The sequence below is a fragment of the Haliotis cracherodii genome, unplaced genomic scaffold (genome assembly GCF_022045235.1).
Source record: "Haliotis cracherodii isolate W230 unplaced genomic scaffold, xgHalCrac1.p SCAF_7, whole genome shotgun sequence".
NCBI lineage: Eukaryota > Metazoa > Mollusca > Gastropoda > Lepetellida > Haliotidae > Haliotis > Haliotis cracherodii.
This window is the reverse complement of record NW_027266330.1, coordinates 55,739,514-55,811,602: the sequence shown is the minus strand read 5'-3', so window position 1 is coordinate 55,811,602 and position 72,089 is coordinate 55,739,514. Positions and strand designations below refer to the sequence as shown.

General features: G+C 40.6%; 4 protein-coding genes across 4 annotated transcripts in view; 1 reads left to right on the top strand and 3 right to left on the bottom strand.

Moving 5' to 3' along the window:
* Positions 1-12,659: 12,659 nt before the first annotated feature.
* LOC139449025 (fibrinogen-like protein 1) lies at positions 12,660-13,166 on the bottom strand. Its single transcript, XM_071230505.1, has one exon. It carries the CDS (start codon positions 13,164-13,166, stop codon positions 12,660-12,662), a length of 507 nt encoding a protein of 168 aa, XP_071086606.1.
* Positions 13,167-25,123: 11,957 nt separating this feature from the next.
* LOC139447064 (putative serine protease F56F10.1) lies at positions 25,124-35,885 on the top strand. The gene is made up of 10 exons (XM_071228219.1): positions 25,124-25,297; positions 25,861-26,045; positions 27,871-28,007; positions 29,925-30,020; positions 31,894-32,026; positions 32,735-32,843; positions 33,164-33,371; positions 34,861-34,954; positions 35,216-35,424; positions 35,752-35,885. Exons 1-10 carry the CDS (start codon positions 25,124-25,126, stop codon positions 35,883-35,885), a joined length of 1,479 nt encoding a protein of 492 aa, XP_071084320.1.
* A 2,548-nt stretch (positions 35,886-38,433) lies between these two features.
* Positions 38,434-45,016, bottom strand: LOC139449024 (uncharacterized). Its single transcript, XM_071230504.1, has 7 exons — positions 44,893-45,016; positions 43,186-43,305; positions 41,239-41,322; positions 40,201-40,314; positions 39,566-39,787; positions 38,585-38,812; positions 38,434-38,438 (listed from the first exon to the last, which is right to left on the bottom strand). The coding sequence occupies exons 1-7, from the start codon at positions 45,014-45,016 to the stop codon at positions 38,434-38,436; spliced, it is 897 nt and encodes a 298-aa protein (XP_071086605.1).
* Positions 45,017-71,947: 26,931 nt separating this feature from the next.
* The window catches only part of LOC139447948 (uncharacterized), a 2,195-nt gene continuing 2,053 nt past the window's right edge, over positions 71,948-72,089 (bottom strand). The window contains exon 1 of the mRNA XM_071229451.1: positions 71,948-72,089. This exon is cut by the window's right edge and continues 2,053 nt beyond it. The gene's annotated coding sequence lies outside the window, so the exon portion shown is untranslated.

Genomic DNA, 72,089 nt, shown 5'->3' with positions numbered 1-72,089 from the left:
AACAAACAAAAGAACACAATAACAACAGCTTTGCGATCTACCGATCACTTCAGAAACGATTTCGTCGAAATTAATGTAAACTAAAGTGAATTAAATTTTGAATACAATTAATGAAAAAGGTTACAAACATATGTCGACATATACAATGAACAATTTTATAACCAGATAGTGTAATTACATAAATAATTTGCGTACTTCAGTACGGATTCTTGACATGGTATTTTCAGTGTTACGTGCTCACGGTAATGTCTTTGCATTGGGAAATATACCGCCACAAATTATGATGGCGTGTATTTTCTATTGCGTACCCCTCTCTAGACAGCTGTGCGTTTTTTAAAGTGTGCAGGTTAGAAACAAAGCACAGTATGCAAGATAATTTCTAACCTAAAATATGTTTTATCTCTCGCACGTTCTTAGAAATAATAAGGATGCACACGTCACTCATATCATTGGTAGACGGCAAACTTGGCAACTGTCTGTTAAAGAAATAAACATAATTTTTTAAAGGAATATAATTATATTCATTATTTCTGTAGTAAGCAAATTGGTAAAGATGACTGGATGGCGGGGACTATGAATTATTTTGTAATGTCTGTCTTAAATACTTCAACTATCAGATCCAAATTCTTGACTGGTGATTGGGTTGAACAATAAGTTCAGAAATTAAAAATGAAACTTTCAAGGGAAAAGTAGGAAAAATGCTGAATGCTGTGAATATAAACAAGTTATGAATTAACTTCAGTCAGCACAATATTATGCAAAACCCCTGAATATATGTTGTGAAATTTTACTTTATAAAGGTTAATTGCAGAAAATGGTAATAATAACAGAGAACATGAAACTTTAAAAAAAATATATATAAGGTCAAGTGAAAACATCGCAAGACGAGTACAAAGTAATATCTACTTGCCTGCAGGACAAGTTATGTTTAAGAATTTTTCGAGCCCTGAGTTGGTCTTTTAATGTGTCGGCACCCCTTGAAGCGCCCCATTTCTTGTTATAATCATATGAGTCTATGCTAAGACGCATTATTTTCAATTATAATGAGTTGGTCTCTAAGTTTTCATCCACAGTTGTGACGCGCCACTTAACATGCTGAGTTGGTCTCTATTGCTTCAGCTCCAGTTGTGATACGCCACTTCATATAATGAGTTGGTCTCTACAGTTGTGGGTACAGTTGAGACACTCCACTTCATATAATGACTTGGTCTCAAACGTTCCAGCTCCTGTTGTGATGTGCTACTTCATATAATTAGTTGGTCGAATGTTTCAGCTCCATCTGTGACATCTGTTATTATGTGATGTTCTCTCATGTTTTAGTTCTAGTTTAGATATCTCCATTCGCAATGCGTTGTTCTCTAATATTTTAGCCTCCAGCTGAGATGCGCCACCTCTTAGTTTAATGTGATGCTCTCTAATGTTTCAGATTCAGTTGAGATGCGCCAAATCCTTTTATTATTATTCGTTGGTCGTTTAATGCTTGAGTTCCATTTGAGACGCGCAACTTCCTGTTATAATGAGTTTCTTTATGATTCATATCCAGTTTGAGACGCGTCACTTAGACGAAGCAGATTATTTTTCCTGACAGAATCATCTTTTTCAATATCATGGTTTAAACTCGGCACTACTTTAACTCCATATAGTTTCTGTTGTCACGGTGACTTTGACTGGATTTAAACATGTCCTTCTACAATTGTAAGTTATACCCAGACGACCAAAGTGCCTGGACATGGGTTACACATTGCAACTGTCCGTGGTCACGTGGGCTCCATTCTGAGAAAGCCATGCTATGCTGGACTTTCCCTGTGAAGAATGTGGTCAGTAGATATAGGGGTGTATTTTGCTGGTCAGAATGTTCCGAGTAGTGGGGAAAGTATAACCTTCCGCATTCATGGTGAAGTGTAGGAATGAGTTGCGGGTGCTGTCCACACCCAATGATACCCCAGTTACCGTAGAAAGGCAGTTGTAGTGTCAGCTGAGGTCGTCTGGAAGTCTGATCCCTTTTACACTTATATTAAGAGTTATTAAAAAGCTCTAAGCTTCTGGTTGAGATGCGCCATCTATAACAAGTTAGTATGTGATGTTTCAGATCCTGTTGAGACGCGCATCTTCTATATGGAGTTGGTCTTAATGTTTCAGATCCCGTTGAGACGCACCACTTCTATATGGAGTTGGTCTTCTATGTTTCAGATCCCGTTGGGACCCGCCACGTCCATAAGGAGTTGGTCTTTAATGTTTCAGATCCCGTTGAGACCCGCAATGTCTATAAAGAGTTTGTCTTTAATGTTTCAGATCCCGTTGAGACCCGCCACGTCCATAAGGAGTTGGTCTTTAATGTTACAGATCCCGTTGAGACCCGCCACTTCTATAAGGAGTTGGTCTTAATGTTTCAGATCCCGTTGCGACGCGCCACTTCTATAAGGATTTGGTCTCTGATGTTTCAGGTCCAGTTGTGATGCGCCACTTCATATAATGAGTTGGTCTCTACAGTTGTAGGTACAGTTGAGACACTCCACTTCATATAATGACTTGGTCTCAAACGTTCCAGCTCCTGTTGTGATGTGCTACTTCATATAATTAGTTGGTCGAATGTTTCAGCTCCATTTGTGACATCTGTTATTATGTGATGTTCTCTCATGTTTTAGTTCTAGTTTAGATATCTCCATTCGCAATGCGATTCGTTGGTCGTTTAATGCTTGAGTTCCATTTGAGACGCGCAACTTCCTGCTATAATGAGTTTCTTTATGATTCATATCCAGTTTGAGACGCGTCACTTAGACGAAGCAGATTATTTTTCCTGATAGAATCATTTTTACAATATTATGGTTTTAACTCGGCGCTACTTTAACTCCATATAGTTTCTGTTGTCACGGTGACTTTGACTGAATTTAAACATGTCCTTCTACAATTGTAAGTTATACCCAGACGACCAAGGTGCCTGGACATGGGTTACACATTGCAACTGTCCGTGGTCATGTGGGCTCCATTCTGAGAAAGCCATGCTATGCTGGACTTTCCCTGTGAAGAATGTGGTCAGTAGATATAGGGGTGTATTTTGCTGGTCAGAATGTTCCGAGTAGTGGGGAAAGTATAACCTTCCGCATTCATGGTGAAGTGTAGGAATGAGTTGCGGGTGCTGTCCACACCCAATGATACCCCAGTTACCGTAGAAAGGCAGTTGTGGTGTCAGCTGAGGTCGTCTGGAAGTCTGATCCCTTTAAAACTTATATTAAGAGTTATTAAAAGCTCTAAGCTTCTGGTTGAGATGCGCCACAAGTTTGTCTGTAATGTTTCAGATCCCGTTGAGGCGCGCCATGCACTTCCTTGAGGAGTTAGTCTTTTAATGTTTCAGATTCCGTTGAGACGCACCACTTATATAAGGAGTTGATCTTTAATGTATCAGATCCCGTTAAGACGTGCAACTTATATAAGGAATTAGTCTTTAATGTTTCAGATCCCGTTGAGACCCGCCACGTCCATAAGGAGATGGTCTTTAATGTTTCAGATCCCGTTGAGGCCCGCCACTTCTATAAGGAGTTGGTCTTAATGTTTCAGATCCCGTTGAGACCCGTCACGTCTATAAGGAGTTGGTCTTTAATGTTTCAGATCCCGTTAAGACGCGCATTTTCTATAAGGAGTTGGTCTTTAATGTTTCAGATCCCGTTGAGACCCGTCACGTCCATAAGGAGTTGGTCTTTAATGTTTCAGATCCCGTTGAGACCCGCCACTTCTATAAGGAGTTGGTCTTTAATGTTTCAGATCCCGTTGAGACCCGCCACTTCTATATGGAGTTGGTCTTCTATGTTTCAGATCCCGTTGAGACCCGCCACGTCCATAAGGAGTTGGTCTTTAATGTTTCAGATCCCGTTTAGACCCGTCACTTCTGTAAGGAGTTGGTCTTTAATGTTTCAGATCCCGTTGAGACCCGCCACTTATATAAGGAATTAGACTTTTATGTTTCAGATCCCGTTGAGACCCGTCACGTCTATAAGGAGTTGGTCTTAATGTTTCAGATCCCGTTGAGACCCGCCACTTATATAAGGAATTAGACTTTTATGTTTCAGATCCCGTTGAGACCCGTCACGTCTATAAGGAGTTGGTCTTTAATGTTTCAGATCCCGTTGAGACCCGCCACTTCTATAAGGAGTTGGTCTTTAATGTTTCAGATCCCGTTGAGACCCGCCACGTCCATAAGGAGTTGGTCTTTAATGTTTCAGATCTCGTTGAGACCCGTCACGTCTATAAGGAGTTGGTCTTTAATGTTTCAGATCCCGTTGAGACCCGCCACTTCTATAAGGAGTTGGTCTTTAATGTTTCAGATCCCGTTGAGACCCGCCACTTCTATATGGAGTTGGTCTTCTATGTTTCAGATCCCGTTGAGACCCGCCACGTCCATAAGGAGTTGGTCTTTAATGTTTCAGATCCCGTTGAGATCCGCCACTTCTATAAGGAGTTGGTCTTAATGTTTCAGATCCCGTTGAGACCCGCCACTTCTGTAAGGAGTTGGTCTTTAATGTTTCAGATCCCGTTGAGACCCGCCACTTATATAAGGAATTAGACTTTTATGTTTCAGATCCCGTTGAGACCCGCCACTTCTATAAGGAGTTGGTCTTTAACAGGGGTGCATGAGTACTTGTCTACACCATTGTCCTCCTCGTTAGCATATACAGGAGAACCCTCAGGGTGGATATAAACCAACACCAGGAATGTTGGGAAGGGAGATAATTCATCGATCATTCTGAAAACCAGAGCGTCGTTCCAAATATTGTGACAAATGATTTTTGATACAAACGGAAATGCCACTTGAGAACCAACCACGGTAAACAGATCGCTTAACCTTACATTCGAAAATGTTGTAATTACAGAAATTGTTGTTTAACATAGATATAGCCTCATCAGCCATAGTTTCCAAGATACAAATTATATCAAAAGTTTTACAAAATGAAATAAAATCAGCTATTATTCAGCTTTTGATCTCAAGCCGTGAATATTCCAAGTACCGATTCCAGTTGTGATTGGCCATTCATGGCTGAAACACTGGGTTTAGATTGATACTCTGCGTTCTGAGACTTAGCAATATTGTCAAGTACTCTATCTGTTGCGACTGCAACTAACACATTATTCACAGTACCTGATGTACCGAATCAGTTATAGTTTAACGTTTAAGCCCAAGGTGAGACACGCCACTTCCATAAGGAGTTAGTTTTTTAATGTTTTAGATCTCGTTGTGACGCGCCGCGCCCCATAATTAATGGGCTCCCTTTTGTTTCAGCTCCAGCTTAGAAGCACCACTTCCTATCATTATGATCTATTGTGTGTATAATGTTTTACCTCCAACTGAGTCCAGCCAACTTCCATAATGAGTTTGTCTTTTAGCGTGGGTTCAGACGCGCCATTTCCTACTCTGACGAGTTGGTCATTTAGCTCCAGTTGAGCCACGCCACAGATGAGTTGGCCTCTAATGTTTTAGCTCCAGTTGAGATGAGCTACTTCCTATTAGGAGTAAGTATTTTAATGTTTCAGTTTCGGTTGAGACGCGCCATTTCTCATTGTAATGGTCTTACCTCCCGTATTCATGGTCAAATGAAAGAATGAGTTGCAGGTGCTCCAAATGATAGAAGGTGCCAACCCACCGCGTGTAGGCATCCGGCAGACCACTAACTTGCCTTGGCATCCAAAGTAAGAACTCTTTGAGTGTTATCAATGTACACAGTTCGTACTAGAAAATCAGATTTTCATGTAGAATGCATGACCATGCGAGCTTATAAACTAAGGGCAATATATTTTATATATTTTTTTGTTTCACTCTTTGCATCATTAACAATATTATATTACAAAGAAAAAATAAAACAAATATGTCTTCAGTAAATTTACGAAACTGTTTACCACAGGTGTCACGGGATATGAATGTTTAGAATTGAGATCTAATCTAAACATTTATTTGATTGATTTCGTATTTCGCGCAATGTCCGTTTCTGTAAGCAAGAAGTTTCATACGTGCTTTTAGCGGTACGTTTTGTATAGGTCACACGACATTCGTCACAACTCGTCACTCGCCGTAACCTGCAATAATGTTGGCTATAACAGTTTCAACATGCCAGTTATTCCATTCATACTTGACAGTACATTCTTTACATCATCTATGAGATACAAGATTACAGGCATATGATTAGTCTCAACGCTTTTGACTACTGATATTTTGTTTTTGTAACAAAAAAGTTCCACCGGAAATGAAATAATCGATCACACTCCTTCCTTGTTAACTGATAAAAGTAAAAGAACCACCACTGTCTCCGACAACACGCCCATTAAGTATTTACATTCTAAATATAAAGGGAAAAAATCAAAAGTAAATTTCCGAATGTATTAACCGAACTATCACTTGAATATCGGTATATTGATAAAGGCACAGACTCATCTGGAAAAAAGAGAGTATTTGTACGCTTCATTATGTACAGAAACAGGAGGCTGATTTCCACAGCCGACTCGGGCGTTAAAGTCTCCTTATAACTGAATATGACAGTGACCCGCGAAGAAGACCCGGGTAGAATGTGTCTTCAGCAACCCATGCTTGTCGTAAAAGGCGACTATGCTTGTCGCAAAAGGCGACTAACGGGAATGGGTGTTCAGACTCGCTGACTTGGTTGATACATGTCATCTTATCCCAATTGCGTGGATCGATGCTCATGATGTCAAGCACTGGATCGTCTGGTCAAGAATCGATTATTTACAGACCGCCGTCATATAGCTGGAATATTGGTGAGTGCGGCGTAAAACAACAAACAAACAAACGAATATGACAGTCTAGCTATGACAACATAGCTGGGTTGTCATACATCCACTGCTCCAAACGATCTAAGGGCGGCGGGGTAGCCTAATGGTTAAAGCGTTCGCTTGTCATGCCGAAGACCATTGTTCGATACACCACATATTTACTGATTCTATATCAAGTGGCGAGGACTATAGTGTAGAAGCATGTTATGAAGCAAAACGTGATTTAGCTTGGCGAAATGTATATCGCGTTAGTTAAATATTAGGTTTGATCAATATCAGAACTAGGCGGGTTCACTCTCCTACCCAGCGTTTTTTTGCGGTTATCTCTGTGCTTCTGCCACAAACCAGAGTATGTTGACACATTTAGAGAAACACAGGTCGTGAAATGGTTAACTTCCTTTGAGAAAATATTCTAGAACGTGGAACCTGTTTTTTTACGTTTGTTTACAAAGACTTCCATTAACCGGTCCTGCTCAGATTTCAGATACCTGTCTTGTGTCTTTGATTCACTGATGCATTGTTTTATATAAAACACAGTAAAGTTCTAACTCTCAGGCACAATATAGTAATAATTTAATAAGTGGAGTAAAATTGAACACACTTTTTGAAAACTGTGTTCAGTCTTACTACACTTATTTAATACTAGATAGATAGATAGATAGATAGTTAGATAGATAGATAGATAGATAGATCAAAGACAAGGATCCCAAACAAAGACAAAATACATCTTTTAATAAAAAGGTAACATTTGGTCGTAATACGGACGTGATATCTAAAAAAACATAATTATTATTATAATAATTTGACAATAAATAATGTTTTCTGGTCACATTGCCATCAATATATTGCATTATTCATCTTCTAATATTGAGTCCCATTAACTTGCCCACGCCGGAAGCTTGGTCGGGAGCATATGTGGGTCATTTAGAAACAGATCACGATCGCTGTGACGCTGTTTGGAATGAGGAAAGGGGCCCGATGAAGAGAACGTAAAATATTGCTTTCCCTGCAGCGTCTCTGTGCTCACTTTATGCTGCACACATGTGCGTCCGACCATCTGGTACCTGAATGATACCTCTAAACACATTCAATTCTAAAGGCTTTAAAAGACAGCTTTCATTATTAAGACAATTTAGTCTTTTTTTCACTCATATGTATAGAGAATCTCACCCTCGTGTCTTTTGATATCAAATATATCAACACGAGTTGATAAAAGTGGCAAAATTCCGAGGCTTGCCGAGGATTTTTGCCACTTTTATCAACAAGTCTTGATATATTTGATATCAAAAGACACGAGGGTGAGATTTAATTTATCATCCAACATCATTCTTCCAACTTTTTCAATTAGTAGACAGTATTCTCAACATTTTTCAATAAGCAGTGTCTTCAGTGTAAAAGGTACTGCTTACAGCTTCAATAGCAGAGCTATTAGTGATGCCATTTGATTGTGACGTGATGGTAGCCAGTGACGTCACAATGGTCTGCAGTGGAGATATCGCTTGATCTAATGTGGGAGCCAGTTTTGGATGATAAATTTTGTTTACATACTGTTTATTTTTGCTGATCCCTCCTTAACCTTGATCGACAATGTGGTCCCTTCACCGGTAGCCTTCTCCATTTCACAATCACTTACGGTTGAGCAGCTTTTGCACTCGGGTGTCATCTGTGCAACATGTACGTGCATGCGGTTGTCGAAGAAGTGATTGAAAATAAAAGTGCTTTTAAAAAACAGCGCTTGCTATAAATTGCGCCTCGTGAAGTTCCAGGGTAGAACAGGTTTTCAGCCATCCATGCTTGCCCTAAAAGCGACGTTAGTGAGTATAATTTACGCCGCTTTTAGCACTATTCCAGCAATATAACGGCGGGGGACACCAGAAATGGGCTTCACACATTGAACCTAATGTCGGGAATCGAACCCGGGTCTTCGGCGTGACGAGCGAACGCTCTAATCACTAGGCTACCCCACCGCCCCTCCTTGCCCTAAAAGGCGACTAGGCTCGCTGACTTGGTTGATGCATGTCATCGTACTATCCCAATTGCGTAGAACGATGCTCATGAAATCAATTACAAGATTGTCTGGTCCAGACTCGATTATTTACAGACCGCCGTCAAATAGCTGGAATATTGGTGTGTGCAGCGTTAAACTAACAAATTCCATGTAAATTATCTGAGAATGAATAGGGAAACGTTCAAGTTCCTCCTTGATAGAGTGAGGCCATTCCTCCAAAGGCAAGACAAAAGACTGAGAGTTTCAATTTCTGCCGGCGAGAGACTCGCTGTAACAGTACGCTTCCTAGCAACCGGTACGTTTTGTTACCACATAACTCTTCAAAATAACAATAGCTATTTCATGGCAATGCAATTTATCAGTACCAATTTCATAATTTATACACTGGACGTAACTCTCACTTATCTATTCAGCAATATCTATGTGCATACCGCAATTTGTAAATTGATGTGTTGGTTGGTTGGTTTGTTGTTCAACGCCGCACTCAGCAGTATTCCAGCTGTATGACGGCGGTCTGTAATTAATCGAGTCTGGACGTCTGAATCCAGTGATTGATATGAGCATCGATCCACGCAATTGGGATCGATGACATGCATCAACCAAGTCAGCGAGCCTAACCACCCGATCCCGTTAGTCGCCTTTTACGACAAGCATAGTCACCTTTTACGGCAAGCATGGGTTGCTGAAGACCTATTCTACCCCGGATCTTCACGGTGTAGGAGAAGAAGTGTAGGATTACATTAACAATAAAATAAAACATAGCAGGAGAGTCTTGTTCAAGAATCCAGCCCCAGGACATGCTTACCGTAAAATGTGAGGTGAGGTGAAATTGGGTATAACGTCGCGTCCAAGATAATTGCACTTATATAGCATGCACGTGTGTGTGTGTGTGTGTGTGTGTGTGTGTGTGTGTGTGTGGCTGCTTGCCCTAGTCCAGACGAATGCCGATTTATAGTGCCAGCTCACTGAGATAGCGTGCCGCAGTTTAACGTGAATACCACACTCAGACACAGTATACTGACTCCGAGCCTTGTTTCAGGCCCTTAATGTCACTTCCGGTGCCGTAAAAGTCGACTGTGCTTGTCGTGGGTTGGTTGGTTTTGTTGTTTAACGCCGCACTCAGCAATATTCCAGGTATATTCCTGCGGTCTGTAAATAATCGAGTCTGGACCAGACAATCCAGTGATTGACATCATGAGCATCGATCCAAACAATTGGGATCGATGGCATGCTTCAGCCTGACCACTCGATCCCGTTATTCGCCTCTTACGACATGCATAGTCGCCTTTTTACGGCAAGAATGGGTTGCTGAAGACCTATTCCACCCCGGATCTTCACAGCAGGTGGTTTCTGTCTATCAGTGTCCTTGACTCATGAGCAAAGCGTGCGGCGTTAAACAATAAACAAACAAACAAATACTGCCTGACTCTAATTAAGGAACTCACGATTTGCGGTCAATGCATATGAGGACATAGTTGATATAGATTTCAACTTCTTTTTATTCTTATGTAAGACGTTTCACTACAGAAGTGGCTTTATTAAGAAAGTGACCAAATCTTGATTGAGCAAGGCATCATATATATATATATATATATATATATATATATATATATATATATATATATATATATATACAGAGGTTAACAAAAGCAACAAACAATTTTTCACCAAGGGTGGTGATGGGGCTGAAGCCGAAGGACGAGTCCTGTTACAAGGTGAGTGAGTGAGTGAGTAAGTGAGTGAGAGTTAAAATTTAACGTCGCATCGGCATTATTTCAGCCATATAACGACGAGACCAAGTTAATATATTGACAATTGAGTCATCGATACAGATTTATTTTAGAAACTCATTTTATCAAACATACATAACCCTATCATTAATACAGTTTAAAACACGGGCTATAGGTCACGTGTAACCAAAGCTAGACCATCTCGCTGGGTATCATGGGGACTTACAGTACCTGCATGAAACCCCATCAGGATTTATGTCATCACTTTAGCTATTGTGAATAGCCATATAACACAATACTAAAAAATATTTAAAAACATACTCAACAATGACTTGGCTCAAAAACGCTGCTTGATAATAGTTACATCAATTGTGATAGGATTACGTGTCACAAAGTGGGACAATAATTTTACTATACTTTAACCCTCCTGGACAGAGCCTTCAATAATGTCATTTGATAATAGCATCACACCAAATTTAAAAACAAGAAGTTAATTATTCACTTACATGAATTTATTATACAGATAAATTTCTTTCAAGTAGCTAATAATGAGATGCCTGCTTACACGGGAGAAAAGATCTTTCCGATTTACGCTTTGATAATGTAAATCCCTTTCGATTGTCCACACAGTCATGCAATATATGCTTGACGCTGAACCCTTTCATCACTATGGAGGTTCGTCCCAAACTGTCTTACATATCTCTGGAATCTGTGACCACTTTGCTCCTACTTTTTTATGATGACATGTTAAACTAAAAAAATAGCCCCATAACCCTCTGGAAAATGACGGCTACCTCTGCCAGAACCCAAAATTCAAAATGGCCGTCGACGCCATTTTGAATAGCATGAAAAAGTATATCTCAGGAAGAATATCAGCCACAGACACATAGAAGGTGTCTAATTCCACTAATTTGAACATGATAAATCCATTTGAATCGTTATGTTTTACATTAGAAGTAATTCGGACCTTGAATTACAAGATGGTTGCCGGCTGCCATCTTGAAAAACAGAACATATCATATCTCGAATATCCAGATAGGCTACAAGAACAAATGAGGTGTCTTATCTAACTGGTTTAAACATGATAAAACTATTGGAATGGTTATTATATCCCTGGGATCATCTTTATCTCAATATTCAAGATGGTCACCAACAATGTAGGATATAAGGTATACTCAACTACAAAAGAAACGCACACGCCGGATAAGTTTGAAGGGTTATATCTTGGAAACAATATGAGCTAGAAAGATATTTTTTGTAGGTGATTAAAGCTAAAATGTTGTATTTAACAAATCTATTAGTAACGACCAACATTGATCATGCTAAAGTATTAATTATTACAACACCAAATTATTCCATATATATCCTTCATACAGTATGAGTATGTCAATAAATATAACCTCAACATATACCGAACAAATAAATGTCATTATTTTGCACATTTACGAAAAGAAAAGACCTGTGAAGATCCGGGGTAGAATAGGTCTTCAGCAACCCGTGGTTGTCGAAAAAGGCGACTAATGGGATCGGGTAGTAAGACTCGCTGACTTGGTTGATGCATGTCATCGTATCACAATTGCGTGGATCGATGCTCATAATGTCAATCAGTGGATTGTCTGGTCCAGACTAGATTGTTTACAGACCAACGTCATATAGCTGGAATATTGCTGAGTGAGGCGTTAAACAAACAACCAACCAACCAACCAACCAGTAACTGACATCATAAACAGCGAACTACGCAATGGGGATCGATGAAGATGCTGTTTAAACGAAGCTTGACGTGCCTCGCCGTCATACAGCTGTAATATTGCTGAGTGCGGCGTTAAACAACAAACAAACATCTTTTGTGTTGAACATAATTCATAGGTTAGGGCCAACAAACTGATATTCGGCGAGGGTTCTTTTTCGAACTAAATACATTGTTTAAGCGACAAAAAATATGCTTCAGATTGTTGAAACAGAAGCGAGTGGTGGCTGCCACATTTATTACGTTGTTACAAGGTGTTTTTAAGAAAAGAAATATGTTCGGGCTCCTGCTTTTAATAGCTAGTTTTGCAGCTGTAGTTCAGTTTTCTTAACTCATCAGCTGTTGAATAACACCACAAACTGGCATGAGGCAGCTCAAATCCAGTCAAGTATATATCTTACTACAATACAAGGTCATCTTCCCTGTAATAAGCAACGGATTGTATCCTTAAATAGAAATAGTTGAAGAATTCAAGTGTAATTGTTCCGGTTTGGTTTGTCGGCCACATCACTCCATTATGGACAAACTTCAACGTTGTGCATCCGAATTTGTTGTACCACCATCCCCTGCTCTGTGCACGAGCACAGCCTGAGACATCTCGGTCATATGTTCCAAAATGAGCTCCGTTTAAATTTTTGGTTGCATCACCCAAACCGCCGAAACCATCTAAATAGATAGAGCTGTTGTAACTTTGCTCCTTTTCAAAGTAATCCCAGTGCAATGCATATCCATCTGCTTCGGAGTCCACACGGATGTTTCTATACCAAACAAAGCCAATAAGGATATAACCTTGATAGTAGATACCCAGAAAAACACGCATGTCATATGTGCCCTGTTTCGTTAACAGATGAAGAGGTTCAAGGCCCATAAAGTACAAACCATTCTGAAATGGAATACCCTCTCTCATCATCTGCCACCCCTTGGTATAGTTATAGTTAATATTGTCTTGGTAACTTGTAACAAAATACATCTCCTGGTAACACTTCCACTCAAAGAAATAGTCCGACCCAAACGGTTGAATGGTATATAGTTCATATTGTCCCGGCGTTTCCCTGCAATCTGGATTCAAAATAAAAGAGAGAACATGGGTGTCAGTTAACGTAGCATCAACACTATTAGCAGAACTTAGGTTAAATACAACAAATACTACGCACACCAATACTAAACTATCTGTGAAGATCTGGGGTAGAATAAGTCTTCAGCAACCCACGCTTGCCGTAAAAGGCGACTATGCTTGTCGTAAGAAGCGACTAACGGGATCGGGTTGTCTGGCTCACTGACTTGGTTGATGCATGTCATCGTGTCCTAATTGCGTGGATCGATGTTCATGATGTCAATCACTGGATTGTCTGACCAGACTCGATTATTTACAGACCGCCGTCATATAGCTGGAATATTGCTGAGTGCGGCGTGAAACAACTAACAAAAATAACAATTGTGTGGATCTATCCTCATGATGTCAATCAGTGGACTGTCTGTTCCAGACTCGATTATTTACAGACCGCCGTCATACAGCTGGATTATAGCTGAGTGCGGCGTTAAACAACAAACAAACAAACAAAACCTACCTCTGTAACGTCTGTGGCAGTAATCTCCTACAAATCCTTCAACACAGTGACAGGTCCTATTTTGATGATAAAACGTCCCTCCATTCTCGCAAGGATTTACCTGTCAAACAGTACATGTTCAATGTAACGACTTTGAATGGTCGGTCCACGATACTTTCAGCTATTAACCGGACATACAATCCATCTGTGACAAGGTGGAATTGTAATAAGGCCCACTGGCCATTTTTGTCATACACTTCGTACTGACAAATTGAAATCTGACATTTTTATCACTGTCGCTGGCCGTATTCAGTTGTTCACAGACAAACTGAATACTATTGCTGATGTAACTTATTCCTTAATCCTCTGCTAACCACATATTCGTAAACCATGGTTACTGAAGATAGCAAACAGGCTAGAAGTGTCATCCTACAGTTCATAATTTAAATAATGTAAAGAAAAATAGTCTGCCGAGGATCGACGTACGTTGAAACAAAATTGACGAGAGTCTTGCAAGAACTTTGTGCCAAAGACTAATTCCCGTACGCCTATGACATAGGTGTGGAATATGATTAAACAAATCAGAGGGAAATGTTCAAATGGTGTCCATCAGATAATCATGGTGTACTAACAAGATAGCATATTATCGTTAACGTTGTTTAGCATTAAAATGAATAGTTTTCTAAGGTTTTGAATGACCCTGTTGACGGGGATTGAAGTCGAGGTAAGAATATGCACACGATTGAGAGACAGATGCAGCTTTGTTTAAATAAAATCAATGATTGGTCAGAACGGAACGGCTTTAAATTTTCTATTTCAAATACATATTGCATTTATTTCTGTCGAAATCATAAACCACATAATGACCCTGAATTACATCTCGCGGGAACTCCACTTAAAGTTGTAAAAGAAGCTATTTTTTTTCGGAAATGCATATGTTTTTATCATAACCTTACTTTCTTACCACAAATTAAATATCTGCAAGCTAAATGTCTGAAGTCACTAGATTTATTAAAGGGTGATTCTAATTCCAAGTAGGGAGGATAACAATAATTTATGGGTGTGCTTTTCAAAAGTAACCTTAAATTACTCGTACTAATACATCACCAAGGTCTAATTAAACCTTTTATTTCTGCTGCTATAATTAAACTTGAAAATTTATTTTCCGTCTGCTTTCAAGTCAAGTGTTTTAGTTTGTGAAATGCACAGAATAGTACCTTGTGAAGAGAAATATAAAGAGACGTAAGGAGATGCATTGAAGAAACACAGTTCACTATTTACATCATTCATTTTTAACACCTGGCAGGAACGCAGTCGTTTCGTCTCGTTTGACGTTTAATGTACGTGCAGCGCAGATTACATGCAAACATGCGTGCATGTTCCCCGTTGTCCATCCTATATACGCCGCAATACCCCAAGCATTTCACTTTGAACTTTGATGTTTATTTAATTGTTTGTTGTTGAACGCCACACTCAGCAATATTCCAGCTATATGACGGCGGTCTGGAAACACTAAAACTAATCGAGTCACGCAATTGGGATCGATGACATGCTTCAACCAAGTCAGCGAGCCTGACCACCCGATCCCGTGAGTCGCCTCTTACGACGAGATTAGGCGCCTTTTACGGCATGCATGGGTTGCTGAAGACCTATTATCATCCAAAACTAGCTCCCACAGAAGATATCAAGCAATATCTATATTGGTTACCATGACGTCACAATCAAATGACATCATTAATGTCACTGCTAGTGAAGCTGTAAGCAGTAATTTTACATTTATGACACTGATTATTACTGTCTACAAACTGAAGAAGTTGGAAGAATGATGTTTCATGATAAATAAAATCTCACCCTCGTGTCTTTTGATACCAAATATATCAACACTCTTTGATAAAAGTGGAAAATCTCCGAGGCAAACCTCGGAGTTTTTCCACTTTGATCAGCTCGTATTGATATACTTCATATCACAAGACACTCGGGTGAGACTCTTTATGTCTACCCCGGGTCTTCATGGGTCGACGATCAGGTGTTAGTCATCTTTGATCTACTAGGTGATCATTTAGAGGTGATATTGCTGGAATATTGCTAAAAGCGGCGTAAAACCATACTCACTCACTCACTCACTCATTTAGAGGTCATTGTGTATCGAATAGATAATGAGTGAGTGAGTGAGTGTAGTTTTACGCAGCTTTTAGCAATATTCCAGCAATATCACGTCGGGGGACACCAGAAATAGGCTTCACACATTGTACCCGTGTCCGGAATCGAACCCGGGTCATCGGCGTGACGAGCGAACGCTTTAGCCACTAGGCTACCCGACCGCCCCTAATGAAACAAGGAAACAGCTTGGTCCCTAAATATGAGTAAATGAATGGATTGTGGTAGAATGTTGATAAATGTGAATGCCAGTCTAGGCACGGAACGAGTCGATAATTTTGGGTGTGCCTTTCTTTATTTCATATGTAAGCAAAATATTGAATTGAAGGATAAGATGTCTAAATGATCAGAAACAACACTTTTGTATTAATTCGTGCTACATGTTTCCCAAAGTCATTTTTATGTCCGTTTATGAAACTTGTCTCGTGAAAAAACACGTGGTCGTCCAAAGGAAAGGTTGTACCAGGAATATATCGTGTTAACTTCACATTAAAAACATATAATTATTTAAACTCACAATTGCTGTCTGACTGCAGGCGTCCTCGGCAGCAAACTCAGAACAACTTCCGTTGGCGTAAAACCCACTCAGCTGGCACGTGTAGCCATCCGTAGTCTTGCAGTAGGAGGCGGACAGACAGTGTGGCTCATTCAGGCAGATCACAGAGCACTCGATCCTGCTTCGAACGGGTATTATTGTCATTAAATCACTGTTTGTTTTTGTTGATAGACAGTTAATGAACCGAACACGTCTTCTTTTAGCAGAGATCACCCAGATGTGAACAACAAGTATCAGAGCGGCTTGGATAAGCTTCATTGTCAGTATCGGTATGGGCTTTAGGACGTTCTAAACAGGTTGAACAGGTTTTTTTCTGAAATGAAACAAAATAACGCAGGTGGATCCGTGTTTATTGCACGTACAAAGCTAACAAAAAAGATACAATACAAGTATATAGTAATAAACAGAATTAAACATGATTGTGAAAAGCAATTTCACCTAATTAAGTGACGAGAAGAGTTATATAGATAAAGATCAGTCAGAGGAGACAGTGAGATGTCACAAATAGTAGCTTTAAAATTAACCATTTCATATTCTAATAAAAGCAACAAAACCCTTGCAATAGTTTATAAGAATGAATGATTAAATATTGCTTTATGCCACACAAGGAAAATTCAAGCTATTCGTGACGAGTTGATAAACATTTCAGCATTTACATGTAAAGAACAATAATAAAAGTATGATGTCAAAGATCACATGACATATATGTCATACATCACAGAAAAAAAATGAAAATCCGACTACTTTGGCCAAAACTATATATGTTGTCATAAAGATGGAATTCTGATGATCTGATGTGGTTCAATAACCATCAAATAACCAATTCCCTTCCACTGAGTGAGTGAGTGAGTGAGTGAGTGAGTGAGTATGGTTTTACGCTGCTTTTAGCAATATTCCAGCAATATCACGGCGAAGGACACCAGAAATGGGCTTCACACATTGTACCCATGTCGGGAATCGAACCCGGTCTTCGGCGAGACGAGCGAACACTTTAACCACTTGGCTACCCCACCGCCCCTCCCTTCCACTGATTTACCCTTTTGAACTAGAAATAAAGGAGACCAGTGGGACCGACGCGTCTGTTTCATTTTTAGATCTATGCATAAAAACTCACAACTAACACACAAGACGGTATGAGGAGGGATGACTTCAACATTCCAATAGTCAACTTCATGTTCAGCAATATTCCAGCAGCTTCAGCCTTTGGTGTTTACATTTGACAACTTTTGAGATACAATCGGGCTCCTTCTACCATGCCCGTGCTTGCCGAAAAATGCGACTATGCTTGTCGTAAGAGGCGACTAACGGGATCGGGTGGTCCGGCTCGCTGACTTGGTTGAAGAATGTCATCGATCCCAATTGCGTGGATCGATGATCATGATGTCAATCACTGGATCGTCTTGTCCAGACTCGATTATTAACAGACAGCTGTCATATAGCTTGAATATTGCTGAGTCTTACGTTAAACATCAAACAAACAAACAATTCTAATTTGAAATATATCGATGAATATGACTTCATATCGTTTTCAGATCAACTGGAGTCCTAGGTAACAGTCGTAGTTTTGTTCATGAGAATATCATTAAACAAAATGAAACCTTCTTATGGTCAGGAACTCGACACCAAGACCAAGACCAAGACCAAGGCGACAGCTCAAATGGACCTTAATTAAAGAGAATTATTTACTTACCTCTTCCGCAGCCAAACCGTTGTGAGTAGGGTTTACATGACTGCTTGACAGTATATAGTTTTGCGGTGACATCGACAATTCTCTTTCCTTGTTTTTAAAGTAGACACATGAAGACTTACTTTGAAAAAGTAACGAGATGACAATGTTTGACTTTGAAAGAGTGAATCGATGGAAATAGTTTCTGTATGAGACGGCTAACAGCGGATGCTGGTTGCTAAAACAAATAATTCCAGTTCTATTTCCTTCGTAAATTCTTACTTCAACATACATAACGATATTATATTTTTATCTTGTTCACGAGATAACATAAAACATGCAACGTATGTAAAATGCAACATCGTTCAGTGTAAACAAATTACATGTCATTGTATGAAATTTAGACATCAAAACATTACCAGGGCATGAAAAATATCACTTTTATTTATATCTGGAGCTCTTGAGTATTTGTATAAACCATAAGTATACACGATGTCAGTATAAATATTAAGACAGAGAGAATCGCAATTGTTAATCAGCAAATTGTTTTAACACAAAATATTAGTGTTTGTCGTGGGCCACACAGAGCAAAATAAACAGGTTTCTTTTGATTAAATTCTCAAGAAAAATAGCAATATTTCCTTGTACGAATCCCATAACATGTGGACGTTATTTAGCAACACAATCAGTAATTTATGGGTTTTACCACTATGGTCATCAGAATAAAATATTGCACAAATATATTGCGTTTAGTTGTAGATGTACAAGTTTGAAACGTACACTTTACCACTTTTAATGCCATCATATTCAGGATTTAAAATACTGCGTGTCATCAACATGACAGTGAAATTTTACATTAATAAGTTAAACGATTCACATAGACAATATTTTAGCCATGTCGTTTCGAGAGAAACTTACACATATATAATAAATACGTTTAGATTCTCGTCGAAGGAGAGTAAAATGACTAGAATAGCACAGTTTTTATTTAAAATTAGTATGCAACCATTACAAGATATCACTGTACATACAGAGCTATAGATCACCTTCAACTGAAGGTTGATCACCATACTGTGGATATCAAGCTACGATCTACTGGACTGTAGCTCACTTATGTCTCACGAACAAGATACAGTTTTCTCTTGTGCCCCCATGCAGGTCATACCAGATGAAGGACTGGACGACACTTTAAAATGACAACAATAACTGTCACTTAAGCTTATGTGCACACGCATTCTCGTGTTTTTGTACTTTTGTACATTATGCAAAGTCGCGACAATTTCGACTTGACATCTCAGGCCACATCCATAAAAACACAAAATGGCAGGAGCACGAAAAAGCATAATTTAAATAACTCGCGTTTTCGCAATCTCTTGTTTGAGACGATTGCGCATGTTCTCTATTAGTCCTGCGGACAATTCTTTTGTCTCGACATTCATTTCCCTTATATAATTTAGAATTTAGGACGCTAAAATATATATTACTGTTTATTTCCTGTCATGGTCTTAATGTTAAGTCTTCTCCCATTGTTGCAGTTCAAATCGATCGCAGGCTCAATATGATTTGATCTATAAAGAAAGGGGCACAGGTCGCCAACTTGTCCAAAACGCCACAATTGACGTTGAGGGTTGCGTCTCTTTGGTACGACAGATACCTATGATTCGGTTCGCCCCCGATTGTATTTAAAGGTTTGTCAGCCCCATACCGGTGCTCGTTGCGTTCACCAAAGTCTTTGATAGGCATATATAAGTTGGGAGAACATGAATACACGACATTTTGTTATGGACAACAACCAACTTCTCTTTTTCTTTATACGACGTTTCAGAGCTTCATCTTGCTGCTTCGTCATTTAAAGACTTCAACATGGAGATGAGGCTGTAAGTGAGATCAATCAGTACAGCAGCTTCATCCAGAAGAACATCAGGACCAACAAACATTTACCTTTCTACTACGCTGCAGAGATAACAAGATAATACCTAAAGGACTAGGGGGCACGGGTGGCCCAGTCGTCTAAGGCGCCGTGATTCGCTGTACAGAGGTGTGTCCCTCGGGCACGCCAGAAACCTATGATTGTGGGTTCGAATCCCGGCTCGCCCCGATTACGTTTCTAGGATTGTCAGCACCATACCCTTGCTCGTTGGTTTCACCGAAGTGGTAAACGTCTGAGACCTGCATCACTTCGGGCTTTCCTCCCGCATTAAGCTGACACGCCGTGATTTTACTTGAATACTGTTAAAAGTGACGTTAAACCCAACTCACTCTTAAGTTACATCCTTGGCCGCAATTACCTCTTAAACATCGATAATGAAAAACATTATTTTATAGATGAAGTTATTTTTACCCTCGTATGTTTCCGTATAATTGATATCATTTATTATGAATAACAATGTACTTTGCCCGTCAATGGCTTGAATAATACAATTGTGTATTCCTAGTATATGACGCTAGGGGACTCTTTAACCTTGAGGTGAGGTGAGGTGAAATTGGGTTTAACGTCGCGTCCAAGATTATTGCACTTATATAGCGACGTGCATGCACGTGTATGTGTGTGTGTGGCTGCTTGTACTAGTCCGGACTGATGCCGATTTATAGTGCTAGCTCACTGAGATACCATGCCGCAGTTTAACATGAATACCCCACTCAGACACAGTATACTGACTCCGAGCCGACCAGTCCTTGTTTTAGCCCCTTAATGCCGAGCGCCAGACAGGGTAACAACAAGTACAATCTTTTAACGTCTTTTTGTATGACGCGGCCCGGGATCGAACCCTGGACCTTCCGCTCTCCGGGCGGACGCTCTACCACAGGACCACGGAGGCGGTCCTTTAACCTTGAGACCTCCTCAGTGGAGAGAGCCTCTTCTTGGGTAGGCGAAGGTCGATTGTTCGATCCTTGGCATGGTCATACAAAGAGATGTTAAAATATTGTACTTGTTTTTTCCTTTCCTGGCGCTAAGCATTAAGGGGGTGAAACAAGGACTAGTCTGTGTCAGTATTGAGTGACTTTGTCTAAAGTGTCATCAACAAACAAGACGATGTTTCGTCCAAAGGTGAGTGAGTGAGTGAGTTGGGTTTAACGCCGTTTTTAACAGTATTCCAGTTATATCGCGGCGTGTCAGCTTAATGTGGGAGGAAAGCCCGAAGTGATGCAGGTCTCAGACGTTTACCACTTCGGTGAAACCCACGAGCACGGGTGTGGTGCTGACAAACCTAGAAACATAATCGGGGCGAACCGGGATCGAACCCACAATCATAGGTTTCTGGCGTGCCCAAGGGACGTAACTCTGCACAGCGAATCACGGCGCCTCAGACGACGTGGCCACCCGTGCCCCCGATGTTCTTACGAAATAGGGACTTTGACCTTGTTGTCATTGACGTAATTGGTTTGGGCGTCGTCCCGTTTGCTAGGTGACAAGGACCGAGAAAGCGGGGGAACTACTTACTTTTTATTGAACTTGACCTGGCGTCTAAAAGGAGTCTCCTTTTTATCAAATATGGTTAACTATTGACTCGAACAAGTGTCACTAAATAGAGACACATTCAGAGAATGTTATATTTGTTGTTTAACACTGCAATTAGCAATATTCCAGCTATATGACGGCGGCCTTCAATTAACTTGGACTAGACAATCCAATGATTCATAATGCGTCGGGGTACGATGACAAGCAGGTAGGCCAAGTCACCAAGTATGACCATCCGCGCCTTGTCACCTCTGACGACCAGCAATTTAATCATCATTGTCATCTATATTAATCCCATGACGAGGAACAGAAAATAACCCGAGGGATTCCCATTGATAGAGAGTGAGTGAGTTGGGTTTAACGCCGCTTTTAACATTATTCCATTTATGTCACGGCGTTTCAGCTTAATGTGGGAGGAAAGCCCGAATGATGCAGGTCTCAAATGTATTCCACTTCGGTGAAACCCACGAGCACGGGTGCTGACAAACCTAGAAACATAAACGGGGTGAACCGGGATTCGAACCCACAATCATATGTTTCTGGCGTGTCCAACTCTGCACAGCGAGTCGCGGCGCCTTAAACGACTGGGCCGCATCCCCCCTTCCCCCACCCCCACCACCCCCCCACCCCTTTGGTACAGATCAGTCAGGGATAACCCGGGTGGTGCGATCATCTCGGCGATTCCCACATTCACTTGTCAGCAGTTTGTTCAGTCATGCCGTAGCTTCACCATTAGCGAAACAAGATAATGACATGTTCGCCCGAGGTGATTTTCGTGTCGGTAGTCAAACGACGATTTTTGGATGTCATTAGCAAGTGTCCCAACTGGACATTTGAAAATATCAACACGTTTGTACCATTGATTTCAAATTGATAAGCGTACATATCATACAAGAATGTCTGGGTCTGAATCTAGCTTCCTCCCCAACGACACTACAGCGTCGGAGCCTCTACCTTCACGACGACATGTGTTGTTCTATATCGTCTTTGCCGTCTCTTTGACCGTCAGTGTTGTGTTAGCTGTCACCGTCAGCATCCACATGCTGAAGCCAGGATCCTTTCACCAAAAGAACACGGACGCATACATTGATTCACACAACCATACATTGATGCACAATCATACAGTGATACACACAACCTTACATAGATGCACACAACCATACAGTGATATATACAAAGATACAGTGATGCACAACCATACAGTGATACACACAACCATAGTGATTCACACAACCACACAGTGATACGCACAACCACCCGGTGATGCTGACAACCATATAGTGATACACACAACCACAAGGTGATGCTGACAACCATAGAGTGATACACACAACCACAAGGTGATGCTGACAACCATAGAGTGATACACACAACCACCCGGTGATGCTGACAACCACATAGTGATACACACAACCACCCGGTGATGCTGACAACTAAAGAGTCATGCTGACAACCATAGAGTGATACACAGAACCACACAGTGATACACACAACCATAGAGTGATCCACACAGCCACACAGTGATGCTGACAACCACACAGTGAAACACACAACCACACAGTGATGCTGACAACCACACAGTGATACACACAACCACACAGTGATGCTGCCAACCACAGAGTGATACACACAACCACACAGTGATGCTGACAACTAAAGAGTGATGCTGACAACCACACAGTGATGCTGACAACTAAAGAGTGATGCTGACAACCACACAAGTGATACACACAACCACACAGTGATACACACAACCACACAGTGATGCTGACAACTAAAGAGTGATGCTGACAACCACACAGTGATACACACAACCACACAGTGATGCTGCCAACCACAGAGTGATACACACAACCACACAGTGATGCTGACAACTAAAGAGTGATGCTGACAACCATAGAGTGATACACACAACCACACAGTGATACACACAACCACACAGTGATGCTGACAACCACACAGTGATACACACAGCCACACAGTGATACACACAGCCACACAGTGATGCTGACAACCATATAACGATACATACAACCACACAGTGATGCTGACAACTAAAGAGTGATGCTGACAACCATAGAGTGATACACACAACCACACAGTAATGCTGCCAACCACACAGTGGTGCTGACATCCACACTGTGATACACACAACCACACAGGGATGCTGCCAACCACGGAGTGATACACACAACCACACAGTGATACACACAACCACACAGTGATACACACAACCACACAGTGATACACACAACCACACAGTGATGCTGACAACCACACAGTGATGCTGACAACCATATAGCGATACACACAACTACACAGTGATGCTGACAACCACAGAGTGATACACACAACCACACAGTGATACACACAACCACACAGTGATGCTGACAACCATATAGCGATACACACAACTACACAGTGATGCTGACAACCACAGAGTGATACACACAACCACACAGTGATGCACACAACCACACAGTGATACACACAACCACACAGTGATGCACACAACCACACAGTGAAACACACAACCACACAGTGATACACACAACCACACAGTGATGCACACAACCACACAGTGATACACACAACCACACAGTGATGCACACAACCACACAGTGAAACACACAACCACACAGTGATACACACAACCACACAGTCATATACACAATCATAGTGATACATACAAACACACAGTGATACACACAACCACACAGTGATACACACAACCACACAGTGATACACACAACCACACAGTGATACACACAACCACACAGTCATATACACAATCATACAGTGATACATACAAACACACTGTGATACACACAACCACACAGTCATATACACAATCATACAGTGATGCACACAACCACACAGTGATACACACAACCACACAGTGATACACACAACCACACAGTGATACACACAACCACACAGTCATATACACAATCATACAGTGATACATACAAACACACTGTGATACACACAACCACACAGTCATATACACAATCATACAGTGATACATACAAACACACTGTGATTGACACAACCACACAGTCATATACACAATCATACAGTGATACATACAAACACACTGTGATTGACACAACCATACAGTGATGCATAATGCCACACAGTTGTACACATAGTCAGTAAATAACATGAAACAAGCCGCACGTATTTATTTTTATTTTGTTCATTTACTCATTCGCATGAGTTGCCTCATCATTGCAAGGAACGTTCACGTACATCGTGCATGCATCAAAACACAGAATCTTTCTGCTGATTCATCATGATATATTCACCCTTACAGTCAAGTAAGCGCGTGTCATCGTGAGTGTCCTAGCAAAGGTACTATGTTATATCATCATATCTGTTAAAGTAAACAATGACAAGGCAATCTGACGTAACTTGCCACAGTATATAAACACTTGTTTCTGGTCGCTATAGGTAACAGAAGTAATGGTGTCTTATAATGAGGATGAAGACATTCCTCGTGTGCCTTGTGGTAGCGACATGTTTGCTAGTGGAGGCAGATGGGTTTCTCGGTTCACCGAGTCAGGATGATCCACCCTCAACTTATCCTGAACACTGGTTCCATCAGAAACTTGACCACTTCAACGTGGTTGATACTCGCTACTGGAAGCAGGTGAGCATGTTTCCTGGTCTTCTCTGCTATTTCGACAACGTTTTCTTGAGCTACACAATGATTTCGCATTCATGGACAAGAAACGAAAGACAAAGGTTGGTTACGCTGCACTGCCATTCCTACCAACACAAATAAGAGCACTAATGGTTTTAATGTAGCTATCGTTGACGTGTACATTGTAGTACCGTGGTGTTGCGTCTGAACGCAATATCTAATCACAATAAAGTTTTACATTATGCATAAACAGCTCGTGATGACCGTACACACAGAACGCACATAACATAACCGTACGCACATAACAGGAGAACTCATTTGGTTTTTGTGAATTGACATGCGACTGGCCAGCGATGTGTTGACGAAATGTTGCATTCAGTGGTATTGACATTGAGCAAGACATTGCGTAGATCCTATCATCCTGACCCAATAAACATTCAACAAAAGTCTTTGTAACGAGTAGTGGATGGACTTTTCACTTATTTTGATGTCAATATTTCTTCATACCGAGCTTAATCGTGCAAAAAAAAAATGTCTTTGCATTTCTGTGTTTGTATATATCATTTCAGCGGTACTATATCAACGACAAGTTTTACAGACCAGGCGGACCTGTGTTCCTGTTTATAGGTCCACAAACCGAACTGACTCCGGCTGTATTCACTGGGAATGGAGCCTGGTTAGATTATGCCAAGACCTACCACGCCATCGGCTTTGCTGTGGAGCAGCGGTTTTATGGAAGTAGTCATCCAACACCGTAAGTGACAGAAGTGTACTGGTAGCTTTCAGGATGAACAAATGTGTTTTAAGACTTTCCAACTGTCCACTGTCAACCGTCACTTAAAGTCGAGAAATAACCCTCAGCTATAGCATCTGTCATTTCAAAATTGATGAGATATACAACCCAGCTTGCTCTTTCCTTGAAGATTTCACACAGTTTCAAAAGTAAGTTGTTTCATAAGGCTGTATTCAAGGTCTTTGTAAATATTTCCAAAGTTGTATTGTAGATATGCGGATGACGTTTCAACTTTGACGCATTTTTTTACCAAAAATATGTTCCCGTATTCGACTTGGCTTTGCATGTGTTCTTGATGGGTAAAACCAGTGGGACAGGATAGCTGATATCACCACTGTTTGATAGTTATTCAATTCAATCCTTTATTCATGTACATGTGTAGGCCAGCGGCCCATGGTACAATATTGGGTCCATCATTAACATTTATAGGCTTAGTGTTTGGAGTCTAACATTCATATCATGGTATATAAAAGTTGCCACATTTCTAATAACAGTTTCATTGTGTACCGCCATAAGCATATTGAATTTAGCAAGAGTAGGATGTACAAAATACTTCTGTGGTAAATACTGAAGACGAAGTTCATCATAAGCGTTACAAATTAATAAAAAATGATATTCATTCTCGACATATCTTTGGTTGCAACTATTGCACAATCTCTGCTTTCGTGGAGTATTAACGTATCTACCAGTCTCAATGTGGAGAGTGTGGGAGCTACAGCGAAACTGGGCTAGTGCAACACGAAATTTGTTGATAGTGATAGCAGACAAATACAACTCTAGACTAAATGAATTTTTGAAAAGTGTATAATGGAACATTTTAGAACTATTTGCTAAAGACCAATGCCAATCCTGTTCGTAAGCAAATTAAATAGTTATTCATGAAAACATGGTCATGATTTAATCGTACAATGGACTCATGTTAGGCAGATATTGGTTTCATGATTTTCTGAAGAGTTTTGTCGCTTTTGTCCATGTGTACAGGTGCTATAACATGTCAACGGCAAAGAAAAGTTAATCACGATCATCTGTCGAAACAGATTCTATTGAGGGTAAACGGCAAATTAGTGGTGAAAATTTTATGAATGGATCACAGAAAATTTGTGATGACCTAAGGTGACCATATAGCTTTCTGTGTGTCTTGTGCGTGTCTCTTTGTGTGTGTGTGTGTTTTGGTGTGTGTATGTGTGTATGTTTGTGTGTGCGTGTGCTTTTGTGCGTGCGTTCGTTCGTTCGTGCGTGCGTTCGTGCGTGTCTTTGTGTTTGGGCGAAGTGGTGGGATTTGGTAGAGCAGGGATGGAAGACACAATTAGTTTTCGGACACAGATTCAAGACATAATCATTCAGGGGTTAAACAACATCTTTTCTAACAAAACATGTTGTTCCAGGACATCGGGGGGCACGGGTGGCCCAGTCGTCTAAGGCGTCGCGATTCGCTGTGCAGAGTTGCGTCCCTTGGGCACGCCAGAAACCTGTGATTGTGGGTTCGAATCCCGGTTCGCCCCGATTATGTTTGTAGGTTTGTCAACACCATACCTGTGCTCGTGGGTTTCACCGAAGAGGTAAATGTCTGAGACTTGCATCACTTCGGGCTTTCCTCCCACATTAAGCTGACACGCCGCGATATAACTGGAATACTGTTAAAAGCGGCGTAAAACCCAACTCACTCACTCACTCTTCCCCTTTCAGGACATCCAGCTGGTTCACTGAATGTTGTATCATTTAATTCCTATTTGGTATTAACTATTCTCTAAATGATACATTGTATCACATCTTATTGTACCATCAGAGACTTGAGTGTTGATAATCTACAATACCTGAGCGTTGAACAATCGTTGGAGGATCTTGCAACCTTCATCGTCGCGACAAACAAGGAACGCAATGTCACAAACGCGAAGTGGATCTCATTTGGTGGATCATATTCAGGTAATATGCTAGTTTGATGTAATGTGTTAGATACACGTTACTCACGTCGTGAGAATGTCGGTTTAGAATAGGTCTTCAGCATCCCAAATGTGTCTAAACAGCGACCTAATGGATCGGGTGCCCAGGTTTCGTTTGTCTGGTTCAGACCTGATTACTTCTCGGCCACAATATGACAGGAGGAGCATTTCGGCGTCAAACAACATGTTACTCATCAAATGATTGTGAGAGACATGCATTAACAGTACTCGGATTGTGAACAAGCACAGGGTGTTTTGTACTGCAGTGGCAATAATCCAGTCTTATAAACCTATTCATTGGGATCGCTATTAAGTAAGAGACTTCTTTCTATAGGTATTACAACCTATTGTGAGGTTTTACTTTCCAGTCGGGTTAAATCTTATAAACAGGGACGTTGTAATGTCCCAGGGATTTTATTTATATAACTTCCGTTCATATTGTAACATGTAATGAAATGTAAAATCAAATGTTTTCTTTATATTCCCGAGGAACGAACTCGCAACCTTCATATCTGTAGCCCAGTGAGTGTACCACGAGGCTACCGAGGTGTTGATAAGCTTCACTGGTTTTAAGAATGTCCTTTTCAAGATCCGTACGCCAGCAAGAGATATTTTACGCGCGTTTCCTAAGGTTCATGGAAAGTATGTTCGAAACATACAAATGTTGATAAATGTTGTTTTAAGTCTCTTTTTTCGGTTTATAAGCATGGAAAAACACTTTCCCTCGGTTTTGGTAGATAGAGCATGCTCTGGGGGTCGGGAAAAACCGCCCCCTTGGTTTTTCCCTCTCCCCAGGGCAAGCTCTGTCTACCAAAACCTCGTGAGCGTGTTTTCTCCAGTACATAACAAAGGAACCTGTAAATTCTAACCCTGGTCTTTACGAGGGTAACTCCTTTAGTCTGCCCAGAAGACAAGAAATATGGACGTAGTCTGCTCCACATTTGAAGTTTGATCTAAAAAAAGGATGTTCTGAGGTAGCACTCCCCTTTGAGAGTGCAAGGTTGGTCCAGTCGACTAAGGTGCCACATTTCGTTGGGTCATTCAGAAATCAATGGTCGTAGGTTGGAATACCTCTGGATATGTTTTTGTTTTGTTTGTTTGTTTTGTTTGTTTGTTGTTTAACGCCGCACTCAGCAATATTCCAGCTATATGACGGCGGTCTGTAAATAATCGAGTCTGGGCCAGACAATCCATTGATTGACAACATGAGCATCGATCCACGCAGTTGAGATCGATGACATGTATCAACCAAGTCAGCAAGCCTGACCACCCGATCCTGTTAGTCGCCTCTTACGACAAGCATGGGTTGCTGAAGACCTATTCTACCCCGGATCTTCACGGGCCCGGATATGTTTCTTAGTTGGTCAGCACTATGCACGTGATCGTGGGTTACACCAAAACTGTGAACGTCTGAGACCTGCATCATGTCTGACTTCCCGAGCACATCAAGCCATGATGTTACAGAAATATTGTTTCTGGCGGCATTAAACAAAACTCACGAACCTGGTAGAAATATATAACTTTTGTTTGTTTGTTTGTTGTTTAACGCCACAGTCAGCAATATTCCAGCTATATGACGGCGGTCTGTAAATAATCGAGTCTGGACCAGACAATCCATTGATTGACAACATGAGCATCGATCCACGCAGTTGGGATCGATGACATGTATCAACCAAATCAGCAAGTCTGACCACCCGATCCCGTTAGTCGCCTTTTACGACAAGCATAGTCGCCTTTTCAGGCAAGTATGGCTTGCTGAAGACCTGTTCTACCCCGGAATCTTCACGGGTCATATGACTAACGGCGATGGTTCGTAAAGGGCCATGAATTCTAATGAGGATCAGCTTATACTCGTACATTCACAAAGAGAAGTAGTTTTTTATGTTCAGTTGAATCGTAGGTATGATGTCAACGTGGTTGCGGTACAAGTTCCCCCATCTTGTTACTGGAGCTGTTGCAGACAGTCCCCCACTCGCTGCTCCGGTGTTTGCAAAAGGTAACTATGTTTCTTCATTTGATTGGTTGTTTGTTTCTCATTTAACTCCTCGATCAGTAGGCGATATTCCAGATATATGACGACGGCCTGTACATACACGAATCTGGTCCAGACAATCCAGTGATTGAAATCATGACCAACGCCCCTCGCCATCTGGGTACAAGGACAAACAATCAATGAAGTCACCGAGCCTGACCATGTTGCCGAATGCTGTTTGTTTGTCTGTTTGTTGTTTAACGCCGCACTCAGCAATATTCCAGCTATATGACGGCGATCTGAAAATAATCGAGTCTGGACAAGACAATCCAGTAATTGACATCATGAGCATCGATCCACGCAGTTGGAATACAATGAATTTCATCAACCAAGTCAGCAAGCCTGGCCACCCGATCCCGCCTCTTTCGACACGCACAGTCGCCTTTCTAATGGGTTGCTGAAGACCTAATCTTGCCGTAAAAGGCGACTATGGTTGTCGTAATGGGGCTGAATGCGGCGTAAGTAAGAAAAAAGAGAACCTTATCTCCTATAAACATTTGCACTTACCATGGGTATCATTTCTGATTATAGAAGACACCGGCAGCTCCCTAGAAGTTAATTATCCCCCGCCCCAACGTAGTTGGTGGGGGATATAGAAATGGGTTCCGTCCGTGTGTGCGTGCGTGCGTCCCGAAATCGTTTCCGGAGCATAACTCAGAAACCGTTAAATATTTCTCTACGAAACTTTGCATGTCTATCAGACTCATGCTGAACTGGTGCCTTTTGCTATTTAGGAATTGTATAAATTTTTATTTTTTACGTTTCCATGGCAACAAGTTGGACTTAGGTTCTATAAGGGTGCTGTTCGTTTCCGGAGCGTAACTCAAAAACTGTTAAATAATTTCTTACAAAACTTTGCATGTTTACCAGACACATACTGAACTGGTGCCTTTTGCTATTCAGGAATTTTATAATTTTTTTATTTTTTACGTTTCCACTGCAACAAGTTGGACTTAGGTTCTATAGGGTAGAGTTTGTTTCCGGAGCATAACTCAAAACCCATTAAATACTTTCCAACAAAAACTTTACATGTCTACCAGGCACATACTGAACTGGTGCCTTTTGCTATTTAGGAATTTTAGAAATTTTCATCTTTCACGTTTCCATGGCAATAAGTTGGACATAGGTTCTACGGGGCTGGTGTTCGTTTCCAGAGCGTAACTCAAAAACCGTTAAAAACTTTCTTTCAAAACTTTGCATGTCTACAAGGCACATACTGAACTGGTGCCTTTTGATATATAGCACTTTTAGAAATTTTTATTGTTTGTTTCCATGACAACAAGTTGGATTTAAGTTTTAATATAGGATTAGTTTACTTAAGGAGTATAACAAATAAACTGTTAAATATTTACTTGCCAAACAGTGCATGTCTATATATAAAGCGCATACTGAACTAGTGCCATTTGTCTCTTTTAGAATTTCCATTGCAGCTATTTTGACATCGGCTAAGAGAAATGTTGGGTCAGTTACCTGGTTTAGGACCATAACATGTTAAAATGGGCGGGGGATATAGATGACATTGTCCGCTATACGCTTGTTCGTTTTTAAATATTACAGCTATGTAACCCGGCGGCCTGTAGGTGGTAACAATGTAGTAACCAGAAAATATAGTTATTGATAGTACGAGCAAATATCCACACGGGTTACGATGACATGCATCAACCAAGTCATTGACCAGCCGGTCCATTTAGTCGCCAAATGCGACCAGCATAGGTGATTGGGATCTATTCTATATTGACGGGGCACATCCGGTGAAAATACAAGTATAAAGTGGGTTTGCGTAGAATGAAGAATTCTGTTATCATCAGGCCCAAATATCTTTTGTCAACGATTTCAGAGTATAGTATTGCTATCGGAGAGGATCTCCGCACAGAATCAGGATGCTACGAGGCTACATCTGCTATTTTTGATGACATAAGGGCTAGTCTGAAGACTAATGCTGGTGTCAAGAAACTGCAGTCTCTCTTCAGGTGAGCTGATATCCCCATTGAGGCACGTACGCGTTACTACTTGCGACATTGTCGGATTCGGATCGGATCGGATTCTATTGAGGGATTATAATTTAAATACGGGAAAATATTTCTGAAGCTTGTTCAGTTTAGCACCATCCTTAAAGAGGCTGTACATATTGTTGATATCTCAACCTCATGGTTCATTCTCTCTGCAGTGTTTTATTGTCCAATAAACAACGACTATTTCTTTAGTAAGTACTCCTGTTTGAACGGGGAAAATATTCCTGGTAATAGCCATGACTGATACACAAACTCTTCGCTGTGTTTGCAGAGGCATCGTGTGTGTTTTTGTGTGTGTCTGTCTGTATATCTGTTTGTGTGTTGTTTAACGCCTCTCTCAGCAATGTCCTAGCTAGATGACGTGGGTTGACTCGGGACCAGACAATCCAGAGAACGTGAGCAACATTCGAACTGTCACGTCCTGACCACCTGATCCACAAAGGCGTCTCTTACGACCAGCGTAGGTTTAAAAAGGAAGAAATATTGCTGGGGATAAATTCTAAGAAGACTCTAATTTGGTCGGTACCGCTACGATGGCGCCGCAGACGCTACAACCTCATGTATTAGTTCCATGTTTTAGTTCCATGAACTAACAATGTTAATTATGGATAGTATGAATATGCACGAATACGTGCATGTGGTGATCGCATATTGCTTATACTACAGGTTGTGTGACTTCAATGCTTCAAACAAACTGGACGTAGAAAATATGATGATGTACCTGCGTGATCTGATTGGCTGGTCAGCAATGTTCAACACGGACGCTAACGTCATGGTACGTGGTTAAAAAACTTTATCTGTCATTAGATTAGCGTGGTTTAAAACTGTACTCTACTCTTCTCCTGAAATAATAAATGTTCAATTTAATAGAATACAGTCTGTAATACTGTTACTCTTATCTTGTTGGGTAGACCATGCTTTAAAGCGTTCGTTTGACGCGCCCTGTCCGAGGTTGATTCCCTTTGTGTGTAAACGTGTATTTAAAAGTACATACCTAAAAGTATCGTTATATCCTATACTCAAGTTTTCTTTTTCCAGAATGTAATTTGATTGGATGGCCTTTTTAAGAAGAAGTCATTTAATTATTTTTTTCAGAGTCCAGTGCCAATAAGATACGTGTCTTCAGTGTGTAAAGTGCTCACTGACAAAACTATAGGAATGCCGCTAGAACGATTGGCACACTTTGGTGAGGTCATTTATCACAATTATACATCCATGAACGGTCAATGTCGAAACATGACATTTGAGGCAAGACTGAACTTGGGCAGAGATGTTAAATACGGTAACAGCAACGTATTGTCAGGTATTGTCGGTTTTCTATCATATAGGTTCAATAATGTACAATGAATTCAATGATTAAGAGTGAGTGAGGTATTGAATATGGTGTTATGCGCTTTTAGTAATACTCCGGCAATATAACGGCAGGGGACATCCAAAATGAGCTTGAAGTCATGTGAGGATCGAACCAGATTCTCAGGCGTTAACATCTTGGCAATCCCACCGCCCAAGGTAAGCGTGGGGTGGGTTTTAATGCCGCTTTAAACAGAAGGTTGGGGCTGCTAGGACGCCATAGCTACCCGCAACCCCATATAGGTATCCGAAAACATACATGATAATAAAGCAGAGTCCGCTGAGATCACTTGGATAGCTCAGTTCAAAGCAGGTTATTATGATCTCATGATCTATTATTTTTAAAGGCCTATTGCAAAAGTCTAATGTGGTTCACCCTGCGAGACCTGTTTTCATTCATGTGTTCCTCTTGACGAACAGAGGCAGATAATGTTTGCAACCATTTCTAACATTGTTGGTGACATCAAAACCGATCTAAATCTACGTTGATAAGGGAATGCGGATCGTCCCCAATGCTTGAGAAAGCATTGTTCCCTCCGCACTAACATAACTCTTTAGTAAGGTCAACGATTTGTTTTAAAGCAAAATATCCATTTTTTGTAGTGGTATATTCTCAATCGATTGGCCATCCATACGTGAGGCATATGCCATTGTAAAGTAATTACAGTAAAGTACGGTTATAACGAACTCAATGGGACTACTAATTTTAGTTCGTTATAACCGTAGTTCGTTATAAGCATATATGCAGTACAACAACAGCAAATAGTCGGGACCAAAAAAGTAAGTTCGTTATATCCGTCAGTTCGTTATAAGCGTGTTCGTTATAACCGTAGTTTACTGTATTGTTATTATGTTTAGAAGAGGACTTTCGAAGTTATGTGAAGTAACTATGAAGCTATCTAGTCGAGAGACAAGGTAGGATAAGGGCCCTTGTTTGTCGACTGGAAATGTAAAAGTTTAAATTTGTGGAAAACATTGAAATAAGAATATAAAATGTATCTGACGCTCCAATCGCTTACAAGTGCCCTTTCTTTTCTCTCTTTCTTTCTTTCTTGCAAACTGGGGACTTCTCACATGATGAAATACATGAGTATTGCTAACATGAGTGCAAAATGCCGACTTCCGGAAACCCTCCAACTTTAAATCCGGCCTCGAAACACTCCGGAAACCTCCCACCAAAAATGTCAAGATTTTGGAAGTGCATTCTGAAAAAAATTAAGTATGAAACCCATAAAACGTGGGAAGGTTTTCAACGTTATCAAATAAATCAGTGTTGTATCAGTATTGATGAGTAGAATATAAGCGCGTGAATACATTGTGTTGTACTTTGGTATTTTTTATAGAATATTATGTAAGACAATGTTGTTATATATGAGTGTTTAAGGAACGATGTTCAGATATGCATCCATTGGCCCGTCCTTCTATCATTCATCACTTTGCAGCACGACAGTGGATGTATCAGAAGTGCACACTCATGGGTTTGTTCACCCCTTCGTCTGGAAGCAATCAGCCCTTCGGAGAAGCTGTGAGTGAAGAGTAAGTGCCAACATGGCGGGATCTGATATCGCACATGTCAAATCAACTTCTAATACTTCTAACAATCTGCAAGTTTGGGATTTGTGGCCAGAACAGATACCAAGAACCAGACGTTTGTTCTTGAGAGTTCACAATTATGGGATTATACATATATGGGGATTTAAACAACAAACTGATATATTGCTCACTTAATGTGTCTGCGCTAACAACGATTTGATGTTAAAATGGTTAACGTTAATGGTGAGAAACCTCCCTTTCCAGGTATTTTCTCAAAATCTGTGAAGGCTACTTCGGCCCATCATTCAACAGATCTTTGATCATGAAAGGACATGACGAATTAATTACAAACTATGGCGGACTTGATATTAAGGTTACCAACATCATCCACACCCAAGGATCCTTTGATCCGTGGACCAAGTATGGATTTACCCAGGACCCGCACCCAGAAGCCTATGTAATATTAATCAATGGTAAGTTTTAGTCTAAGTTTAAGACTAAACGCCGATACATAGACATGTAACTCATAATAGACAACAAAGTCTCTTACAAACATAAAAACCCTTGTGAATTTTATTTTTTTATAAATATGAAATGCCAATAGGTCAGTAAGGAAAAATCAGAAACTTCTTGTTTCAGGTGCTAAAGTATTACAACACGAATTACATGTTACATGAATAGTATTGTTACCTTATACTGTGAAGAGTTCTTGATAAATAAATATCAGAAACCATGTTGATAGTTTTAATGTGAGTTGTAGGAAGAGACTGGTGTATTTGGTGTAACCGTGTGTCTTGTAGGAGGTGGTCACACTCCGGACATGGCAGCCCCTTCCTCCGTGGAGAGTGCTGAGGTCACATTGGCCAGGGCAAAGATCCAACGACTGATTGGCCAGTGGATAGCGTCTGGACCCACAGTCAGCATAGTGGGATGAAGCAGACATCTTTGCACTGATTTGCACATTACTTTCGACATTTTATTCATACTGATTACTTTTGTTACTGAATTAATTTTGTCCAATCGTCAACATGGAAGACTCTTTGTTTATGTTATATGACCATCGAAACACACACACACACACACACACACACACACACACACACACACACACACACACACACACACACACACACACACACATATATATATATATATTAAAATGTCCAAATACAATCAACATATAATGCAATGTCAATAATATTTGACAATCTTAATATTTTTGTGGAGAATATACAATAAAATAAAATGCATGTTTCAAAGAGAATATGGAGATTCATTTCCACATGCACCTGGTAGCCACAGTGTACAGTTTATGTCCGCTGATAGTAGGTCCAAATCCCGTATTTACCCTAAGAAGGATCCTTCACTTGTCTGCGACCTAAATAACGTTTGACCTTCCTCGAATAAGCAAATTAACGTGATGCAACAGAAGTCCTGTAATTCTTATTGCATGCACTAATTCATTCAGTGAAACAGTAGCGTACTGCCAGAGGGGCATATGTATACTCAAACAGCGGTACATACACGCTACCAGCGGTGACTGCTATAGTGTTTCACGTACAGGTACTTGTGCATGAACGCACACCGTCGTAAGTACAATCTTATAGCAGTACACGCATGCAAACCGTGGAGTGAGTGAGTGAGTGAGTTGGGTTTAACGCCGCTTTTAACAGTATTCCAGTTATATCACGGCGTGTCAGCTTAATGTGGGAGGAAAGCCCGAAGTGATGCAGGTCTCAGACGTTTACCACTTCGGTGAAACACACGAGCACGGGTATGGTGCTGACAAACCTAGAAACATAATCGAGGCGAACCCGGATTCGAACCCACAATCATAGGTTTCTGGCGTGCCGAAGGGACGCAACTCTGCCCAGCGAATCGCGGCGCTTTTGACGACTGAGTTGGGTTTAACGCCACTTTTAACAGAATTCCAGTCATTTCACTCACTCACTCTAAAACTTCTATGACCTCAGTTACATGTCCTCAGTTACATGTCCTTAGTTACATATGTCCTTAGTTACATGTCCTTAGTTACATATGTCCTTAGTTACATATGTCCTTAGTTACAAATGTCCTCAGTTACATGTCCTCAGTTACATGTCCTCAGTTACACATGTCCTTAGTTACATATGTCCTTAGTTACATATATCCTTAGTTACATATGTCCTCAGTTACATGTCCTTAGTTACATATGTCCTTAGTTACATATGTCCTTAGTTATCGTCAACGGCAACGAAGTTGTATGTGCCATCATGATGCCTAGAAGAAAAGAAAATGTGCCATTTCCTATGATGTATCACATGCTATTTCATTGCGGTTGAGACCGCATCCGTGGTCTAGTGTTAGAGCGTCCGCCCGGAGAGCAGAAGGTCCGGGGTTCGATCCCCGACCGCGTCATACCAAAAGACGTTAAAAGATGGTACTTGTTGTTAACCTGTCTAGCGCTCGGCATTTAGGGGTTAAAACAAGGACTGGTCGGCTCGGAGTCAGTATACTGAGTCTGAGTGGGGTATTCATATTAAACTGCGGCATGGTATCTTAGTGAGCTAGCACTATAAATCGGCATCAGTCTGGACTAGTACAAGCAGCCACACAAACACACACACACGTACATGCACGTCGCTATATAAGTGCAATAATATTCGACGCGACGTTAATGCCCACTCACCTCAGCTCATTGCGGTTGATGAAATATGTTTCTTCAAAATGTTTAATATGAACTAAATAGAATATATACCCATGTGACGCAGATTCTGATGTTTAGGCGACGAGCACAAACTTGACTGGATGACGTGACTCTGACTCTGAGTTGGAGATGACACGTTCCTAGAGACCGAGACTGGCGAATGTAATTATAAGGGCATGGTCCTAGAGACCGAGACTGGCGAATGGAATTATAAGGACATGGTCCTAGAGATCGAGACTGGCGAATGGAATTATAAGGGCATGTTCCTAGAGACCGATACTGGCGAATGGAATTATAAGGGCATGGTCCTAGAGACCGAGACTGGCGAATGTAATTATAAGGGCATGGTCCTAGAGACCAAGATTGGCGAATGTAATTATAAGGGCATGGTCACAATATCAAATGTCACTATTCTAAATATCACCAAAGAACGGAACATGAATGTTGCGAGGCACACGGACATTCACGTGGGAACAAGATGATAAATTTTATTTTCGATTACAAGGTAAAGTTTGAGTTGAAAATGTTTGAGGACGATGAACGACGGAGACAAAGGCACGTTTATTCAGGTCACCGACATCTGCGTTCAGGGAAATTGAATGGAAAATATGTTGACTATTAACAGTTCTTGCTAATTTCATACTTGGTATGGCTGATGAAACAATTACATCCACTGGTCAAACAACCTAATCACTCGTTTCCTTGAATAATGGAAAAACAGGACACAAGACCTCAATAGACTTTTTATTTCATCAGATTATGTGACACGTTCTTGAATGTCGCCACAGATATGTAGTTAATCTGAAAGGAAACAAGTTTGGATGATATGTATTTCTGATATCATATCAATATACATTTACAAGACAGCTTTGTGTGTGGCCTCATTTACATGATTCAAATGTTTGTACAAAGAACAATATTAGTGACGGGTTGTTTACAATTCCTACCTTTGGGGAGTTTTCCACGAACCTCAACTTCGCAGACTGTGAGAATTTCTTTGTTTGGTGGTATGTACTGCAACAACACAAATCGACCCGTTGTCGAAGGTTTGCAGGTCAGAACGTCAGGTCTTGATAACTGTCCTTTCTTTTGTGCACATGTCATCGGCTGAGAACGTTTGTTCTCCATGGGGTTTTCTTTATAAACTAGGATTTCCAGGTCACGGAATCTGGAAGCTGATATAGAAACACATTATTATATCATTATCAATATCAGGAACTAATACATAAAGGTCAAAACAAGATCAGGGGCGGTCGGGTAGCCATGTGGTTAACGCGTTCGCTCGTCACACCGAAGACCCGGGTTCGATTCCCGACATGGGTACAATGTGTGAAGCCCGTGATATTGCTGGAATATAGCTAAAGGCGGCGTTAAACCATACTCACTCACTCACTCACTCAAAACAAGATCAAAGTTGACTATTGCACGAAAAGAAACGAAACGTGTGTTGCATGCGACTACTAATTGATAATTAATATGCTTTCGAATAATAGCAGTTCTGGCGGAAATATTGAAAATCAGATTTAAACCACTTGATTTATTCTGCATGTAACGTTTCCTATAGCATGTTACATAAATATAAATAGGGGGGCACGGGTGGCCCAGTCGTCTAAGGCGCCGCGATTCGCTGTGCAGAGTTGCATCCCTTGGGCACGCAAGAAACCTATGATTGTGGGTTCGAATCCAGGTTCGCCCCGATTATGTTTCTAGGTTTGTCAGCACCATAGAAGAGGTAAACGTCTGAGACCTGCATCACTTCGGGCTTTCCTCCCACATTAAGCTGACACGCCGCGATATAACTGGAATACTGTTAAAAGCGGCGTTAAACCCAACTCACACACACACACACACACACACACACACACACACACACACACACACACACACACATATATAAATATAAATAGGTGTTTATTTCAAGAACATACCGTAACCGCCCGTCCGTCTGTAAAGGGTGACGTTATGTACATCATAGATATCCTGCAAGTCAACCATCCACCAAGGTCTCAACACAGATTGAGCGGAAGTAAAACATTGACCTCCTCTGCGATTGCCGCCCTTGTCACCATCAACCACGTGGTTAGGATCTGAATACTTGTCATAGTTTGAACATCCGTATGCTGGTTTTCTTAAGGCCAGATTGCCTACGTCTTTGTGACAAAATACATAATATATTATTAAAACAGTGCTTACATGAGGCATGACATCTTACAAAAACAAAGCTTACTTGCAAGTTATTTTAGTTTGACCGAGTGGGTTTTGCTTGACGTGCCTGTAAACATTATTACAGTGTCACACTGGGTATCAGTTTGACTTGGGTTGAACGTGATGCATGGCGTACGTCTGAGACAATTACCTCAGTGGTGAAACCTATGAGCAGCCATACGTTGCCGATAAACCGGGTACACAATCAGGCCGAGTATGGAATCCAACCTCATGATCTGCGGTCTGCGGTACGCCTATAATCGCAAGTTTACGGACAACTGCCTCCCCCGATCTCTACCCACCCCCCGCCAACCCCAAACACACACTCAAAGATACAAGAAAGGTTTTCGAATTTTACCTATTTTCAGAGCCTTCATGGCTCTGTCAACCTTAGAGGAGATGTCTTGAAGTTTTGTCTCTGTTTCTTTTTGTCGCAACCCAAAGGACGTCAGCTCTGACTTCATCTCTGAGACTGAAGGGGAATATATGCTATGCGTTTTGTGCACCACGTTCTAATGTGAAACATAGTGATGATTCTCTCCTGCTATGTTCAATAAAGTTATTACGTATTTTAGAATTAAGCCTGTCAAAACGATACGCCATAGCTTTGAGTCGTGGACAATTGAACATTTTTATTGACATAGGGCCCAAACATTTGTAGATATAAACTTTAATGCATATACAGTTGACATATTCCAGAATGAAAAATGGGACATGTTTCTACACATAAAGAACAGAGAAGAATGTAAACAGCATTTAGAAAAAAACCACATGCATATTGTTATTTTTAAAATAAATGTCATTTATTCTTTTTGCAGAACTTTAAGCCAAATGGAATTGACGGATAATCAAGACTTGTATTCTCTTGCATTGACATTTTATTCTGTATACCCTAATCAATTCTTCCACAATAGGAGGTTGTTCTTATCAAGTATGATACATGCGAAGATATGGAAAATCTAAGCTTTCTTTCGACATGAAATATATCAACACGAGTCGATAAAAAATTGTAATTGATTGGTGTTGATAAATTTCATATCAAAAGAAACATGTCAGATCATCCAAAAATCATTCTTCAAACTAAATCAGTGTGCAGCTAAACAATTTCAGTGGCAGAGAGATCAGCGATGTCATTTAAGTGTGACAAAATGGTAGCTTACGTCACAATAGTCTCAAAACAGTGTGATGCAATTTCATTGTAGCAATATCAACGTTTCGGGGACATTGAGATCGAAAGTGGACGAATTATACTCCTAAACACATTTCATCCCCTACTCAAGTTACAAAAATAGGCGAAGTAAGAAACATTGGCATAATATGGTCGACAAAAAAGGACGAAAATAGGTATTTTGTGATCTGTAGTTCAGTTATAAGATTGCGTGATCAACATCCGTACCTGCTTTTCCTCCACTATTTCCTTCCATGTGATGTATTTTCTCCATGAGCTTGTCGACTGTGTTTTGTACCGCCTCCACTTTACCTCACATAGCAACGATATAAATACAACTGTTAATATGATCTGCACTGAACGGCCAAAAAGTGTAAAAGTGACACAAACACTAATTCGACATTAATTTAATCTTTGTGGTTCGAAACATTAAACAAATTCAGGATAAACATTTATCCATTTTTCTGTGTGTCTCACTGAATGATACAGAAGAGGACTCCGTAGGGAGTCGCGACATGTGAACCTTGATTCGCAAATCAGAGTGGCGGCTTCTAAATTCTCAAATACGAACGAGCAAAACAGATTATGCGTATTATGGTACATCAGCGTGGAGAATATATTACAACGGAATAACACCCGAGCGTTTCTCTGCAACAAAAATGTTATATACTAGGTTTATTTTGTTGGGGATTCCTCTTCTTTAGATCGCAATTCCCCAAAACGAACCCCACGCATCCTTCATTAGAGTAACAGCTTTATTTGCAAAGACCGGTGAGAAATATTTTCAAATAGTCAATGCTACCAGAGAATTGTAAATGGCAAGGACGCATTAAGTTCTGAGAAATGATTCCTGTAAAAGCAAAACAAAATGTTAAAAAAAATGTAATGGGGACAGGGTGGCTAATTCGTCTAAGATGCCGGATTAACTTGATTTGTTTGTTTGTTTGTTGTTTAACGCCGCAATCAGAAATAGTACAGCAATTGACGGCGGTCTGTAAATAATCAAGTCTGGACCAGACAATCCAGTGATTGGTATCACGAGCATTGATCCACGCAATGGGGATACGATGACATGTATCAACCAAGTCAGTGAGTCTGACCACCCGATCCCGTTAGTCGCCTCTTACGACAAGCATAGTCACCTTTTACGACAAGCATGGGTTGCTGATGACCTTTTCTATCCCGGATCTTCACGGGTCGATTTACTTATGAAGAGATATGGCATTTAAGGAACCTATTGTCATAAATTCCAGGATTTGACCTGATCATCATCCTTTGATTGTCAGTACTATACCATTGCGTGTGGATTTTACAAAAAACGAAATACTTAAGCATTCCTAGTATAAAAATTGCAATGCTTTCGTATTGCTGACATATTTTACTGTGAAAAGTGGCGTCAACCCCAATTAATTCCTCTGCTCCGACTTCGAATTCGAATACACGTGGCTCGGCCACGTTATGAATACAGACAAAAACACAATGTGATGTGAATAGATATATGAAGCTCTTGAATGGCTGGCATTGCATTCTAAATTAAGGGCATAAACATAATAATCTAAACCTTTATATTTGACATTGGTCACTGAAATCGAACATCCCGCCTACTATAAATATTAAAATGAACTGATGCCACACTACCAATCACTGTCGGTATGACAAATGAGCCGGCGCTTCTTAATCACAGAATCGCAAACAGATAGGCTAGCTGTATGTTCGTTATAACGATTTTCCATGTCGATGTAAACGGGTTCCAACGTTATTTACGTGTATTGAAAACAAATCGAATATAAATGTTGGACACATATTTGGTCCAGTGAAAGACACCTAAGAAACTTCAGGTGAACCCTGAGCGGACGTCAACCGCCGCATCTAAGTGAATGATGTGTGGGTTCAGGAGCCAATAGGATGCCAGGTTTATGAAACGATTTAGCTCCAATTCTTTACCACCGCGATTCGGAAATGTCGTTAAAGAGACAAGGTTCACACTGAACACAAATATTCCTTCGATCATGGTATTATTTCTAGGGTGTAGGTGCCATGGAGCTCACAGAAGTGTACAATATGACCACAACAACATAATGGCGCTGTCGTTAACTTCGTGTTTGAGAAATATAATATTCTGGTCTTGTCTTCGTTGGGAGAATTTGGAAGCCTCGACGGTGATTACGTGTGTACCTTCCTCTCCCTTGGTGCCGGATTTAATACTTTGCATCTGCTCCAGGATCTTGTCAAACTTCTCATCAGTTTCTTCTTGTCGGGATTTCACAGAAGCAAGGTCTGACTTGACCTCGGAAACTGGAAACACAGATTCCATGCAGGTTATCATATTATCCATAACGGGAAACAAATATTATTCAATGCTATATTCAACAGATGTGTTACCCGATAGTTGAAATGTCTGTTGAGCCTGACCACTAGATCCAGTTAGTCGCCTCTTAGACAAGCATAGTCGGCCTACTAACACTTAATATGGTAAGGTGTTATTGCAACTAATGGGGCTCAGACATTAGCCTAGAGAAGTCATGCATTGTTGGGGGCACGGGTGGCCCAGTCGTCTGAGGCGCCGCGATTCGCTGTGCAGAGTTGCGTCCCTTGGGCACGCCAGAAACCTATGATTGTGGGTTCAAATCCCGGTTCGCCCCAATTATGTGTCTAGATTTGTCAGCACCACGCCCGTGCTCGTGGGTTTCACCGAAGTGGTAAACGTCTGAGACCTGCATCACTTCGGGCTTTCCACCCACATAGAGCTGACACGCCGCGATATAACTGGAATACTGTTAAAAGCGGCGTTAAACCCAACTCACTCACTCACTCACTCACTCACTCACGCATTGTTTTTAAATATGGTGGGTAGCTAGATGCGTCATGCATTGTTTTCAAATATGTTGGATACCTAGAGAGGTTATGCATTTTTTTCAAATATGGCGGATACCTTAGAAAAGGTACAGACAAATGGACTTATAATGGTTAATATATGAAAGTAGTATTTCACTATAAAATATTGAAGTATTGCCTTGACATCAAGATGATGGCCACAAGCATGTAAGCAGGTAAGGCCTCATTTGCCACGATTGTATTTTAAAGATTATTCATAGATTTCTCTCAAAGTAGGATACACACAATGCCATTTAGAAAGTGGTCAAATGAAACACAAGTTATATTGGGGATAAGTACAGATTCTCGTACTTTTTTTTAGGTTGAGTACGGTCCGGGATTCGAACCCACACTGCCAGATTAAGACACCTATGCCAGCACACAAAGTAAGTGATCTAAACTACCAGCTGCCTCAGTGGCTGAGTGGGTTAGATCACTGACTTTGTGTGAAGGCAATTTTTTATATTTATGTGATGCCACGCGACACACCGGTTAGAGTGGAGCTCGTCTTTAATAAACTAATTCTTAAACGAAACTTATACAGAGGAATTAGTTTCACAAATATTGCTCTACAGAAGCTGTGTGGTGTTGTGTCACAAAAAATGCTAAAATTAGGTAATATATTTAAAATTACAGATTACTCAGATCATACATGTATAGACGAGTAACAATGTTTGGTGTCATTGCCTTACAATTCTGAAAGAGTGTTTCAATAAGCATTCTCGGTCAATGCTGGGCAATATATATAATTACTTCACGATATTGTAAATGTATGTGCCCGCAACCTTTGGTAACAGATCATACAGCGAGTCTTCGTCATAATAACATTCCATTTGCATCTGCAAAGTTCACAATAATGCCAAGTATTATTGACTATATACCACGCATTTATTTTTTTGTTCTGTATATATACGGAGGGATTGTTCGGAATGCGGTTAATAGTACAATCGTTGCTGTCCGAGAGTAACGGGAAAAGGCGAGTATACACGAATGTAAGGGATTTGTTACCTTCTGTGTTAGAGTTGATTCCACCAGGTGAAGAGAATGAAGGCATAACGAAGCTTGAAGCTGATTTTCCTATTTCAAACCCAGAAGCCACAGAAATGGCCCCAAGAATACAAATACTGATCATTATTGCCAAATTCCTCCGAAGTATGAAGTCAGGTCATGCGTTATCTCAAACTATATACGTGCCATACCGATCGTAATCTGAATATTTTCCTCTGAAAAGCAATGTTATCCTTTTCTCTCGTGAGAAGTTTCACTTAAGAATGTGTGCTTAATTCTGGAAAAATCAAAAGCAACACAAACGAAACACATTGTTGTTGAAGGGTTCAACCAAAACAACACATACCGTTGTTTTTCATATTTAGCTCACCTTACTCATGTCCGTCTTTTTCGTCTGCATACATCTTTCGACTCTGAAACGACTGGACCATTAAGACTGACATTGAAGTGCAGCGTCCTCAGGTCGACAGTTTCATATGATATCTTAAAATCGAACAACGAATCTGGAAAATATTTTAGAGAATTGTCAAAATGAGAAAGTTTAAAAACGGAATATATGTATTCAGCCCAACGTTCTTGACATATGCCAAAAACGTTTCATGCTTCCAGATTAAGCAACTGATCATCCATACATTTTGGGAAATGAAATTTAAATGTATAGCTGACCAATAGGGCATCGTCGTTTGTTCGTTGCAGTGGCTGATGGTGCAGCTAAACTGCACTTGACTCATCGAGATGTTCATCCTTTACAGTGATATTTAAACCGTAATTAACCATCACTTTCAGGATGCCATGCAATGAGGTAGGGCACCCATGTTGAGATGCTACAGATGGCGGCCTGTAAACAGACCAACACTGACTGAAGTTAGGAGCAATGACCTATGTCATCTACCCATTAGTTTGGTCTGTTGTTTTACGCCGCACTCAGCAATATTCCAGCTATGTAACGGCGGTCTGCTAATAATCGATTCTGGACCAGACAATCCAGTGATTGACTTCATGAGCATCGATCCACGCAACTGGGATACGATGAATGCATCAACCAAGACAGCGAGCCTGACCACCCTTCCTTATGAAGACATATTTTGTTCAAGACATTTGATTTTATAGTGTTTTGGTTCAGTATTTATGCATTCAATGTTTGAATATCAACGCTAACACCTTTTCTTGTCATATATTTGTTTTGACATTTTATATAATTATTGACACTTCATCCAGGTGGTCTACAGTAGCAATAGCACTATTTGTCTGGGATTGTGTTTTTCGTGACGTCAGTCGCTCACTTACTTCAAAGAATCTCTTTCTTTTATTATTAAAATACCCGTTCCGATTACTTTTTACATGCAATTGACACTGTGATGTATTGCATCAAATACCGTGTGAGATGTTATCAGACACTTTCCCATTGTTAAGAATGTTTTGAAATCAGAGTTGCGTCCTTTCGGCACGCCAGAAACCTATGATTGTGGGTTCGAGTCCCGGTTCGCCCCGATTATGTTTCTAGGTTTGTCAGCACCATACCCGTGCTCGTGGGTTTCTCCGAAGTGATAAACGTCTGAGACCTGCATCACTTCGGGCTTTCCTCCCACATTAAGCTGACACGCCGCGATATAACTGGAATACTGTTAAAAGCGGCGTTAAACCCAACACACTCACTCACTATTTCATAGTTCATATTAGCTACTGGCTTCAGTCACTATTCACAAAGTCTACGTTATTAGTACGCATGTATCTTATCCTCTCATACAATACAGTAGGACTAATCATTTCAAAGCACAAGATCATCTTCCTCATAAAAATGTACAACCTTCAGCCCAATTTTGAAAATATCCATGTACTCATTTTCTATTGTTCCGTTTCGGATAACTGGCCAAAAGATTCCATTTGGGGCAATGTTCATCGCCATGCATCCTAGTGGATTGTGCCACCACCCAATATTCTTCAGTTTGGCACAACCATTGACGTCATTGTCATATGTTCCATATCGAGCTCCGTTCAAGTTCTTGTCTACCTCACTCGCACCCCCGAACCCATCTTGAAAAATAGTGCTGAGGTCATTGTTCCGATCCTCCCTTTCAAAGTAATCCAAGTGCAATGCATATCCATCTGCTTCTGAGTCCACACGGACGTTTCTGTACCATAGGACACCCTTTTCCTTCCCTAACATAAGCATTGACACGAACATATCGTACCTGCCCTGTTTTTGTCAACTGGTTGAGCCTTTCAAGGCCGAGAAAGAAATAAATTCCTGGCGTTTGGGGCAAGCCATGTTTTATCGCCTGCCACGTATGGGTATAGTTATAGTTTGTTGTAAACAACAGTTCGGTCACACTGTAGTTGCCTTGATAACACTTCCATTCAAAGATATAGTCGGACCCAAACGGTTGAATGAGGTAAACTCGATTCCCTCCTGGTGCTTTCGAGCAATCTGCAATGTGTTGAAATAGTAACCGTTAACTGAATTGCAATTAAAGCCCCACGGCAGTTGTTGCTCGTAGTTTTGGTTTTGGTTTGTTTGTTGTTTAACGCCGCACTCAGCAATATTCCAGCTATATGACGGCGGTCTGTAAATAATCGAATCTGGACCAGACAATCCAGTGATTGATATCACGAATATCCATCCACGCAATTGGGACCGATGACATGCATCAACCAAATCAGCGAGCCTTACCACCCGATCCCGTTGGCGCCTCTTACGACAAGCATTTTCGCCTTTTACGGCAAGCATGGGTTGCTGAAGACCTCTTCTATCCCGGATCTTCACGGGTCACATTCAGAGCTAATAACACGAGGGGCTTGATAAATGCATCATTTGAAATTAATACGTCACGAATCGATTGCTTGCTTTCACGTTCAGCATGCATGTTTCAAGACTAGAAGATCAACATATATAACTTGTAATAATGAGCGTTTGTGTAAAAAATAATAAAGGTATGTAAGAATCACGCACCTCGGTAGCGTCTTTGGCAGTACTCTCCGACAAAGCCTTCAACACAGTGGCATGTCCTGTTTTGGGGATTGAAGGTCCCTGCATTCTCACAAGGATTCACCTGTAGGATAACAAAGTTACTGTGTCAACATTGACGTATGTTAGGGACTGGGTGGTCAGTGTGTATGGTTTGTTTGTTTCTTACATAACGCCGCACTCAGCAATATTCCAGCTACATTACGGCGGTCTGTAAATAATCGAGTCTGGACAAGACAATCCAGTGATTGACATCATGAGCATCGATCCACGCAATTGGGATCGATGACATGCAACAACCAAGTCAACGAGCCTGACTACCCGATCCCGTTAGTCGCCTTTTACGACAAGCATAGTCGCCTTTTACGGCAAGCATGGGTTGCTGAAGACCTATTCTCTAACTGGATCTTCTGTAAATGATATCATGATATGAATCACTGGATTCTCTGGTCCAGACCGCCGTCATATAGCTTGAATATTGCTGAGGGCGTTGAACAACAGTTAAAATTTAAAAAAAAAATCATATAACGGGTATATTGTCACGAGTGGCTTTGAACCCAAATCATAGTCCCGAATAACATAATTTTACACATGTATATATATATCACGCGAATCCTTTAAATATACATTCCATATTGACTTCAAGGAACTAATGCGCGAAAATAATCCCACTCCCAATCATATGTACGTTAATATTATAACACTGATGAAGGTAAAGGAAGCAAATCAACACCAATGCATTGATGCCCAGTTTGGGAAGCTGCGGTCTGTGTGTTTTCGTTTTGCTTTTTGTCCCTCCGTGGCAGCGTGACCACAAATTAATGAAGCTGTTTCTAAGGTTTTGGTTACATCAGTATTGTTTAATGTTGCTGATATGTATTGTAGACATATGACAGTTTTGTGTTGCAGTCTGCCAGTTCTGATCACTGAAACTTACAATTGCTGTCTGACTACAGACGCCCTCATCAAGCCCAGAACAGCTTCCGCCTGCATAAAACCCACTCAACTGACACGTGTAGCCATCAGTGGCCTTGCAGTAGGAGGCTGACAGACAGTGTGGGTCATTCAGGCAGATCACAGAGCATTCAATCCTGCTTCGTGCTGGTTCGACTGTCAATAAGTCACTGTTAGTTCTTGCCAATGGACAATTAATGAAGCGAAGTCGTCTCCTTTTTGCAGAGATGACCAAAGTGTGTACAACTAGTATCAGACATGCTTGAATTAGCGTCTTCATAGTGAGGAGAAGTTTATGGACGTTATGGACTTATGGACGCTATAAACAGCAATCTGAAATGAAATAAAATGGGGATTCTGTGTTCATATGCATAACAAATATGGGAAACAATGCAATACAAATATACTGGAACACACGTTCACTGACTACCATTGGAAATGAGACATGAACGCAAACAAAGACCGATTTCGGAACAGAACAAGCTTTTGATGTCCATAAAACATGAATTCATGATGACAGTGTCAGTGTAAGGAAAACAGAAGCAACAAATAAACTATCACTGCGAAAAAGAGTTTCACCTATTAGAGGAGATTGTAATAACATACACAACTCCTAGGGCATTCCGAGGTAACAATGTCCTCAGAAAAAAATCCTGAGGAAAACATGACCTGACTAGAACCTAATGTTCTCGTGACGCTATCTGCAGTATGTTATTATACACAACGTTTTCCTTGTATATTTCACGACAATCTCACGCGTTTTTTACATGCAGTGAAAATGTTTGTGTGTTTAATAATCCCAGAGGCATTAAACAATGAACAAACAACAAAGGTGTTGCAATACAACTGTGATGATGCGAATAACCTATTCCTCTCATCAGTCAGAATACAATCTAAACAAAAACAAAGGCCGATTCACGAAGGATGAGTGCTTTACACAGAAAAATTACAGAAATGATCGATTTGAAAATACATTACATATGAGTGAGTGAGTGAGTTTGGTTTTACGCCACTTTTAGCAATATTCCAGCAAACCTCGGAGTTTTTCCACTTTGATCAGCTCGTTTTGATATACTTCATATCACAAGACACTCGGGTGAGACTCTTTATGTCTACCCCGGGTCTTCATGGGTTGACGATCAGGTGTTAGTCATCTTTGATCTACTAGGTGATCATTTAGAGGTGATATTGCTGGAATATTGCTAAAAGCGGCGTAAAACCATACTCACTCACTCACTCACTCATTTAGAGGTCATTGTGTATCGAATAGATAGTGAGTGAGTGAGTGAGTGAGTGTAGTTTTACGCCGCTTTTAGCAATATTCCAGCAATTTCACGGCGGGGGACTCCAGAAATGGGCTTCACACATTGTACCCATGTCGGGATTCGAACCCGGGTCTTCGATGTGACGAGCTAACGCTTTAACCACTAGGCTACTCGACCGCCCCCGTTACATATGAAGGCCATCAAAATAATATATCGATTTATCTCAGGACCAGCGTGGAAGCCATATTGCTCATAATATTTTTTGTCCAAAACAATAACAACATACCGCACGTAAAGCACCGACATCAGTTTCTATAGTCGCAATATACCGATTGGCCATTTGTGGTTGGACCTCTCACCTGAAGATCCGGGGTAGAAGAAGTCTTCAGCAACCCATGCTTGCCGTAAAAGGCGACTATGCTTGTCGTAAGAGGCGACTAACGGGATCGGGTGGTCAGGCTCGCTGACTTGGTTGATGAATGTTATCGATCCGAATTGCAAGGATCGATGCTCATGATATTAATCACTGGATTGTTTAGTCCAGACTCGATTATTTTACAGACCACCGTCATATAGCTGGAATATTGCTGAGTGCGGCGTTAAACAACAAACCAACCAACCTCTCACCTGCATGTGTTGTCAACAGTTACGGGTGTCAACAAAGGCTTTCAGCATTGATGTTCAGATAGTTTCAATTAAAACTGAGAAATATACACTCAATTTCGAGTGTTTTCAGCATAGTATTATGTCATCATATATATTATAGCTAAAATGGATAGAATTATCATTAAACCGCCCGCATGTTATCAGAAATGAGCGGGCCACCGTAACTTGATAATGCCCTCATATTGCTTGACGACGGACCATTATCACGCCCGTTGCTAGGTGACCTCATCGTTTGATAGTGACGTCATCTGGTTTGTTCTATGACGCTTCCATATTTGTAAATGTGTGTCAGTGGCATTCGTGTTGAGTCCAGTTAATGTTTCAAAACCGATGTTGTTGTTTATTTTTTTTAATAACAAATTCCATACATTGTAGCTATAATAACAGTAACGCTTTTTTTCAGGGCATTACCATTTGCAGAAGCCCTCAGTCTTTCCGACTAAGACCTCGGGCTTCTGCAAATGCGAATGCCCTGAAAAATACCGTTACCCTTATATCATTTGAACAACGGCAGCCACATTACAAAATCTGATGATGAAATATGTCCATTGACAAGATAAATGTTGACGCCTTAAAACCTATTTAAGAGAAGTTGAAAGGGCAATATACTCAAGATCTAGGTCAAAACATGTATATCGCAGAATGCAAACAAACGGCCCAAATGTACTCACGCAATTATACGCATACACCTAATGTCATTTTAAAACTTATTTCCTGGGTACTTATCATACATCTGATTTTCAATACCGCCACAGTCTCTTGAACACATTGAGGTGTCATACATGTTTTTAGCTTCATAAATCCTGTGATCTGGAGACGATGACGTAGACAGTGCAACGAAATGCATTTTGAGAAATATCACAGCGGCCGACCTTATATGTCGAAACATGGGACGTGGTATACACATTAGATTGTCCAAATTACAATACGTTTACAAAAAAAGTCTGATTAATGAACATAAATATATCCAAAGAAACCGATGTTTGAAATGTATTACCCTTCTCTCAATGACATTATATGTTATCAAATAAACATACTTTAAATTGCTGGTTGTTGTACTGTCCTTTGTACGCATGATATATTCATTACATAAATGCATAACATGTTCAGGTCACGGTCATGACGATTCCGGGGCAAAATAGGTCTTCAGCAACCCATACTTGCCGTAAAAGGTGACTATGCATGTCGTAAAAGGCCATAGCGGGATCGGGTGGTCAGGCTTGCTGACTTAGTTGATGCATGTCATCGATCCTAATTGAGTGGATCGATGCTCATGATATTAATCACTAGATTGTGTGGTCCAGAATCGATTATTTACAGACTGCCGTCATATAGCTGGAATATTGCAGAGTGCGGCGTTAAACTACCCCACAACTGAACTTACTCACTCATGATCACACACCATATACTTTAATTTAATTTTTTTAATTATCTGTATTTGTGCAGACAATATGTAAATATGAATTATTGTTATGTTTATGTCTAAGTTGACGACGGTAGCTGTTGACTACATATTGATGTGGGCGACAGAGGCGTGACACAATTATCAACCTTGATTGTATTGATCTTTCCATTACAAGGAATAGATAGATATTTCAGTGTCAAAACAGTTAAGGACCTTTTTAGCATTGTCATTTCACGTTTAATCATTCACTTTGTAAACGATATTGAATTAATTCACAATTTTGTATGTAAAAGGTTATGTATTTTATAAATCGGTAGTGTATGATTATTAACTGAGATTGTTCGTGTCTATGCCCTCGATGGGGGTTAAAGATTATAAGATTATTGTCCCCCCTGAGAGGGTATGTAAGACCACCTCAATTAAAGAATATCTGTATCTACCGTAGAGGTACCGTAAGTCTCCTTAGTCCGCAGAATGGTGCCGTTACCTGTGTTGCTGGCGACCTATAGCCCCATTATTATATCGTATCGTATTGCCCATTAATAGTTTTTTAATGTTCTACAACTACAACTAAAGTCAAACTGTGATATATTGCTAGTAATTATACTGTCCTTCAGCGACATTTAAAAAAAAAAATATTGTATAACTTGTTCAAGTCACATTATGGCTGAAATATTGCCGACGTGACGTAAAATTAAATTCACTCACTCACTCACTCACTAGTATCAACATTATCTAAGCTGAATCCACGGCATCATATAATTTCGGCATTGTGATTGGATAGAGGAAACATGTGCATATGTTATATGACAAAACCATTTAATTTTGCTTAACACAAATGTTGATTCGTTTTCCATGCATAGGCTCAGAGCGCCGCAGATCCACATACAACTACAAGGCTTTTAGCTTGAGAGGACCTGAACACCCATTGTTTAAAGTAATATTTGTCTCTTGGTTTTCGTTATCGGAATAGTGTCTTCTTATTCAAATATAAAAAATAAAGTGTATATCAAAGTTAAACCTCATTGGGTCAGATACTCTACACCAAAACGCCAAGATGAAAGCGACAGGTGAATTCCTATCTAATAAGCTTAAATGAACCTTATTATTCAACAACATGGTGATCACACCTTGAGCAGAACTATATATTCACTTACCTGTCCGATACCAGTGCGTCATGAGAAGTGTTACGCCGCTGCAGCAAAGTATATAACTTTGTGTTTATTCACTCGACGTTTGATTTGACTTTGTCGTGGTTGCCATAACTAATTACCGGTTCTTGCATGACTGTTTGGTTTCTGTTTACTTATAATTTTTGTTGTTTAAACAAAATATATTAGGAATAAAAAGCCAACCTGCAAACAAAATAAATTACTTGATATCAAAATATGAACAATATCACGGCGGACATTTACATTTTGAGTTAGGTATTATTTGCAAAAATAACTCCCATAGAACATGGAATGTAAATATTAGTATTGTAGACACACAAATATTGAATTTCTAGCGTTGATCTTAGATGAACTTCCTTATCGCCAAGACGAACGTGAGATGCCAGCAATATCAAATTGACCTTATTAAGCAACTTTGCATTTAAGTGACCAAGCATTTAGCAAAACCTTTGTTCAACTCCTTCCGTCGTGAAAGCGTAAGCAGGTATATATGGTTTGTGTGATTATGATTATGCTTTGAAAACAACTTACTTCTTCTGAGAAGGGGAACTTACAATTGTGTAACAGCTAATCCTGGTTACCACACCAAATTATTCCATATATATCCTTCATACATAAGTATGAGTATGTCAATAATTGTAACCTCAACATATACCTAACAATTAAATGACATTATTTTGCACATTTACGAAAAGAAAATTTCTATGATGCCAAAACACACATCCTGCTGCGTATCTATTTATTTGGTTGCAACATTGTTCAGTGTAAAGAAAATAGATAGCACTGAACGAATTTTAGAGTTCTGTTTATTTCTATTAACTCGTTATTTACTTAAAACTTATTCCGTGTAGCAAACAACATGTTGCTCTGACGCAAGTCATACCGCTAAGAAATAGTTAATAAGATATAAACAAATATTTATATATATACAGTAATCTAAATCTACACAGGCAGGAGGAAAACTATTTCCAAATATAAACTATTTGTGCAAAGACGGAAGTACCTAATTACGTCACACAAATCAAATAGCATGAAAACAAACACAGTTATAAGTCATTTGTCATCATTTGCTTTACATGGGTGAACTAATATTGTGTCAACAGACACATATCAGTTTTTTGGTGCGCCAGTCGGCGAAAATATTGCACAAATCGATGTAACTGAGTTGACCGATATTTATCACCTGACCAAACGAAATTTTGCGGGGAATATAGAATTTGGCTGAATTACCTTTAAACACTTTGTAACTATTGCAACACTTTGTAAGAACATCAGGAACTTTGTGATCAGGTACATTTTGCTATTCAGGTGTTTTTATGTTATTTTTCCTGCGTTGGCAAACTCAAAACAAGGTAATTTGGAGAAGAAATGTTACTTAAGATTAAGGTATGTCGATGATCTGATATCGGTCAATAAAAATCAAATAGGCAATTTCCTTCTACTGATATACCAACTTGAACTAGACATATTATAAACCAGAGACACCGCCCCTTCTGTTTCATATTTAGATATATGTATAAAGATTCACACTGACAAAAAACCTCTCCACAAGACATATGACTTCAGCCTATCAATAGTCAACTTTCCCTTTGATATATAAGCAGCTGCAGCCTTTGTGTCTGCATTTCGTTTTTTTCGTTTACAACGTTTTTAGATACAATCGAGCATAGTCTTTCATCGAAAATAAAAAAGCGTCTTACGACCTTGCTCAAACGTTGTTTGATCGAGGTTTCAACATTCACGGCCTCAGTTAAGCTTTCAAAAAGGTTTACGGTAGACATGTGGAGGTCTTTTCCAAATTTGACTCATCAGCTACAAGACTGATGTCTGATGCAATTCCGGGTCTGGAAAGCCGGCTATGGCATTGCAGCAATGTTATGCTGCCTCGAAAACACGTGGGCGGGATTACTTACGCTGAAACTTGACGTTACGTTCCTGCATTCGCACAAATTATAGAACATGATCTCGAACGATGTCGCCCCGGTAGCGTAGGGCAATTCAAATTAAAGTTGTGATGCCTCCAAATAACATTCCACTTCCACCCCTAAACTGACGTCGTTGAGTAAAGCAAGGGACGCTAAAACGTTCTTTTAGGCGCCGGATGACACTTGTACTCATCGGTTCACAGTATACCGTCCAAGTCTTGTCTTCTGAACCTCAGATGCTGTTTAATTGGTTGGTTGGTGGGTTTGTTGTTTAACGCCGCACTCAGCAATATCCCAGCTGTATGACGGCGGTCTAAATAATCGAGTCTGCATCAGACAATCCAGTGATTAATATCATGAACATCCACCCACGCAATTGGGATCGATGACATGCATCAACCAAGTCAGCGAGCCTGACCACCCGATCCCGTGAGTAGCCTTCTACGACAAGCATGGGTTGCTGAAGACCTATTCTACCCCGGAATATTCACGGGTCCCATTTCGTGGGAAAATGTGGGGAAAACCCATGGGGGTGATAGGTATTTACAGGTAACAACAGTAACAAACAACACATTAACCAAAACAATATTTTTGGTAACTAATATAAAGTGTCAGATCTGTAAGCTTTATTCATGATATTATCGCACACATTTTGTGACAAACCTGCATGTTTATTGATTTCCCCTACCTGATTTCCCCAGACTGACTTCCAACACACATCACCTTCGGCGCCCTCAATTAAAAAGTCCACCCATCCGAAAAGAAACTCCCCAATGCATCGACTGCCACTCATTTCAACACGAATCTTCAGATTGTAACCCCCCCCTCCCCCCCCCCCCCCGCCCCAAGTGTGGATCAGAAAACCACACCATCCAAGAATGTTCCTGGTCATTCCTATTGTGTAAACTGTAACGCCGAAGGCCACACATCAACCCAAAACACTTACCAAGAATACAACAAGAATCTTAAACAATCAGACTTACCAAAAACCTGCCACGATCCCCCTACTACAATACTACTCAGACGACCAGGAGGATTCGCCCTACCCGTACACAGACCACTCACTAAACTCATCCCTTAAGTCCGTCCCCCCCACCACCCCCCCCACCCCCCAAACAAAAACCAACCAAAAACACCCATCATGCACCACCAAACAACAAACCTGAAACACAATTCCAAACAATCGCCCAAACAACAACTGCCGACATTCACCCTCCCCCACCACTCAGACCCTCCCCCTTCAAACCCATATGCCACGTCCTCCCCCCCCCCCCCCTCCCCCCCAACAGCACCCACACACAAAACACTCCTACCTACCCCAACATTCCACACTGCTCCCACAAACACCTAAACAATTCCCAAACACCTCAACATCCCACAAAAATCACAATCTATAAACAACAACCAGAACAGCCACCCACCACCAAACACACCAACGACTAAAGGCACCAGGCCAGTCCCACACTACATTACCAAGCACAGAAAACACTTCCTGGCTAACAACTAAAGACAGCCCCCCTGCCAACATCACACCCTAAAAACTCCATTCCTACACCAGCAAACTAGTCGAATTCATAATAGCTGCCATTCTGCTCAAACAAACAACCATAAAAAAACTCCATACACTCGCCACAAAAACCAAAGTATACCAAAAATCCTATGCAACACTCCAAACCACCTACCTTAAACTAAAACACTAACCTACAAAAAAAACAACAACCCCCCCAAAAAAAACAACAGCAACCCACTAACCTCCCAGCACAACCACCTCAACAACCTAAACGCCAATACTAACCAATAACCTCTATCATGACTCTACTAGAATAGAACTGCAACAGACTCCGACCCAATGGGCACGAACTGAAAGCTCTTATAGCTAATCGCAAAATTCAACCCCAAATCATAGCTCTCCAAGAAACACTTCTTTCCACTAAAAATATTTTTACCATTAAACCACCAAATACCCCGCCCCCACGGAGCCCTAGCATCTACATTGCTGACGGTCTCCACCATACCACTATCTCCATCCCCACTCCCAATCTTGAAACATTAGCCATGGATATTAACATTAACAACACTAATCTCAGAATCATAAATATTTACCACACTAAAAAATTGACGACCTCAACGTACTAACTAATTTTCTTACCACTAACACCCTTCTATTGGGGGACTTCAATGCTCATAACCCGCTCTGGGGAACTAAAAGATATGCCGATAAATATGGTAACCTAATTACAGGATGGATTAACAAAACTATCCTCATTTCCCTCAATAACAATCAACCTACCCGATACCCCATCATTCACCTCCAAATCCCCACCGCAACAGACATAACTTTAGCCACAGAAAAAACTCTCCAGCAAGGTCAACTGGGAAGTCCACCAGGATACATGGGGAAGTGACCACGCCCAAATAAAAATCACATTCAACCACACAGTAAATACAACACAAACTCAACAAACCAACTTTAACTACCACAAAGCAGATTGGCAGCTATTCACCAAATTATGTAAACAAACAAACCCAACACAATATACAACAGCAACATCGATACTTTCAACTGCAAGTTCACCAACACACTCTACAACATCGCAACCAAATGCATCTCAACCACCAAACAGTCCCCCCACCACAACCCCACACCCTGGTGGAGTGCTGAAATCCCAAACTTAAGAAATAAAAGAAAAAGAGCCGTTAATAAAAGTAAAAGGGATAAATCTAAATTACAAGAAGTTTTAGACCTTCGCCATCAAACTCACCAAGCTATCAAATCCGCCAGAAAACAACATTGGGAACAAGTCTGTCGCTTACTCAAAATTAATAAAAATAATTCGCGAACAATTTGGAACAAACTTAAAGCCATTAAATGTGTCATGAAAAAACTTTACAATCCCAACTTCCAAAATCAAAATACTAATAAAGATAAAGCAAACCACATGGTCTCCCACTTTGCTAAAATCAGCAGCTCCACCACCTGCCCAGCCCCCTTCCAAACAACCATCAAACAACACCCCACCTACCAGAAACAACCCGTCATGACCACCCTCCCCATCAACAAGATCATTAACATACATGAACCTACACATGTACTTAAAAACAAAAACACAGCCTCAGCCACAGGACTAGATAACAAATTTACATTATTTTAAACAAAATACTACCCAACATGCAAAACACTCTACTACAACTATACAACAATTGGTCAACAGGCACAACCCCCAAAACATGGAAACATGCAAAAGTCATACCAGTCCTGAAGCCAGGTAAACCCCCAAACGACCCCGATTCTTTTAGACCCATTTCCCTCACATCCCTCGCAAAATTATGGAAACTATCATCAATAATAGACTTAAAAAACACATCTCCCAAAACCAACTACAGAGCCCTGACCAGAGCGGCTTCACAAACAATAGACACACTTTAGATCATATTTTACATTTTGAACATGACATTAGAACAGCGCAAACCACAAAACAATACACCATGGCCATTTTGATATTCAGCAAAGCTTATGATATGGTTTGGCATGACGGCCTAATTCAAAAACTCCAAAAATCAAATATCAATGGGAGAATAGTAAATTTCATACACTCTTTCCTTAAAGACAGAAAAATCACAGTTAAATCCCACCAAACACTATCAGACTCACACCCAATTGAAAACGGAACCCACAAGGCAGCATAATTTCGCCCACGTTTTTTAACTTCATGATCGATGATATATTTCCAAATTACACCAAAACAAAAATAACAACAGCAAAATTTGAAGACGATATTTCCCTCTGGGCGTCATCAAACTCAATTAATTTATTAAAAACAAAACTACAGTCTGCACTCAATAACATCCAAAACTGGGCGTTCAAATGGGGGTTCCAAATAAATACTAAAAAACAATAGGCATACTATTAAAAAAATTACACATGCAAAACTACTCCCCCAAAACTCTATCTAAATAAAGAAGAAATTACCTTCCAAAAACAAGCCAAAAACAAACACTCCAAAACCAGACCGGACCTAATCAACAACATAATACACCTAGACAATCAACTCAACACATGCAACAGACATATACACCTTCTATGGTCCCCGGGACACTCAAACATACCAGGAAATCAAACAGCCCATACATCAGTCAAGACAGCCACCACACATCCAAAGCAGAAATTAAAAACCTCTTCAAAAAATCTATCAACATCCAAAACTACAACCAAACTCTATAAAACGCAAACACCCATTGGATCAAAACCCTCTATACCAAGCCCAACATAAAATGTCTCAACTACAGTAAACACACACACATGGACCAAATAATAACAAGAATCATCAGTGGCACTGAATCACAATCTCTTCAAACAAAATAGACACACAGATGGAAACTGTAATCACTGCAACACACCCGAGGACCTAGACCACATTTTTAACAACTGTCCTGTCTACAACACCCAGCGTTCACAACTTTTCACGTCTATCCCTTCTTCCTATCATCACAGCATTTCCAAACTTTTCCCCACAGACAACCTCAAAACATTTTCGACGCTATTGCCTCATTTATATCAAATACAGGCATCACAAAACGCTTTTAGACCTTCCCACATCCAAATTTTAAAAATATTCTAAATACAACACAAACAAAATAAAACAGGATCGGGATCCAAATTCAACAGCCAAAAGCCATTTCTCCGACGTCCGCGCCTTCAAGCCCACTCAACCATACAACACCAATATAAAGCTCACTTATCCAGCAAACAGCAAACAGCACCCCAAGCTCACAAGCCACGTCACAATACACCAATAACCAAGATCACCTTATGTATCAACCAAGTTAGCGAGCCTGACCACCCGATCCCGTTAGTCGCCTTTTACGACAAGCATAGTCGCCTTTTACGGCAAGTATTGGTTGCTGAAGACCTATTTTACCCCGGAATCTTCATTTTAGTTGAAATATATCATATGGGACCTATATGGTCATTGTTGATGTGCTCTCTGCTGTAAAGTTGCCATGTCCGTCGGATGTCTCAAACAACAAACTTTTTGAATCAGTGGCGTTGTTTTGTTTTTTTGCCAAGGGTGTTCTTGCAGTAAAAGTGTTCGCTAAGCATGCCACAGACTCGAGTTCCATTCCAAATGTGGTTCTCACTCATTCCAGTGACGTATTCACATTTGTGTTTACATTGCGGATATTCTCAGGAACTTTGGTTACTAATTAAAGAAGGGGCACAGGTGGCCCAGTCGTCTGAGGCGCCGCGATTCGCTGTGCAGGGTTGCGTCCCTTTGGGCACGCCAGAAACCTATGATTGTGGGTTCGAATCCAGGTTCTCCCCGATTATGTTTCTAGGTTTGTCAGCACCATACCCGTGCTCGTGGGTTTCACCGAAGTGGTAAACGTCTGAGACCTGCATCACTTTGGGCTTATAATATAACTGGAATACTGTTAAAAGCGGCGATAAACCCAACTCACTCACTCACTCACTCTTAATACTATCATGTACGTTGAATGTTACGGGTACCATTTCGAAAATATTTTCTAAATCTATGTGTTCTTTCAACTTTTTCAATTTGTAGACAGTAATTAGCAGTGTCTTCAGTGTAAAAAGTACTGCAAACAGCTTCAGTAGCAGAGCCATTAGTGATGCCATTTGATTGTGGCGTCATGGTAACCAGTGACGTCACAATGGTCTGCAAAGCATTGTGATGAAATTTCATTGCAGCTATATCTACAGTGTAGATATATAGAGAATACTACACTCATTCTCGTCAGATACCATTTTTACGAAACGAGTGGACTTTCTATGGTATCTGACCGAGCGAAAGCGAGGTCAGATACCATAGAAAGTTCACGAGTTTCGTAAAAATGGTATCTAACGAGAATGAGTGTGGTATTTTATTTATTACCCACGTTAAATATATATTAAAGTGTAAATACATAACAACTTTCGTTCGTTGACAGACCAAACTGAAACCGGTTGCAAAATCTGGTTGCGCATGAATATTGATATATGACCAAATATGGGCATTGTTGACATGTTTATGCATACACATTAACAACATGCGCCTGCTGTTCTGTTTGCAAACAAACCAGCACCGACCCTCAAGATGCTTTTGGAAGAAAGTCTTCAACTTATGGTAATTCAAGCGCAATGTTGTTAGTACGCGGGACACCGATAAGAAAATTTGAGATGTCACATTAGCGCCGCGCTTTGAATATCGGACCAACAGTCGCTCGCACTGCCGTGGTCCCGTCTGTGCAATCAAAATGGTTCGGTTTCCTTGATCCATCAGCTGAATTTATATCATGTCCGTACCATTTTGGAAGAGGGAAATCAGACTGTTCGCCAAAGACATTCATGTTAACTGTACCACCCTTTACTGAAGACGTGAAAATCAACTAACTCAAATCTGCCTTCATGTCAATGACAGCTTCGAACGATCGAAGGGCAAGGTCGCCACTGGAATAAGAAAAGACAACCGCGATCCACTCACAGCGTTTTACGCTAGAGATAGGGAATGTTATTTTTCACATTTGGGATGTTTGGGGCCACAAAATCAGAGGCCAGGCACACTTCCACGGAGTTTTCGAATGATTTGTATCGGAACTGTGAACTTTAAGTGATCTGGTCGTGCTGTCGTGTACGTTCATTCATGAACAACACCTCCCGAAACAGCGCCACAAAATACGCTTCAAAGGGGACACCGATGGCACAACCGGATCATCCCAAGTAAGTCTCGATATCTGTCCAGATAGTTTAAACACGCTTATCCTTTTACGTTAAATCAATTTGAAAGTTGCGAAAGTGGACGGGTGCGTCACGCTCAAGGGACGCGCTCGATCGGCAGTCGTACATTGTAAATCGATTTACAGATCTAGCTCGATTATATGTCTGTAGAAGCTCTATGCATAACTTATATAGAATGCAAACCGAATTTGATGCGTGTGACTATCTTATTTGGTTTAATACAGTGTTTGTAAATATCTCTCATTCTCATGAATTTCTTCAGTTCTGCCTTGTAATCGCAAAATGAATGACGTCTCGCGATTTTTTTATGAATGAAAAAAGTAGTCCCGGTGTGACAGAGGTCACGGTTATCCAATCAAAACGAATAAAACAAGGTCAACCTTGTACGACACACGTGTGACGTACGGATTTAGTATCTTACCACCTGTATCTTCACCACGTGGGTAATAACGCTTGATCTCATCCAAGCGATATCTCCTGTGGGAGCCAGTTTTGGATGAAAAATGCATATAAACTATAATATAACTACTGATCTCTAGATAACAATGAATTCCACATGAAAATGAAATAAACTTGGAAATACATCCCTTCATGTTTTTAACGATTGTTCCAAGACAAATTAACGATTTTTTCTGCCGCTCCTCATGATGTAAAGCATATAAGCACAGCCATTTCTTAGGTTGGTTGGTTGGTTGGTTTGTTGTTTAACGCCGCACTCAGCAATATTCCAGCTGTATGACGGCGGTCTATTAATATTCGAGTCTGGACCAGACAATTCAGTGATTAATATCATGAGCATCGATCCACGCAATTGGGATCGATGACATGCATCAACCAAGTCAGCGAGCCTGACCACCCGATCCCGTTAGTCGCCTTTTACGACAAGCATAGTCACCTTTTACAGCAAGCATGGGTTGCTGAAGACCTATTCTACCCCGGAAACTTCACGGGTACCATTTCTTGCGGAAAGAATGCGGAAAACCAATGGGGGTATTTACAGGTAACACCATTAAAAACAACATATCAATAAATACAGTATCGTTCCTTATTGAATATATAGTCTCCGATCTGTAAGCTTTGTTCATGATATTAACACAATGTATTTTTGACAGACACGCATATTTAATGATTTCTCTTCCCCGTAAGGCAGAGACAACCAGCTCACAGAGGTACCCGTGTCCCCTATAGTTCAGGACGACCAGCCCAGAGGAGCGCCTGTATTCCCGGTAGACTAGGACGACCATATTTTAGGTCACCCGTGTGACCAGTGTCCATTACAGTCTAGGACGACCAGCCCAGGGGGCGATCATTCTCCCCGACAGTCTAGGACGACCAGCCCCTATGGCGACCAGTCCAGGAAGACCAACTCACAGGGCGACCAGTGTCCCAGACAGTCTCAGACGACCAGCCCACAGGGCGACCAGTGTCACAGACAGTCTCAGACGACCAGCCCACAGGGCGACCAGTGTCACAGACAGTCTCAGACGACCAGCATACAGGGCGACCAGTGTCACAGACAGTCTCAGACGACCAGCCCACAGGGCGACCAGTGTCCCAGACAGTCTCAGACGACCAGCCCACAGGGCGACATCGCAGTGTAAGTCAGGTACATCAGCATCAGTGTAGAGGAAGGTATATCAACAATGGTAGGAAGATATGTTGACAGTGTAAGATATTTTGAAGCACCTCGAAAATACCTATCACACGCTCTCAGTAAGAATGATGTTGACAGTTCTCAATCTCGATTGTAATGTTACGAGTAATTAGTATTGGAAAGCACATATTTCTTACAAGAAACAATGTTCGCAATCGTTAATCTGTTGCGCACATGTGAAGGGTACACAGATACGTTGTTAGTCAAACTTAAGAAACATTAACATGTTTAGGTGAGACTACATGCATACCTCCGAGAGGTTACTGAAACTATATATTACAATTCAGTGTCATTAACAAGACCATCTTATTGGAAACACAAGAGATAAACACATATTAATGCTAATACTAATTACCTATGATTATGCAGTGAGGATTCCGTGAAGGTGAGGTGAAATGGGGTTTAACGTCGCGTCCAAGATTATTGCACTTATATAGCGACGTGCATGTACGTGTGTGTGTGTTTGTGTGGCTGCTTGTACTAGTCCGGACTGAGGCCGATTTATAGTGCTAGCTCACTGAGATACCATGCCGCAGTTTAACATGAATACCCCACTCAGACACAGTATACTGACTCCAAGCCGACCAGTCCTTGTTTTAGCACCTTAATGCTGAGCGCCAGACAGGGTAAACTAGTATCATATTTTAACGTCTTTTAGTATGATGCGGTCGGGGATCGAACCCCGGACCTTCCGCTCTCCGGGCGGACGCTCTACCATTAGACCACGGAGGCGATGATTCCGTGAAGGAAGGACACTGTCATCCACATATGCGGGTTTGAGTGAGTGAGTGAGTATGGTTGTACGCCGCTTTTAGCAATATTCCAGAAATATTACGGCGTGTGACACCAGAAATGGGCTTCACACATTATACCCATGTGGAGAATCGAACCCGGGCCTTCGGCGTGACGAACGAATGCTTTAATCCACTAGGCTACCCCACCGCCAGCGGGTCCTTCTTAATAGATTTACTTATATAAATAAGTGATGTAACAATTCGGCAGATGTTGATATCTTCCACACCGTGAGTCACCAGTTCAAACGTATTCAGTCCTCATTTCGTGTACGAATAGATTCATTAGTCAAACGTTCAGGCACTTGTTTGTCCATCTTTTACGTTTTCTAACGGCATGAATGTTTAGACCTATATGTGATCGAGGATTACAGTGTACATATATATTGCACTTACGTCTTATTTGAATAAGGAGTGTCCTGGAGATTGACCTGAATAATATTTATCACTTTGATAAACGTCCGACAGGTTTGAAGTTGCAGGACAAAATGGCGGTTTCTGTATCAATTCGGACTTCCTGATTGGTCACTTATTAGTTTTGATTGACAGGTGGTGATAGTTTTTCCCCCAATGATCTCTCATTACGTGCATAATATCCTTTAGAACTATCCACAAGGCTGCATGTATGGAATACTGTGAGGGACATTCTCGCGATCTCGACCTTTGGAAACGAGGTAAATATGCCCAAAACACGAGAATGCGAGATCGCGAGAATGTCCCTTACAGTATTCCATACTTTCAACTTCCCAACTTTCCTTTTATGTCGACCAATCATCAAGCAGCTCCAGCATCTACATTTTATTTCATGTTTTCATTTCATTTGAATATATTTCCATAATGAAACTAATCTGAAATTATTTGGCATCAACTGAAATAAAGAAACTGGATACAGATGAAAGGTTTGTATTTCATTGCTGTCATTAATTTACACCAAGGAAGATGAAGGGAAAACAAGAAGATGAACAGACCGCATGAGTGTAAACTTGGGCATTGTCAGGTTGCCTCCCTTAGGTATGCAAGAATCCTATGATCATGTGTTCGAATTTCCGATTCGCCCTGATTATCATACTTGGTTTGTCAGCACCATACCAGCAACGTTTTTCAGCAAAGTGGTAAAAGTTTAAGACCTGTATTAATTCGGGCTATCCTCACACATCTGTATAAACTTTAAACTGTTTAAAGCTGCGTTAGACTCAGCTAACACATTCACTGTAATTGTGCACCAGTGTCAGAGAAAACGGTTTCTAAAGGGAGGTAACTCTTACGTGTATACCACACACCCGGCCCGGCGCAACGCTCTCTCTCTCTCTCTGTGATGAAATTAGATGTATGTGTTCTCTTACAAGAAGACATTGATGCAAGGCATCAAAGTTCCCCGCCATATGTGATGCCTCACAAACGCATAATTATGATGTTACTGAAAGGCATGAAGGAGCATAATTATATTAACCACAAATAACACAACGCTGTTGTGGAAAACAATATTATTTATTTTGAGTATTGGGCAATATAGTTGATACATGTGCATGGGGTAGGTCTATTTAGAAATAGTTTCTTGTTTAACGCCGCACTCAGCAGTATTCCAGCCATATGACGGCGTGAGTCTGGACCAGATAATCCAGTGATTGGAACCAATTTCTGGCACAAATGTAAACATTGGCAGATGTACATACTCAAATAAATAATCACATTCTTTTTACACTTGGCATTTGGTTATGATAATGTAAATGAAAATACTTAGGGCTCTATATGGCAAAAAAATCATACTAGATAAGGTCTTTTTGTCACAACCACAGATGCACATACTCAAAATATTATCACGTAGTTGGAGAACATTTAAATACTGGGACTAATCAATAACGGAGATTCCTCGTCTCTTGTTTTACGTTTTTGGGTCAGTTTCTTTTTTGTAATTCTTTCTTTCAAAGAAGATCAATTGTGATCACGATGAGTTGATTTACTTGGTCTTTTTCTATGTACTGTTTTTTTATCCAGTGTCAGTAACTGTTGTGGAATGTGGTTTACTCGTAACAATTACTGGTTTGAGTTCATATGATGATGATTGATTGGTTTGTCGTTTAACGCCGCACTCAGCAATATTCCAGCTATATGGCGGCGTTCTGTAAATAATCGAGTCTTGACCAGACAATCCAGTGATTAATATCATGAGCATCGATCCACGCAATTGGGATCGATGCCATGCATCAACCAAAGCCTGACCACCCTATCCCGTTAGTCGCCTCTTACGACAAGCATAGTCGCCTGATATACTGTTAAGATGTAACATAACAAGTCATCCATACTACTAAACAGAAGTAAAACTGCTTGTCCATTCGGATCAGTCTAACCAAACCATTCCACTGAGGAGAGTCAAATAATGCATACAAATCAAAATCCGTAACAATTGCAATAGAGACATCATTAAAAGTTACCAAAAGTGATTGGGATATCAATTGTATGCACCGTGAAAATCAGAAAATAAGTATTTGAGGAAAAAAGGACATCGGATTCCACATAGATGGTTTAATAATGTCAGCTAATGACCAGAAACGGTCAGGTGCATCAATTAACTACATAAAGACGATTTTGATGTATCTCTTATTGCTGGAAAAGAATAGCATCAACATTCCACGCACATGATTTGTATGTTTTGTTTCCGTAAATGCGTGGCTTGAAATTTCAGATAAACCAACATGTCGACATACATGCTACAAAATTAACGTTTCCCGTATACTTCCCCGCCTTCAGGGCGGGTAAGAATAACGAGGAGAAGCGGTGGGGTTGCCTTGTGGTTAAAGAATTCGCTCGCTCACTCACTTACTCAATAACGATTCAAGTTTGTAATAGACTGGAACACAGATAAAATATTCAAACTCAGTACGGAGCGTTTATTCATGATCGATATACATGCTATTAGTCATGTTCTGTATTATATTCCAAGTTTGCGCGCCACGCCGAAAATATTGCTTGAATATTGCTCAAAGCGGCGTAAAACCATACTCACTCACTCACTCATTGTGGGTATGGAACGTTACTCGTTATAAACAAAACATAAATGGAGTCATGATGTACATATGCATAACATTATATTGCTTGTGCTTTGTAAGTACTAGTGCCATCATGATAACATATGTCCCTGAGCTTCTGTCGCCTGATGGGGTGGTCGGGTAGCCTAGTGGTTAAAGCGTTCGCTCGTCACGCCGAAGACCCGGGTACAATGTGTGAAGCCCATTTCTGGTGTCCCCCGCCGTGATATTGCTGGAATATTGCTAAAAGCGGCGTTAAATCCCACTCACTCACTCTGTCGCCTGATGGGGCGGTCGGGTAGCCTGGTGGTTAAAGCGTTGGATTGTCACGCCGAAGACCCGGGTTCGATTACCGACATGGGTACAATGTGTGAAGCCCATTTCTGGTGTCCCCCGCCGTGATATTGCTGGAATATTGCTAAAAGCGGCGTAAAACCATACTCACTCACTCACTCACTCACTCACTCACTCTGTCGCCTGATAAATAAATACTCATATGAAGGGACAGTCTAGTTTAATAACCTTTATGGTATTCAAAAGTAGATGGTTCTGTGAAGATCCGGGTTGGAATAGATGTTCAGCTACCCATGCTTGTCGTAAAAGGCGACTAACGGGATCGGGCGGCTGAGCTCGCTGACTTGGTTGATGCATGTCATCGTATCCCAGTGATGTCAATCACTGGATGTCTTGTCCAGACTCGATTATTTACAGACCACCGTAATATAGCTGGAATATTGCTGATTGTGGCGTTTAACAACAAAACAAACAAAAGTAAAAGAGAAAAATATTAACCTTTTCATCTCTTATTCCAATACCTTTTCACCAGATGATAGAGGAAATATGATTTGTTGTTTCATGTTTATCGATGCTCATGATGTCAATCACTGGATTGTCTGGTCCAGACTCGATTATGTTACAGACCGCCGTCATATAGCTGGAATATTGCTGAGTGCGGCGTTAAACAAACAAACAAACAAACAAACAAACAACATAGTATAGTGAACCTATGTAGACGTGTCAGTTTTAAGCGAGAACGGTCACTGTAATAGCCACTTATACATCAATGACAATAACACAAGTAATCTGTTTTTTCACAGCATAACCTCACCCGGTATCACTATCTGAAAACTTCAGGTGCATTGGCAGATAGGCAAAGTAAGTGTTGTTGTGGCTTCCTGAAACCATGCAAGATATTTAACGTATCCAAAAATGGAAATATGCAAGTAGCAGGTTGATATAAGTTCGCGGAATGAATTCTGGTACTTCTGATTCGTTTTTTACGACTGATTAACCATCAGTGATCCCCAGAAACAATCAGTTTACAAGTAGTTCTGTTTATGGAGGCACACACACAGCGGTATGTCCACGAAACACGGAAATTGGCGGAACAAGATAGGAAAAATAACTACAAATATCCGATTAAAGTTGATCGATATTTGACTTAAATGGCAAGTTCACACAGAAAGATTTGCTGATTAAGGTTCATGATATTTCAAACATATTCACAAGAAAACTTTGCGATTCCGACTATGGCATGAGTGTGTGTTTATGAATCACTGTCAACTGGTGAGGATATCAGGTGTTCGAGAAAAGATGAGAGTATCCAACCCTACCGGTGGCACGCGTCACAAACACATGCAAAGGGAAGTCAATTGTTCACTTGACAAAACACGGGAACATTGGTATGCAGCACCCGCAATAAAAAGTGTGTGTTTGTTTCCAACGCCGCACCAAGCCAGACCCCTGCCATATGACGTCGACCTATAAACAGTCGATTCTTGACCAGACAATCAAGTGATAGCAAGTCTGGACCAGACTATCTGGTGACACAATGGCGCGTTTGCTGCTGTTGTTGAAACCGAAAACGAAGTGCTAACTTTGAATTACCTCTGCTGCTAAGTGCAGAGATTCTTACAAGCAAAGACACACATGAATTTTAATGTCTCGGTCCAAACATTTCTTTTGTAGTTAACTCAGCATAATTGATTTATGCTACAGAAACTCGGGGCTTCAGTCCACCAGCAATTTTTTAAAAACATCTACCCAGTTCAAGTAGATATAAAACGTCGGCAGACTCCATTATGCACGGGAACAGATACCATGGGGGCGTAAAAGACAAACAAGTGATAATTATATGAATGGATATTTGCGGGAAGGTGAACTTGGGCAAATATCAACAGACTATCTGATCTCTAACACCAAAGTGCCGTTGTGCAAAGCGATATTAGCGCTAAGGTGATCGTAACTCCCATACCTTAACATAGACTCACGACAGTCGAAGGTTGTTCTGTACAACGGGCCCCAGTTAGATACTGTCTGATCTGAGCCTGAAGCCAGGGCACCTATTCTGACCAACCAATCCATCTTAGTGCCCCCTTACGACACACGTGGTTGCTAGGGATGGACACAATTATAGTGAGTGAGTGAGTTGGGTTTAACACCGCTTTTAACAGTATTCCTGTCATATCGCGGCGTGTCAGCTTAATGTGGGAGGAAAGCCCGAAGTGATGCAGGTCTCAGACGTTTACCACTTCGGTGAAACCCACGAGCACCGGTATGGTGCTGACAAACCTAGAAACATAATCGGGCCCAACCTTGATTCGAACCCACAATCATAGGTTTCTGGCGTGCCAAGGGACGCAACTCTGCACAGCGAATTGCGGCGCCTTAGACGACTGGGCCACCCGTGCCCCCGGACACAATTATAACTTGGCGACCTGGTATAACCTGTGTGTGACTTGTGGCACTACTTGGCTGCCATACGTTGTCCATTAGGTGTATAAATATAAACATACGCAACGCCACTGCATCATGTAAGAATAGACGGCAATTTTCAAAGTTTCAGTGAGTTGGGTTTATCGCCGCTTTAAACAGTATTCTAGTTATTCATGTTAGCGTAACGTGAGAGGAAAGCCCGAAATGATGCGGGCTTTAGATGTTCACCACTTTGGGAAACCCGCGACCATGTATGGTGCTGACAAACCTAGAAAAATAATCAGGCCGAACCGGGATTCGAACCCACACATTAACCAGATTATGACTGTGTTTATAAGTTGCGTTTGATCTGTGTCGGGTTGCATGTGTTTTATTAGCAAAGATTTAGAGAAGTTTTTTCCAATGATATAGCATGTAGGAAACTCAGTGAAGATTAATCGAACCAGAGGCCAGACCACACACTGGAGATGTTATTGTCTTTTCCAATAATGTAATGAATACTTCAAAAAGTGTGATATCTGGTATGATTTGATGATTAAAAGTACATAATAAACCTATCCTGTAAATTCCTCAAAATGTGTGTTGACTTTTTTTGTGGCCGTTTTGACTTTTGAGGTTTCACATGAGCCCGTTTGGTCTCCAGCCCACTATATTATTTTATTTAGGGTAGCGTCCATGATTCTATCTATCTTTAATGAAAGGTAAACAGGTTACTATTGCTTGACTAACCAACCTTGACTGGTATAAGCTGTCTGACAAATGGGATGTCTGAAAATTGGGAGGTTACCCTTTGAAAAGTATTTCAGATACGTCACAGCCTGTCAGCTTGTGGGAGGAAAGGCCAAAGTGACGCAGGGCATAGACTTGCACCAGGGGAGGTTGACAAAGCATCGTACGAGTTCCAAGCTCCAAGGGAAATTATATAAGAACAAATATATACATGAAGTACTTCCATGACGTAAGGTGAAATTGTGTACCTCTGTATACTAAACTGTGTCAACTAAAGTTCGTTTCTAGGCGTCAATAGCGGTAATCTGACCGTGGTTGCTGTTAATAACGGTGAGTTGTGCGATCTTCCGATCGCTTCACACACGATTTCGCCGAAATTAATTAAAACAATATTAAAAGGAATTTTGAATAAAATTAATGAAATAAGTTACAAACATAAGTCCAGATATACAAAGAACACTTTTTATAGCCAGACAGTGTAATTACATGAATAATTTGCGTACTTCAGTATGGATTTGTTGACATGGTATTTCCGGTGTTACGTGCTCACGGTAATGTCTTTCCATGGGGGAAAAACATCAAAACTCATTAATTCGTGTATAATGCGCATCCCCTTCTACACAGCTGTGTTTTTTGGAAAAAAAAGTGCGCACTATACTCAAGAAAATACGGTACTATTTCCTGCAAAATATTAACATAATGAACGGTCATTTCTTAAATGAAAGTATATGTCGAAAACGTGAATGGAAAGTTAATGTTCATAAAAGCCTAGATATTTCAGATAGTTTAAAGCCATTTTGTATCTGTATATCAATGTATGACAATCAACAATCGTTAACGTACCTTCATTTCAGAACTTCCAGTTGTTAACGCATCATGTTCATTCTTTTGTACAAAAGATCTGCTCGTTAGACAAGAAGTCACATGACTTTGTGGTAGACCCGCTCAAAGTTATGATCACCTCTATATTAACACGCATATATCTCAGGGTGACAATAATTATGAACATCGGTGTAAATCAGTGCAACGTGAATAATTTTCATGAGTTTACAAGAGTTGTAACGAACAGTTTCAAATGTTTTGTGCATTAAAGATATTGGGAGTATCAAGAGTCACGCGCGCTGCAATGTGGTAAACCAGTTCTGTATTTTCGTATAAGGATGAACATTGGCCTGCAACTATGTTATGTACATT

What these genes read in the sequence shown, in the direction of transcription:
- LOC139449025 (XM_071230505.1), bottom strand. Translation starts at nt 13,166, where the DNA reads ATGAGAGAGGGTATTCCATTTCAGAATGGTTTGTACTTTATGGGCCTT.
- LOC139447064 (XM_071228219.1), top strand. Translation starts at nt 25,124, where the DNA reads ATGAGGATGAAGACATTCCTCGTGTGCCTTGTGGTAGCGACATGTTTG. An exon ending in GGAAGTAGTCATCCAACACC is followed by an intron (nt 26,046 to 27,870) that starts GTAAGTGACAGA and finishes TTGTACCATCAG; the next exon opens with AGACTTGAGTGTTGATAATC. An exon ending in ATTTGGTGGATCATATTCAG is followed by an intron (nt 28,008 to 29,924) that starts GTAATATGCTAG and finishes GTTGAATCGTAG; the next exon opens with GTATGATGTCAACGTGGTTG.
- LOC139449024 (XM_071230504.1), bottom strand. Translation starts at nt 45,016, where the DNA reads ATGATCAGTATTTGTATTCTTGGGGCCATTTCTGTGGCTTCTGGGTTT. An exon ending in AATCAACTCTAACACAGAAG is followed by an intron (nt 43,306 to 44,892) that starts GTAACAAATCCC and finishes CTGTGTTTCCAG; the next exon opens with TTTCCGAGGTCAAGTCAGAC. An exon ending in CGGCACCAAGGGAGAGGAAG is followed by an intron (nt 41,323 to 43,185) that starts GTACACACGTAA and finishes TTGCTATGTGAG; the next exon opens with GTAAAGTGGAGGCGGTACAA.